Source organism: Panthera leo, chromosome E1 (assembly GCF_018350215.1).
Source record: "Panthera leo isolate Ple1 chromosome E1, P.leo_Ple1_pat1.1, whole genome shotgun sequence".
In the NCBI taxonomy this organism is placed as follows: Eukaryota; Metazoa; Chordata; class Mammalia; order Carnivora; family Felidae; genus Panthera; species Panthera leo.
This window is the reverse complement of record NC_056692.1, coordinates 54,314,604-54,382,706: the sequence shown is the minus strand read 5'-3', so window position 1 is coordinate 54,382,706 and position 68,103 is coordinate 54,314,604. Positions and strand designations below refer to the sequence as shown.

The window sequence follows — 68,103 nt, the reverse complement described above, 5'->3', positions numbered from 1 at the left end:
GCGCCTCGGAAGTCATGCGCCCTGGTTGGTGATGCCGGGCTCTGCTGCTTATTTCCCTGTCGCCCGGCAGGTTGTCTTCCTGTCCCTTCCGTCGGGTCCCTCAACCACTCACTGGGAATTAAAACCCCCCAGTCGCCCCTGTGCTACCCTATCCCGGGCACCTCGTGCAATAACCAAGCCCCGGAAAGTGGGGCGGGGTGTTTCCACAGCTTAGCTGCTGGTTGTAAACAGGCAGTAAATGTTCACGGAATGCATGAATGAATACAATGAAGTTTCTCCTGGGGTTAAGGCAATGAAGCAAGATAATGTAAACGGGGAGCGGGGTATGGATGGGGGGGGGGGGCTAGCTCACGTGGGTTTGAATCCCAGCTGGGCCATTTACCGATCTATGACCTTGGGAGATTTACTTTCTAAGACTCAACCTTCTTTAAAAAATTTTTTTTTAATGTTTGTTTATTTTTGAAAGAGAGAGAGGGTGTACGAGCGGGGGAGGGGCGGGGGGGGGGACAGGGGAGATAACAGCAGACAGCCCGTGTGGGGGTCAAACTCAAGAACTGTGAGATTGTGACCTGAGCTGAAGTTGGACGCTCAACCAACTGAGCCACCCAGGCGCCCCGAGACTCCTGGGGCAGACAGTGACAGAACTGGGAGACACAACTGAGACAACACAGCAGGGTGCCCATGGCTGTCAGCTCTGGACTTCCCATCTCGGGGAATCAGGCTAACCAAGTTTAGGGATGGGTGCTGGAGATCTGGACGGGGGTAGACAGGGGATGTGTCAGCCCCCAAAGTGGGATTTGGGGTTGGAACTGGTCTTGACAAATGGTGATAAGTCGCAGGGGAAGGTGTGGGCAGAGCATTCCAGATTGGGGGGAGGGCATGGTGTATGCAAGGGAGGGGCATTTGTGATGGAAGAAAGACACTTGGGGGAGGTTGCCGCATCATTGTGGCAGGAGTTGACAGTCCCTGTAGGGGAGAAAATCAGAGAGGAATTTGCAAGGGCCAGCTGGGGCCAGTTTGTGGGGTGTCCTGAGAGGAAGGCTGAGGCATCTGGACAGCTCCCCGTGGGTTTTTGGAGCTGTCAGACTACAGGAAGAAAGCAAATGTCCCCGACTCTGGCTCCCCAACTTCTCCATAGTGTGTCTTCGCCACTAGTCACCTGCCTTTAACTGGGCAGGTGCAACAGAATTCCCAGCACGATGGCACTTTGCCCAAACATACTAACAAGCCCCACAGTGACGGCTGCCACCAACACCCCCTCCCCTCCCCCCGGCCCTTGCTCCCACCAGCGTCTCTAAGCAAAGGGTTTCCTCGGGGTGGGCGCTCTGAGGGTGTTGTTGGCGGCTGGGTGCAGGAGCGTCTGAAAGCCCCACCGAACTGGCTTTGTGTGCTCGGAGGCAAATGAGACCCAGACAAAACGTCCAGAAGAAACAGATCGGCTCCACAATGGAACACTGGCTGGTTGGGGCTGGAAACATAGGCATCCTCCTCCCCCTCCCCCCCCACCCCCAGCCCTGGAAAGGGGAGACCCTCTGTGCGCACATTATTCCCTGGGTGGGGAAGTGGGAGCAGCGTGCCTGCAGCCACCTTTCTCTTGGGATCGCAGTGATTTATTACAGGTTCCCTCCCCCCATCCTTCCCTGCACCCAGAAGGCCTCCAGTGCTTCCAACAGCCTTGGGCACCTCTGTTCTCTGGCAGAACAGCCGTCACCCCTTGGCAGGTCTGTCTCAGCCGCGCCGGCCGGGAAAGCCAGCATGAGGTCGTATCATTAGTTTGCACAGGGATCCCGTTAAAAACAATTTTCAATTCTCTCTGATCTCTGCCCAATCACAGGGCAAGGGACTACTGGAATCCTTGGCTGAAGGCACCCCCCCTCCTGTGTCCCCCCCCCCTCCAGGCCAGTCCACGATCCATTGCACTGCCGTCTACCCCCACCTGTTCTTTTTCCGATTTTTTTCTATCAAGGTAAAATACGCAGAACACAAAATGTATCACCTTAACCATATTTAAGAGTTCAGTTCAGCAGCATTAAGTGCACTTACAACGCTGGGCCACCGACCATCTCCAGAACTTTTTCATCTTGTATAACTGAAACTCTGTAGCCATGAAACCCTAACTCCCCATTTCCCCCTCCCCCACCTCCTGCCACCCAACAGTCCTACCTTCCGTCCCTATGATTGTGACTACTCTCAGCACCTCAGAAGTGGAATCACACGTTGTCTTTTTGTGATTGGCTTATTTCATTCAGCATAATGTCTTCAAGGTTCAGCCAGGTTGTAGCCGGTGTCAGAATTCTCTTCCTTTTGGGGTGCCTGGGTGGCTCAGTCAGTTAGGCATCTGACTTTGGCTCAGGTCATGATCTTGGTTTGAGATCGAACCCCGCATCGGGCTGACAGTGCAGAGCCTGCTTGGAATTCTCTCTTTCTCTCTCTCTGCCTCTCCCTCACTCGTGCTCTCTCTCAAAATAAATACATAAACTTAAAAAAAAAAAAAGAATTTTCGGGGTGCCTGGGCGGCTCAGTCGGTAAGCATCCGACTTCAACTCAGGTCATGATCTCAGGTTCGGGAGTTCGAGCCCCGCGTCGGGCTCTGTGCTGACAGCTCAGAGCCTGGAGCCTGCTTCGGATTCTATGTCTCCCTCTCTCTCTCTCTGCTCCTCCCTCGCTCACACTCTGTCTCTCTCTCAAAAATAAATAAACATTAAAAAAAATTTTTTTAGGGGCACCTGGGTGGCTCAGTCAGTTAAGCGGCCGACTTCGGCTCAGGTCATGATCTCACGGTCCGTGAGTTCGAGCCCCGCGTCGGGCTCTGTGCTGACAGCTCAGAGCCTGGAGCCTGTTTCAGATTCTGTGTCTCCCTCTCTCTGCCCCTCCCCCGTTCATGCTCTGTCTCTCTCTGTCTCAAAAATAAACATTAAAAAAAATTTTTTTTAAGAATTTTCTTCCTTTTTTTTTTTTTTTTTTTTTTTTTTTCAACATTTTTTTATTTTTATTTTTGGGACAGAGAGAGACAGAGCATGAACGGGGGAGGGGCAGAGGGAGAGGGAGACACAGAATCGGAAACAGGCTCCAGGCTCCGAGCCATCAGCCCAGAGCCTGACGCGGGGCTCGAACTCACGGACCGCGAGATCGTGACCTGGCTGAAGTCGGACGCTTAACCGACTGCGCCACCCAGGCGCCCCAAATTTTCTTCCTTTTTAAAGACTGAATAATATTCCATTGCATGTATACATTGCATTTTGTTTATATCCACAGATGGACACTAGGATTGGTTCCGTTTTTTACTACTCTGAATAATGGTGTTGTGAACGTGGATACACAAAAGTGTGCTTTGGGGTGCCTGACTGGCTCAGTCGGTGGAGCTTGTGACGCTTGGTCTCGGGGTTGTGAGTTTGAGCCCCACGTGAGGTGTAGAGATTACTTAAAAATAAAATCTTAATGCCCCTCTCCTGCTCGTGCTCTGTCTCTCAAAGATAAATAAATATTAAAAAATAAAATAAAATCTTAAAAAGAAACGGTGCTTTCAAATCTTTGGGAAGGAGAATTGCTGGATTCTATGGCAATTTTATCTGCTTGATAGAATTTATTAATTTTTTCAAGAGCCACCATACTGCTTTCTACAACAGCTGTGCCATTTTGCATTCCCATTGATAGAGCACAAGGGTTCCGGTTTCGCCACGTCCTTTCCAACAGTTGTTCTTTCCTGTCTCTTGATAGTCGCCATCCTAATGGATGGGAGGCAGGACTTTACCATAGCTTTGCTTTGCATTTCCCCAGCGATTAGTGATGGGGAACATGTTTTCATGTGCTTCTTGGCTGTTTGTGTGTCTTCTTTGGAGAAATGTCTACACAAGTCCTTTGTCCAGTTTTGAATCAGGTTTTATTTTGTTATTGTAGGAGCTCTTTATATAATTCTGGATATTAATCCCTTATCAGGTACACGATTTGCAAATATTTTCCCCATTTTATGGGTTGTCTTTTTGCTCTGTTGATAGTGTCTTCTGATGCCTCCAATTAAAACTTTTTCATGAATTAGGGGCACCTGGGTGGCTCAGTCGGTTAAATGTCTGACTTCAGCTCAGGTCATGATGTTATGGTTTGTGACTTCAACCCCTCATCCAGGTCTGTGCTGACAGCTCAGAGCCTGGAGTCTGCTTCAGGTTCTGTGTCTCCCTCTTCTCTCTGCCCCTCCCCTGCTTGCACTCTCTCTCTCAAAAATAAATGAACATTACAAAAAAAATTAAAATTTTTTTTTCATGAATCCAACTTGTCTATTTTTTCTTTCATTGTCCGTGCCTTTAGGGTCATGCTCCAGAAATCACTGCCAAATCTGACGTTGTGAAGTTTTTACCTTATGCTTTCTTCTAAGAGTTTTATAGCTTTAGGTCTTATTTTGAAGTCTTTGATCCATTTTTAGCTAATTTTTGCTGTATTTGCTTTTTGGTTAAGAGACCAACCTAATTCTTTTCCACGTAGATATCCAGTTTTTTCTTTTCAAGTTTATTTATTTATTTTGAAAGAGAGAGAGAGGACAGGGGAAGGGACAGAGAGAGAAAGAGAGAGAATCCCAAATAGGCTGTGTGCCCTCAGTGCACAGAGCCCAATGTGGGGCTTGATCTCGTAAACTGTGAGATCATGACCTGAGCCGAAATCAAGAGTCGGTTGCTCAACCAACTGAACGACCCAGGTGACCTGGATATCCAGTTTTTCCAGCACCTTTTGTTGAAAAGATTGTCCTTTCCACCAATGAATTACCTTGACCTTGACCTTATTGAAAATCATTTGACCACACATGTGAGAGTTAATTTCTGGACTCTGTTTTACTCTGTTGGTCTCTATGTCTGACATCATGCTAGCATTACTCTCTTTTTTTTTTTTTAATTTTTTTTAACGTTTTTATTTATTTTTGAGACAGAGAGAGACAGAGCATGAACAGGGGAGGGGCAGAGAGAGAGGGAGACACAGAATCGGAAGCAGGTTCCAGGCTCTGAGCCATCAGCCCAGAGCCCGACTCGGGGCTGGAACTCACGGACCGCGAGATTGTGACCTGAGTTGAAGTCGGACGCCTAACCGACTGAGCCACCCAGGCGCCCCTACTCTCTCTTTTAATTATTGTGGTTTTGCAGTAAGTTTTGAAATCAGAAGTGTGAGTCCTTCAGCTGTGTTCTTCTTTTTCAAGATCTTTTGCCTATTTGGGGCTTGAGGAGATTCCATATGGATTTTTAGGATGGGTTTTTCTATTTCTGCAAAAAAAAAAAAATGTCATTTTTCAATAGGAGTTTTGTTGAGTCTGTAGATCACTTTGGGTAGGATTGACGTCTCAACAATATTAAGTTTTCCAATCTGTGAACATGGCATGTCTTTCCATTTATTTATTTCTTTAATTTTTTTCAGCAATGTTTATTATAGATTTCATTATACAAGACTTTCATTTCTTTGGCTAATTAAGGGCTTTGGGGGGGGATACTATTGTAAACATAATTATTTTTTAAATTTCCTTTTCAGATTGTCCACTGTCAGTTTTGATTTACAGAAAAGTTGTAAAGACGGTACAAAGAGTTCCCATACACCCCTGCTATGGTTGGAATGGTTATGTCCTCCCTGAATCTATATGTTGACGTCCTAATGCTCAGTGTGATGGTATTCAGAGGTGAGGCCTCTGGGAAGTGATTAGTCATGAGGAAGGTGGAACTGTTGTAAATGGGATTCCTGCCCTTATAAAAGAGACCCCACGGAACTCCCTAGCCCTTTCTACATGTGAGAACAGAGAAGAGGCACCACCTATGAGTCAGGAAGCCTTGTCTATTTGTAAACTCTATGAAGTCAAGGCCACAATTGCCTTAGAGACTTCTGTAGTCCCAGGATTTAGAGAAGGTGATGTGCTTAGGCCAGGGGCGAGCAACCTGCAAACTACTTTAAGAGAGAGTAAATATTTTAGGCTGCAGGTTAAGGAGAAAAATCAAAGACATTTCGTAGATACTTATACGACAAGAGAAAAACATCCCCATTGTTGGTTAGCGAAATTCAAAATATTATGCTGAGTATACTTTTTTTGGTAGGACAGGACTGTTGATGAGAACGAAATTCTCTGGAGGGGGGAACAACACCTTGCTTCACTGAGACTCAGGATTAGTATTCTCTACTGTCAAAATCAGTTCCAAGTATTTGATTAAAAAAAAAACCATTAAAAAATACAAAAACTGCGCTCACAGGCCATACATGGCAACAGGTCAGACTAAGCTCACGGGAGGTAGTTTGCTGGCTCCTGTGATAAGCAATCCAATGCATTTTTGAAGGAGGGAAATTGAAATTTGAAAGGGAGAAGAAAGGAAAGTAAATTCTCCTGACCTGGGTACATCTGTGAGGGGGCACACGAGGCCTCTTGAATGCTGACGGCTCCACCAACACTGTAGAGCCCAGAGGCAGTGATATTGCCCCCAGTTCTTTGAAACACGAGACCCCGAAACGTTAGAGGGGGTGAAAGCACGGCACAGCACAGTTCAGGGCTCCTGGAGAGGAGTCAGCTTTGGAGAAAGGACCACCCGGTCGCCGCTCCACACGGGGGAGTTGGCCCTGAACGACAGACTCAAACGCACACCTGTTCCCGGCAGAGGCTCCCCTTACAGAGGGCCGGATGTTCATTACTTCCTGTCGGGGAGCAGGTTCCTGGGTCTGGGGTCAGTGCTGTTCAGAGGTGTTTAGAAACGCCAAAGGCTGCGCTGGTGGGCCAGGCAGGCAGAACACGGGCGTGCTGGGCACCGAGGCCCTCTCACCCCACCCCTTTCCCTTGGTGAGAGATTGGTGCAGGCCAAGGCAGGAATGCGGGGGTGAGCGGGTGACACACGTGGGGACCCAAACCACCCTCAGCTGTGCATCCCCACGTGACCTCCTTCCCACTTCACGCAGGGCCTGCCTGCAGCGTGGGTCTCTCTGCAGCTCCCAGAGACGACGAAAGCCCCCAAAGTGAATCTCATCTGAGCATTGAACTGCAGTTACCTTTAAAGAAAAAATCAGATGGGGGGCGGGGGCGCCTGGGTGGCTCAGTCGGTTGAGCGTCGGACTCTTGATTTCAGCTCAGGTCAGGATCTCAAGGTCTGTGGGATCGAGCCCTGCATTGGGCTCTGCGCGGGCAGCACAGAGGCTACTTGGGATCCTCTGTCTCCCCCTTTCTCTGCCCCTCCCGAGCTCGCTCTTGTGTGCTTCTCTCTCTCTCAAAACTAAAGAAACATTTAAAAGAAATCAGATTGGTTTCTCTACTGCTTCAAGCCTTTTCCCCGGTGCTCTTGGTTTCCTGAGACGAGGGAGAAAGGTGACTCTACACGGGGTGGGGGAAACATTCCTATTTGAGAAACGCCCTAGTCCTGATGCTCAGTTTTGAGGGACGCAGAGTTCTGAGTCTGGCATGTTCTGTGGTACACAGCCCTCTGTATCACACCTCAAGTGCTCCCAAAGGATGCATAATCTACTCCCTTCAGGAAGTTCCTTGCAAGGCAGTCACTTCTGGGAGCCTAGCTGCTGAACACAAGAGTCAACAGCGGCACAGGGCCACGGGCAGAGAGCTGGAGCCTGCCCTATGAAGGGTACAGAGCATCTCGGTGCCCCAGCCCAGAGGGATCGTGAAGTTTAACTAACAATTCACATAACTATCTGGGACAGTCCTCAGTACACTGCAGGTGCTCAATAAATGCCACTACTTATTACTAGCAACATTAAGAGCACTGACCTTCAGGGGGAACTTGGGAGAAAGACTGGGGCGGGGGAAACAAGGCCTGTCCTTGGTCCTGAAGAGTAGCCGGAGGCCACATGAGAGGTCCTGTGACATCCCTTCAATAGTCCTGTCTTGGGGCACCTGGGTGGCTCAGTCAGTTGAGTGTCCGACCTCGGCTCAGGTCATGATCTCACGGTTCGTGAGTTCGAGCCCCGCGTCGGGCCCTGTGCTGACAGCTCAGAGCCTGGAGCCTGCTTCGCATTCTGCGTCTCCCTCTCTCTCTGCCCCTCCCCCACTCATGCTCTGTCTCTCAAAAATAAACATTAAAAACAAGTTAAAAAATAACGTTCAAGAAAAAAATCATCCCGCCTTTCAATCCTTGCACCGAAGTCACTGAAATCTGCCGAGAAGCCCTCCCCACCAAAACCCAGCTGGAAGGGAGCGCTCGGTGCCCCTGTCACTCCCGCAGCGGAGGCAGTTAGACGGAGTGCACGCTTTAGTACAAGTGGTTTATTTCTCCCCAGGTGAGGGCGCACATGTACCAAGCAGAAGTGTGCCCACCTGGCTCCTTCGGGAACCACCCGAAGGATTCTAGTTTAGTTTACATGCATTAAAAACAACTCTACAGTTGCCAACCACAAAATGTTAAGAAGCAACATCCTGACACCGCGGAGTTCCTATCTGCGTGCGACGTGGCCCCACACAGATAGATTTACGGTACACGGGATGTCGAGGTTAACGCAGGTAAGACAGGAGTCCTGGATGCCCCGTGGCTCTGTTCTGTCCTGGGGCCGGGGCTGGGCGTGGACAGCCACGGTGCTGTGAGTGTTTTGATGGCAAAGTGGCTCTCCCCAAACGGAAATGGAGCCCTGGTTCCAAGCCACGCCTCCCCACGCCCCTGGCTTCGGGTGGGCGAGGCTGTGGGGGTTCCATGTCTCGCACTCTGAGTTGACAGGAGATTAGAAGCACCAGAGACCCTAACCCTGGATCCTCAGCAGGCAGGACGGTGGGTCATTATTTCCTCCTGGCCAACGAGCTCCTTCTCAGCGAGCAGGTACATCCCAGGACAACGGGATGGGTCCGGGGTTGGGGGGATTAAAGAGGCCTGTCTCAGGTCAAGACACAGTCGTCTCGTTTTGCTAAAACCTTTTACCGCAAACTTGCTCAAAGACAAAAGGGAGGGGCAAATTCACATGGGCATTCCCCGGAACAGGGGACTCTGGTCAGCTGTCCCTCTTTGCTTCCTTCCTGTTTTAAAGGGCCTCCTCTCCGACTGGGATGAACCCACATTCCCATCGAGCAGCAGCTTGGGACAGCGTGTCTCACTGATCTTGTACTTTGTTTCAAAACCCTCCCTCCCTGCAGATGCTTAAAGACCTGGCCGATGCCAGACAAATCTGCAGCCGGGGGTAAGGAGTGAGCCCCAAGTCTACTGTAAAAACTGGATGTGCTGTGAGTTTCAATTCTTTGGATAATCAAAGTATTCAAAACACTGGGAGGAAAAAAAAGTTAAAGTCGCTTTCAAAGTGTCTATTAATACCTGAGACTGTCCCTACCTGCGGCGAACGAACTCACAGCATCGATTCTGGAATGGAAGACAGGCGGGGAAGGGCGCAAAGGATGAGCAGAGAGTGGCTGCTGTTACCCACACTGCCCCCCGGCTCTCACCTACGAGGAGCCTACGAGGGACGAAGCTGTGGTCCCCCAGCCCTGGGACCACCCACCACACAGCCTCTCCAACACCTTCCCTCTGTGGTCCAGGGAGAGTCCGTCTGGTGGCTCCGGGGCACTGATTTGGACAGTGTCTCGTCTCATCAGGGACATCACCTCCCTTAAAGGCATCTCCTGATCAGCTCTTCCGCTTTTATCCCCGGGAAAATGCCGCCCATCAGTGGGCAGCCGAGAGGAGAGAGGGACTCAGGGAGGGTGGTCACCCGGACTTCCGGCCATGTCAGCAAGAGGCACGGTCCTGGCAATGAGAACCATACAGCTCTCAGGTGGTGACGCCCGACCCTCCTTACTGCCGCTCCCCAACTGGCGAGGGTAGGATGTGGGGGTGAGCAGAACGAGGCTCCCCGCTTCGGTGTGGCTAAGCACCTGTGGGCGTTTCCGGTGTGGACAGGAGGGCAGAGGGGGGAGAGGCTGGCCCGAGTCACGGGTCTTCTGTCCGCCTGGGCCTTTGGTCAGGAATCTCAGCCAAGCCCAGGCTGACTCTCCCTGCTTCTCTGCAGCCCCAGGAGCCTGCCAATCCCGTGGTCCTGCGTCCAGTCTCCAGACGCCTTTGGTTTCTATTGAAGAAATGCGTGCGTTGGCATTAATTAAAAACCAAATCAGATCAAGGAGGCAGGAACCTCTGCGGAACGCGTGTTAGGCTGGAAACTCATTCCCGTAGTGCCTCAGGTGCTCATCCGCCACGGACAGGTAGGTGGCCCTCATGCTGGGAGAATACTGTGGGAGAGAGGGGGAGGGGACGAGTCAGAACAGGGTCACCTGTTACAGTGAAATCAGACCGTACTAGCAAAGGGGCCGGGGCTTCTCAGGGAGCGGGGGCCGGGCCAGTCTTTATCACAGGCATCGTGGGGACTGGACCAGAGTGGCTTGGGCAGGCTTCACTGCTAGCCATGCTTCCGGTCCCGGGGCCATCAGGACGTCTGGCTTCCAGCATCAGATGTGAGATGTACACACAGACCAGCCACCCTCCCTCTGCTATGGCTGCCACGTCCACTCCAGGCCACACCACCGCCACTGGGGACAGCGTCGGGGTGCACCAAGGCACTGGGGAACCTGCCTCCTGAGTAGCTGAGGGCACAGGCCCAGAGATTCAGAGACCCAGGTTCAAATCCCAGTTATGCATTTTACTCATCCCGTGACCTTGGCTGAGGCTTTCCAACCTCTGCGAGCCTCAGTTTCCACATCTGCAATCAGGGATCTAGGAGCACCAGGCGGTAACCGTGCAAGAACGAGATGCTACGAAACAGGCAAGACACCTCACACAGCGCATCTCACACACTTGGCCCAACGTTACAAACACCTGGGAGCCTGACAGTTCCTGATGCTCGGGCCACGCCCACCAGTTTTGTTTTGTTTTGTTTTTGAGGTAAAACCCACATAACAAAATTAACGACCTTCAAGTGCCACCAGCACTTTTTTTAAAGTTTATTTAGTGTTGAGAGAGAGAGAGAGAGAGAGAGAGAGAGAGAGAAAGAGTGAGAGAGACCACAAGTGGGGGAGGAGCAGAGAGAGAGAGGGAGACACAGAATCGGAGGCAGACTCCAGGCTCTGAGCTGTCAGCACGGAGCCCGACGCGGGGCTCAAACCTACAAACTGTGAGATCACGACCTGAGCCGAAGTCGGACGCTTAACCCGCTGAGTCACCCAGGGGCCCTGCCATCAGCATGTTTCAAAAAGCTCTTCCAAAGGCAGCCAAGTCGGAGAAGCACTGACCTAACCCTAACACAAAGTGTGCTCAACGGACGTTAGTTAGCGACTGCTCAGGGAGCACAGGCCTCCAGCTGGCGGGGGCGGCGGGGATGGGTGCTGGGGCTCTTTAACCCAGCGGTTCTTAACCATTTCGCAACGTCTAAGACATTTCTGGTCATCACACCTGGGGGGTAGGGAGAGTGGGCAGAGGCCAGGGATGCAGGTAAACATCCTACAGCACCCAGGACAGCCGCCCCCAACAGAAGGACCCAGCCCATCAGTAGAGTGGGGGAGGAAGCCTGCTTCAGACTGTGGGGGCTTCTCCAACCTGCAGCCCCAGCTTTCCCCGTGAACCCATTAGAAACGCAGATTTCCCGAATCAGAAACGGGCTGGGCCCAGGATCAGGGCGCCTGGGTGGCTCAGGAGGTTAGGTGTCTGACTTTAGCTTGGGTCATGATCTCACGGTTCCTGAGTTCGAACCCTGTGTCGGGTTCTCTGCTGTCGGCGCAGAGCCTGCTTTGGATCCTCTGTCCCCCTCTCTCTTCCCCGCTCCCCTGCTCTCTCTCTCTCAAAAATAAACATTAAAAACAAAAACAAAACAAAAAACAGGCTGGGCCCAGGACCCTGTGTTGCAACATGTCCCCCGGGAGATTCTGATGCACACTCGAGTCTGAGCATCTCCCCCTCGAAGCACTGTTTCCCGAACTTCCTTGATGATAAGGATCACCTGGCTGCTCGATGCACTTAGAACTTCCCAGGTGCCTTCCCTGGACAGTCTGCGTCAGTGAGTCTGGACTGAAGTCCTGGGATCGGTATTTGTCACAATTGGCCTGGATCATTTGTGTCCGTCAAATCTAGGACATGGTGCCTGAGAGGGAAGCAGGGATTCCCGGAAGGTGGAGCCTGGGGAAAGGCACATTTCCAGCCAACGGAACAGGCTGTACCTTCGGCCTGTCTTGCTTGCTATCACCCCGGGCAGTGAAATCCCCATCTGTCCCAGAGCTGGAGCTGGCAGAGGGAGGGGTGCATCTATACGTCAAACTCGCCATTAGCCGAGTGCTGATGAATATTTAGAGCAGGCACAGGGGGAGGGCAGGGAGTGGCAGGTGCGAGGTCTATGGGGGTGCATGTCCACACACGCTGGGGGTTCCTAGGTCGGCAGCATCTGTAGATGCCTCCTCGTGCCTCTTGCCACTTGCACGGCAGGAGGTGGGGGTCGAGCTGGGTGGGCTGGGTAGCCAACTCGGCCAAAGCTCTAAGAGGCCCTAAGTGGTCTTAATTCTAGGGAGGAAGGTGAATTCTGTCCTTGAGCCTTGCAAATAAAGTCAGCCCTTGATTATCTCTGCTAATGGCAGGGAGAGTGGCCCGGATCTTTCAAAACAGAAGGTAATCCCCAAATCATTTTTATTTGGCATCACAGCGCACGGACTAATTCCTCATTCCCAGCAGCAGATCGCCCCTAATTATGTTTCGCTGAGATTACAATTAAGATCAATCTGCATTCCTGGGTCTACAGCAGCTGGTAGGAGGAAAAGGAACCCAGGAGGCTTCTGGGTAGAGAAAGCCAGGTTGAGATTTAAATGGTGCCTACTCTGAATGCTGGCTTCCACTAGCCCGCGGTCCCTCCCTGAGGACCCCAGCGAGAGCTAGGCCTGCGTCTAGGGCTGTGCGTAAAAGGACGGCAGGTGAGGTGCTCTGGGCAAAAATAGCAAGGTGGGGCCGTGGGCGGGGCGGGGTTTGTCAATGTCCCAAAAGTGGACATTTGGGGCCGGATCATTCTCTGTTGGGTTGAGCAGCATCCCTGGCCTTTGCCCACTAGGTGGCGGTAGCACCTGCTCCCCTCCCCCACCACCCCCAAGTTGTGACAACCCCAAATGCCTCCTGACAGGCCAGATGTCCCCTGGGGGCAGAACTGCCCCAGGGTGAGCCGCTCAAAGCTATGGTTCAAGTGCCACCTGCTGCGCAGGACTCCCTCGGATGCCACACAGCAGCAGGGACAGGTCCCACCTCCAGGTCCCAAAGCACTGATTACAAGAGCCGCGTTTTTGAGCCCTTCCCGCTGCAGGTTATGCACTTCCTGAAGACCCGGCTGGGTCCCCACCTCTCCCCCGCTGCCCCCCCCCCCCCGAACAGCACTGTGGTTTCCCCCGCAAGCACCACCTGTGTTTGGGGCTGACGTGCTGGATATGCGTGTGTGTGAGCACCAGGGCCCGGGCGTGTGTCATTGGCCCCGTGTCCTTGGGTCCCCAGCAGCAGCCGCTCTAGTTTACCGGCTGGATGGCCCCTTCCAAACCCCCTGAATTAAAATGCCTTGTCCAGGGGCGCCTGGGTGGCTCCGTCAGTTGAGCATCCGACCTCGGCTCGGGTCATGATCTCACGGTTTGTGAGTTCGAGCCCCGGGTCGGGCTCTCTGCTGTCAGCGCGGAGCCTGCTTGGGGGATCGTCTGTCCCCCACTCTGTCTGCCCCTCCTCCGCCTTGCACACGCTTTCTCTCTCTCTCTCTCTCCAAAATTAAACATTAAAACAATCAGTAAATGCCCTCTCCAGCCAAGTGGAGGCAAGGGGCACTTTAACGGACACCGGGCTCAAGAACTGTGCTGCAACCCCACCCATCACAGACTTCCGGCCTTGCTTTCCACTCGCCACCCCGGCCCCCCCATCTCTTACAGATGCCGCAGCTTGTGGAGAAGGTGGCGGCGGGAGGGAGCGGGCGGGACGGTGGAGAGTAGGGGTGGAGTGAGCGGTGCCCTCTTAGAGCATCTACGCACCACACAGACACGCGTTTACAGTGACTGAGTCCTCCAAAGCCCGCCACCACCGTGGGGTGTGTGCTATTATGCCCATTCTACGGGTGGGGAAACTGAGGCACATAGAGGCGAAGTGCCTGTCTAAGGTCACAGAGGTCAGAAGCAGTGAGCTGGTGTGAACCCGGGCATCTGGCACAGGAGTCTGTGTCCTTGGATTCCACGGTCTACTGGCTCTACTCGAAGCGATCTATCTGTCTCAGCCAGGATTCCTGCGGCCCCCACACTTCTCTGGGAGAGGACAGAGCCTTTTCTTTCCAATATGCACCCCCTCGCGCCACAGGCTCCTTTCCCGATGCTGAGTCTCGGTCCCCTGGCTGGAAGCGGGCGTGGGCCAGAGGCACAGGCCCCACTCAGGTACCAGCTGAGCAGGGTTAAGGAAGGCTGGTGTCCTAGACATGGCACCGCGGGGCTCCACCCCGCAGCCCACGGTGAAAGGCTAAACACCATCGGAGAGCAAAACAATTTCCTTGGAGCAGAAAGGGACGCTCTCTCTTACTTACATTATTTCGTTCAGCAAACTTATCACTGCAAATTATTTCTCTGTCCCTTTGAGATGCATATAAACCTTTTTAAGGGCTAAACCAGGCTCTTGCCAGCTTTGCAATCCAGGAATGTTTTCTTAAGAGCCCGACGCGGGGCTCGAACTCACAAAAACCAGGCTCTTGCCAGCTTTGCAATCCAGGAATGTTTTCTTAAGGGCCTGGGAGCCACCTCTTTGGAAGGTAACCATCAAGGACTGCCCCCATCTCCGTGGCAATGAGCGACGCTGAGGGCCACCCTAACTGGCATCCATTCGGGATGGACTAGTGTGACAGAGGCGCTGTGCGGTCCTCTTGCCTGGGGACAAGCGTGCATGGGGGTGAGGCTGTCTGGCTACATGGGGGTGAGCTTTCCGTCTTTGCAATGTCTTTAGCAGATTGCCAGCGATGTGCTTGGCAGTCCGGGTTTAATGCTTACTTAGTAACAAAACTGTTTCACTTTTTCTACCTTCGGGGAGGGGATTCACCAGGTTGAGGGGAGGTCTTATCTGTCATCACTTCCCCAACAAGGGCCTAGCTCTGACTTTGCCCGGGAGCCCAGGTTACCGTGGGAGGAGGGGAGCCTCTTCCGATGAGCGGAACGTTCTCGTAGCGTGGGTTACCGCCGAAGAGCATGGCCTGGTTCCTGCGGGCAGAGAGGACAGCTCAGGACGGGGAGGTGTGGGGGTGGGGGTGGGGGCGCTCGGATTTCTCCATGAGGGGCCCACGGGTGCGCATGTGCAAGCACGGGGTGGAAATGGACCTGGGGGAACTGTGGGCAGGAATATAAGGGAAAGAGCCCTCAGAGAGGCCCAGGGGAGAAGCCGCGGGTGGGGCACCAAGGGCCAGGAGCAGCGTGGCCCAGAGAAAGGCAGCTTCTGGGCCCTGCGATCTGCCCTGAGGGCAAGGCTTGGCATCTACAGGGATGCACATGTACTGGGGTGGCAAGATGGCCCCTGGGGGCCTTCCCACCAGGCACCCTCTGGCTGCAGCCGGGAGACCACGGCTGGCCTTGGATGCCTTCCTCCCAACCCGGTTCTCTGGTACCCAAATGTGCTCCAGATCTAGCTCCCCTAGGGCTGGGGCGGGGGGAGGGGTGGCGGTGCTGCCCCAGCCGCAATGTGTCGAGACATGTACAGGGGGAGGCCCGGGGAGCCCTGCCGTACATGTATTCCGAGACTGGGGCGTTGGAGATGGTCTGTGCTGGGGGCTGCAGGCTGGTCTGGCTGCCCAGGCCGCTGCTGTAGCTGCAGAAGCTTCGAAGCTGCCCCCGAGGGGGGTTGTGAGCGGCGATGCGTCGGGCCTGGGGGTTGAAAGGGTCGTCACCGTCGATGTCATCATAGTCTCTGTCCCTAGAACGACATACAGGACACGGCCGGCCGTGAGGGCCTGGACTCGGAGGCAGCGGTGTCCCGGCCGGCTTCCCAGGCTTTGCTCCCAGGACCCTCTCTCGCCACACGTGTGTGTCTCCCTCAGGTTCCTGAAACACATGGTCTTCAGGCCTGCCTCACATAGATCACTCCACCTGTTCCCAGCTTCACATCCACCTCCTCCAGGCAGCCCGCCATGCTGACCCCGTCACACTGACCCTCCCTGCCCTGCTTCCTTTTGTCCGATCTGCCCACAGGCACTGAAACACCTCATCTCTATCTGCTTCGTGAAAATGTAGGTGCCCCACTACCGGGGCTATAATCTACCCTTCTGGGTATTTTGGAAGCGCCCCTCCAGCATCCAGAGCCCTCATGATCTCGCGTCACAAAGCCCTTCAGAGGAAGAGAGGACGAGGAAGGGGCGCCAGGTGGGGGTATGACACTGTCACCATGCTCTCGGCTCCGCTCCTGCCCCGGGCCCTTGGAACCTCCTTTTGGGGGTCTGTCTGGACTCTCAGGGAAGCTTCTGCGGAAATCCAGCCAGCCTGTTGGGGCTGAATGCCTGGAGCCCCTGCGGCCATCGTTCGGCCCAGGTTATCGGCTCTGGGCGCAGTCACAGAGCAGAGCCTCCTGTGTGCTCCCCCAGGAAGCACCCTGGCAGCCCACCTGGTGGTAAAGTGCTTCCAGGCCCGCGGCCCCGCGCAGATCATGGTGGAAAAGGCCAGGGCGGCCAGGAGGGAGAAGAGGCCGAGGTACAGCAAGCCCTCGATGCCGTCGTAGCAGATGCCAGCAAGGGCGTCCAGGTAGTCCTGGAGGAGGAGGAGGGACACGTTGCTGGAAGGCGGGTGAGGGCACGCCTGGGGTCTGAGCTCACTTCTGGTGGCCCCTCTCCCCAAGCCTCGGCCGGGGATCGTCTCTATCCCGAGCGCTTTTTGTACAGCCATTAAGGGTCCACACTCTGGAGCCCGACAGAAGGGCTTTTGGGGTTCACTCCATAAGCGTCTGCTGACCGCCTACTGTGTGCTAGGCACGCGAGGGTCGGGGTCGGCTCCGAGCAAGACAGACACGGCTGCAGGGCGGGAGAGCCAGAAGACAGGAGACATTTACGCTAAGACCAGCATGGCCAGAAGGAGTGGATTGTGCCTTGAGCAGATGGGGGAAGGGGGCACGGGTGACATGTTCGGGAAACAGGAAAAAGGGCCAGAAGGAGACGGGATGGGGGGGGGGGGGGCACGCCAGTTCCCGCTAGGCCTTGCAGGCAAGTGAGGAGTTTGCTTTTTATCAGTAGGTGACGAGATGCAAGAGAAGGGATGCGACCCAACTGGCTTTTACAAAGACCACTGTGGTTGCTGTGTGTGAAAGGTCACGGAAGGTCAGGGGGCGAGAAAAGGCTGGAGACCAGTTAGGAGGCCACGGCCGTCACCCAGGGGAGCAGGGCGGTGCTTGGGTCGTGGCAGAAGTGGGGAGGGAGAGAGAAGTGGACGGGTGCAAACGCATACTTGAGAGTCTAGATGCCAGGATTTGCTGAGGGATTGGATGTGGGTGGTGCAGAGGGAGAGAGGGTACGTGCCAACGTCCAAACCCAAGCCCTTGACCTAACAGCCTGGAACCTTCAGTGAGCCACTTTACAAATACGCATATGGGGCGCCTGGGGGGCTCAGTCGGTTAAGCGTCCGACTTCGGCTCAGGTCATGATCTCACAGTTCGTGGGTTCCGGTCCCATGTCGCGCTCTGTGCTGTCGGCTTGGAGCCTGGAGCCCGCTTCGGATTCTGTGTCTCCCTCTCTCTCTGCCCCTCCCTGCTCGCACTCTGTCCCTCTGGCTCTCTCAAAAGTACATAAACATTTTTTAAAAAGATATCCATATATAAATATCTATCTGTCCGCACATGCACAGTTTCCTTTTCTATAAAACTGCCCACGACATAACACGTATTTGACAATTTTTTTTTTTTTTTTTGAGACAGAGAGAGACAGAGCATGAACGGGGGAGGGTCAGAGAGAGGGAGACACAGAATCCGAAACAGGCTCCAGGCTGTGAGCTGTCAGCACAGAGCCCGACGCGGGGCTCGAACTCACGGACCGCGAGATCATGACCTGAGCCGAAGTCGGCCGCTTAACCGACTGAGCCACCCAGGCGCCCCCGTATTTGACAATATTAACCGTGACAACTGAATGGCTTATGGGTACAGACTGTACGGAACAAGGGTGCGCAGAATCAATGGCTCACTACATGGAGCTGTGATCGTTATAGGACTCTCCGTGCTAAATCCATATGGAATGTGAGAAGTGTCCACACACCCTGGCTTAGTGCTTGGGGGGAGGGGAGCTCACCCCCCCCCCCCCCCGCCCCAGAGTGTTCCCTGCATTCGGGGCTGTGTGATATGCCAAGTTCTTGGAGAGGCAACCCTGGAAATGAGCAAGGAATGTTCACTTGCAGCCGGGGAGATGGACGGTTGACCAGATGGCCGGGGAGTCTGGCTGATGGAGAGAGGCTGCTCCCTGGGAGAACATGGCTGGCGGGGGTGCCCCCGTCCTGCTTGCCACCCAGGGCACCCCCCCCCCCCCTCCCGGCACCTTGTGCAGCCCTCGGCAATCCAGCATGGCTGTCAGCTGGTGAAGGCCGGACTCCGACGAGTTCAACAGGAGCTGGATTCCGAGCAGGTCTTTCTGAAGCAGGAAGAGGCAAACACACGGACAGGCAGAGACACAGAGAATGAGCGGTGGGGGAGGGCTTGTGGATAAAACCTCAGAGAGCAGCGTGTGCAAAGAGGCCTTTAAAGCCAGAGGGAGGAGGGGGACTAGACCCCTGGGGAAGGGAGCGCTCTTCACAGCCTGGCTCTGCAAAGCCATGGGGTCCAGGAGGGGTGAGGTAGAGCGGGGAGGAGGGGAGAAGGGTTGTTGGGGTCCAGCTGGGGCTCCCCCTGTTCCGGCACGGGTCCCGGGGGAGGCAGCCGCCTTACCTCTGCCGTGGGGAAGAGGGGCACGGCAAACTGTAGCAGACCGGCCACCTGGATCTGCATGGTGGTGAGCGAGCGCTGGAAGATGGTCAGTGCCTGGCCAGGAGAGACCGCAGCCCTGCCGTGAGACTCCCCTTCCCAGGCGCTGTTCCCTGGCAGTCCTGCCCCCTGGCGTCCCTGATTCCGGCCCTTCCCCTCATCCCTCAGGTTTCGCGGGAGCAGCACGGTCCCCTGGCTTCCTGCTACTCAACGTGTGGTCCTCGGATAAGCGGCATCGGCCTCGCAATGAAGCCAAAAGCACACAGCCACCTACACCTTCCTGGTGGTGTTGGGGCTTGGGGTCAAGGGGGGGCGGTAGGCAGGGCGAGGACGGGGCTGGGTGGGCATACCTGCTGGAAGGGGCTGCTTACGCTCTGACTGCAATATAGGTAGTAACGGGTCACCTCTGCAAGGCAAAGGCGTCGGCATCAGGCAGGAGCTCACAGGTGACCGGACCGTCATCCATCCTCAGTGGCCAAGCCAACCCCCAAACTCCCAAAGGAGGGCGCTTCTATGAAATGGCCCAGAGGTCCAGCTGGACCTGAGGTTGGGGGGTGGGGAAGGGTAGGGGACTACAGGGCCGAAAGGTACGGTTCGCCGTAGGCCTGGTCTGAGTATTTAGAGCCTCTCTTGACAACACAGGGCCCGAGGGGGGGGTTACCTGTGCGGATGTGGTCCTCTGTGATGTTCAGGATGAAGGTGTCGGGAGCTGAGCAGAAGTCACTGGTGCCCTGAGCCAGAGAGAGACGGGAGGGTGGAGGAAGGTCACGACACCGGGGTCCCGGCTGGAGTCAGGCACCCTCGGCCCCAGCCGCTCGGACCCCTCTGCTCAGTCCCGGGTGGAAAGCAACAGGCAGGAGCCAACTTCCCTGGGCCTGAATCCTGGCTCTGCCCCTTCCTAGCCCGGTAAGTCTGGACAAGGGACTTACTCTTTCTGTGTCTCAGCTGCCTCGTCAATAACACGGAGAGAAAAGCGCTATCCACCTTAAGAATTAATCTATGTAAAACACCCCGGGTGTTTAATGACCCTGGCTTGGTCATTAAGCATCTGACTTTGGCCCGGGTCACGACGTCCCAGTTCGTGAGTTCGAGCCCCGCTTCGGGTAAGCCCCACTTCTCTCTCCCTCCCTCTTGCTCTCTCTGCCCCTCATCCACTTGCACCCTCTCTCTCAAAAAATTAAAATCGATCGGGGCGCCTGGGTGGCTCAGTCGGTTGAGCGTCCGACTTCAGCTCAGGTCACGATCTCACGGTCCGTGAGTTCGAGCCCCGCGTCGGGCTCTGGGCTGATGGCCCAGAGCCTGGAGCCTGCTTCCGATTCTGTGTCTCCCTCTCTCTCTGCTCCTCCCCCGTTCATGCTCTGTCTCTTTCTGTCTCAAAAATAAATAAACGTTAAAAAAAAAATTTTTAATAAAAAAAAAAAAAAAATTAAAATCGATCAATCAATCCAACACCCAGAAAAGTGACTGGCGGACAGCCAGCACTTGGCATTGTTACTGCTCTTTATTTCTCAGTGCCTGGGATGGACCCGAGGGGTCCGTGAACCTGCAAGACGTGTGATGGGGAGTTCCTGCACCACGGCCATTGCTGACCTCTGTTGTAGTTTTGTCTTGCTGTTACTAAGCCCCACATGCTTTTGGGGTGTCAATCTATGAAGCGTCCCCCGCACTCTCTTCCTAAAGGATTCTGTTGGCATCGGATCCATCTCTGAGCCTTTGGGTGCGGGTTCTGCTCAGGATAAGATGTGAAGGGGGGGGACGGAGAGTTAGACTACGGGGCTCCAGGCTCTGCCACTGACGAACCCGATGGCCTGGGCCCCCCAGCATGGCCCGGAGAGGTGACCGCTAAGGGCCCACGGACTGTATGGGGCAGGCCGGGGGCCCTGGGAGAGGGAGCAGCCAGGATGGCATCCTCTGAGCCAGGCCTTTCCCAGGTCCAGCCTGGGGGTACGGTGGAGCATTGGGTAAAGGAGGCCTCAGAGTAAGCTCTGGTCCTCCAACCTGTTCCTAGGGGCTCCCCTGCTCCAGGGAGTGCTCCCCGAGCAGGGACCCATCCCCACAGCCCCCGCACTGCTGGTGCCCTGCCCTCCTTCAGGAGCAGCTCCAAGCTGGGGCTTCGTTCATTCATTCACAGAGTCGATAACTACTTATAAAGCACCTATCAGATGCCCTGTGCTGTTAACACTAGGCATGAGTATAGTGGCCAACTGCATCGTGGTACTTACAGGCTTTGGGTAGGGCTGGGGAATAAGATGCCCCTTTACATTTTTTTTTCTTAATGTTTATTCATTTTTGAGAGAGACAGAGCGCAAGCAGGGGAAAGAGAGAGAGACGGAGACACAGGATCGGAAGCAGGCTCCAGACTCTGAGCTGTCAGCAGAGAGCCCGACGCCGGGCTCGAACCCACGAACCGTAAGATCATGACGTGAGCCGAAGTCAGACGTTCAACTGACTAAGCCCCCCAGGCGCCCCTAAATGCCCCTTTAGATACGGAGCTTCCACAGGGACACATCTGTACATGCCCACGTGCTCATGTGCCCACACACAGCCACGTGCTCAGGACCCTGGGAGAATTACTCTATATGCAGATCACTAAAAGTATCAATCAGACTGATTTGTTACTACCCATCAGAGCCACAGCACCAGCAGGCCAGGGGGCACCCCTACCCGGTCACTGGAGTGGCAAAGAGGGAGGAGCCAGACCTGAGTGGGGGATGGGAGGCCTTGGGAAAGATAGAGTGAGGTTGCCATCTTGGCCTGGGTCACCTCTGCCCCGTGCAAAAATATGGGATCCAAAGGGGGACAGGAGGCCCCCTCCCAGCCCACTCAGGCCTGCCTGCTCTTCAGACCCGAGTGAGGATTCAACTTTCCTGTCCAAGGAGACAAAGGCCCACACGTGCATTATTCACACAGTGGGGATGGGGTGGGGGGAGGCAGGGGGCACTGGGCACGGGTGGGGACTGAGCACCGGAGAAGCCCAGTGTCCAGCCCCGTTGAGGCAGCTCTGGAGAGCACAGGTGACGGTCTGAAGGAGTCCCCCGGTGCCCCTCGCCTGATGACACAAATGCACAGCAAAGCAACGGCGGCTACTGCTTACTGAACATTTCCTGTATGCCCCCCCCCCCGCCCCGGGGGTTAACCAGCCCTTCTCCTCCTCTGGAGCAAGTGCTATCCCTTCTCCCCATTCCACACTCGAGGAAGCTGAGGTCTGGGGAGCTTCAGTAACTTTCCCAGGGGTCCTGTTGGGAAGGGGTGAGGGGGGGCCGGCCTCCCCCGGGGTGGCGGGATTTGCAGGGAGTGTTCTGCTCAGCTGCCCGCTGGCGTCACCCAAAGCCCAGAGCTCAGTTCCCCCAAATTCTACTCTGAGCAGGTTCTCGGGGGGTGGGGGTGGGGGTGGGCAGAGCTCCTTCCTGAGGGAGGTCCTCTCTCGGGGACAGGGAAGGGACGGGGAGGGAGGAGCTCGGCGGGGTCTGTCCTCGGCCCCACTGGCTCAGAGAAAGGCGGCCTCCCGGGGCAGGGCAGCGGGACCACACAAAGGCTCCCACAACAGCCTGCCTCCCGCGCATCACCCTGCTTCCCATTACCATGCAGCAGGGCCCACAGCCCGCTCAAAGGCGCATTCAGCTCCCTCACAGCACTCCCTCACACAGGCCTGACTCAACAATTGGGGAAATGGCCTTTCTCGCCAGAACTGGCAGCCCAGGGCGCCCAGCTGGGGGATTAAACCGCCTCTGGTCTCCCCGAACACTGAAGCCCAGTGCCAGGGAGAAGCCCCCGCTGGGAGGGAGCTGTCCCCCAAAGGGCAGCTCATGGCGGCAAGATGGAAGCTTCCGCTGCTTCCAGAAGGCAGAGGCTGCCCAAGGGGCAGGATGGGCCCCCGGAAAGCCTGCCTTCTGCAGTCTCCCTGTGCTTACAGTTGTCCCTGGAGGAGAGGCTGTCGGCCAGGCAGCTGTGCATGTGGCTCGGGCCAACAGCCACTCCCCTGGACTATGTACCCGCTCAGCTCCTGAGGACATCAGAATGCTCTGGAGCAGGACCTGGGCCCTCCTATCCTGCCCTTGCCTGCATCTGGAGGGGACCCGGCCCTCGGGACATAGGCTCCCATCTGCTTTTTCTCTCTCATGCCCAAAGTGGACACTGCATGGTGGGGGCAGGGAACAAAACAGGAGACACGCACCTCCTCTCCCTTCCGGACAAGCTCTGCCAGAAGTTGCTATGAGCTAAGCAGCACCAGGGGCCATTCATACTGTGGGCATCACGGCGGCGAAATGCCCAAAGCCAGAACGACTAGCCGGCCCCCAAGTCCCTGGGCAAGGCGTGAGTTTGGGGAGAGGGCTTCCAGAAGGTGCCCTTGACCATTCTTTTATCCCCAGGTAGCTAGGGCAGTACAGACGCACGTCAGGGTCTTAGTTTGTGGCCCCTGAATCAGGCAGGGATTCCCTGAAATCCCCCCGTCAATCCTGCCTGCCCCCCCCAACTCTCACGCTTACACACACACACACACACACACACACACACACACACACACAGCAATGCACCTCCATGGCATCCGTTCACACGAGGTCACAGTGATCTGCCTACAAGTCTTTCTTCTGCAGGCTGAGACCATGTCAAGAGCAAACATCATGTCCTCCTGGTCTCTGCATCCCTGGGCACCTGGCACGAGATGCCACAGAGCCAGAGGTCGGTGAATGAATGATTCATGCGCACAGCTTAAATTGAGCGTTAGGTGTTTAAAGACCAAACATACCTACATAGGAAGCTTCCCCTACCTTGTGTGTTTCTTTTTAGACATTTTCAGGCACCACATCCAGAAACATACACCATTGTGTTTTAGGCTGTGTGTGCGAGTTCAAGGCAATGGGCCGGAAGGCAAGCTAAATGCCACATTCCACATTCCCGATGCCCAGGGAAGCTGGCCAAGCAGTGTGCTTCTGAGGCCGGAGGCTTCTCCAGCCTGAGGTTGAGATCCCGCCCATCCCCACCAGACCCGGTTAGTTCTTCACACCCAGAGAGGTCGCCTGGCCATCCCAGCTTGGCCTTACTAGCAGTGGCTGGGATGCTGGAGTGGGCCAGTGGGGCGGGAAAGGGATCAGGCATCTTATCTTGGTTCTGCCCCCAAATACCTCATGACCTTGCGTGAGCCTCTTCCTTTCTCTGGGCCTCCGTCCCCCCGGGAAGGGCAAAGGGGCCGGTGAGGACGATCCAAGCTCACTCAGTTCAGGGATTCTAGGTCAGGGACAGAGACCAGAAGCTGGCCCTGCCCTGGGGGCTCTGGGCACGACACATCGACATGCCACCAGACAGACAGTCCTGGTCGGACCACCCACCTCCCCCCAACCCCGAACTCACCACTGCTGCAGCTGTGTCGGCTGCCAAGGACGTCCAGCTGAGGAGCAGAGCCAGCACCCCACAGCACAGCATCCTGGGAGAGGCACAGGCACAGGCTGGCAGGCGGGAACACTGAGGGCTGTCACCCCACCAACCTCCAGTGCCCTTCCTCCTCACCACCATCCTGTCGGCCCTGAAACTCTTGCAGTGGCCTCTAATACCAGCCTGCTGACTGCTGGGAGAGAGGCATGGAGGCCGGAGCCCTGGGCCGAACAGGGGACCCCTAAGCCCCCCCCCCGCTCCCCGACAAATTGTCCCTGGCCAGCAGCAGAGTACGAGCCATGAGGACACAAGCTACGAGGAGGTGTTGGTTAGAGACGGCAGAGGCTCTAAGGCTTGGGCCACATTCCTTCAGCTGTTCAGCAGACAGACCCAGGGATGGAGGGGGCCCAGGGAGGAAAGCCCAGTCCTCACTCCGTGTCCAGATGGTAAGTCAGTGGCTGCTGTCTCCCTCGACTGGGGGCTGAGGAGGGGTCGGAAGGTGGCTTCAGGTTCTTGCCCCCCACCACACCCTCCGAGGCCGGCCAGGCCCCCATCTCTCTCAGACGGTGGCACGTCACCCCCGATGCTTGCCCGGCTCTCTGGCCCACAGACGGGGATACTCACGAGGCCAAGAGACCCCTGGAGCGCCTGGCCAGTCCCAGGCAGGCGACGAGGCAGATGAGCAGGTCCAGGATGAAGAGGAGGAGGTAGGAAAGCCATCTGGGTGGACAGGTTGGGACGGTCAGGGGGAGGTACTACCCCACCAGGGTCACCCCACCTGGTGCCTAATGGAGAAGCCTGCACGGCAACCCCGAGGCCCCCCTTGACAAATTGCCTCAGGCCAGCAGCAGAGCACGAGGCTGTGCCCCCTACCCTGGATAGGAAGCACCAGTGTGTGCAGCAGATGGGCTCTTCAGGGGCTCCCGGGGCTGCACCCCACAATTCTCCCTGGACAAAGGGGCCACCCTCCCCCGCCCAGGCCGAGGGTCTAAACCAGCACTGACCGCTAGAACTTTCTGCAGTGATGGACACGTTCAATCTCTGCACTGCCCACTGTATCTGCCCCTGCCCACGCGTGCCTCCGGGGAACTCGAGATATGGTTTGGGCAGCGGAGGAGACTCATTTCTAACCTTAGCTGCTTTTGATTAAATTATATCCCAGCGAGAGGCCCCTCGCTGGACAAGGCAGGTCGCCATGGTCTCCCTGCAGCCCCCCAGCAGGCACATCTTTGGACCCCGGTTCCTGCTGCTTCGAGAACTCTCACCAGTGTCAGATCACAGCTAACATTTATGTCCACAGATCTAAGAAAGCCGCTAAGATGCCGCTTCTGTGATGAGGGCTCAGCCTGGCTTCCCATCGTCCCGGCGGCCTGGGATGCACCACTTAGCACAGTTAGGTTCATGTAAGCAATATTTGTGCCATACCCTGGGTTTAGTGCCAGGGGTGCCTGAGGCAGGGGGCTCGTTTCTAGACCACCAGGGAGCTTAGCAGGGGGCAAGGGAGCCCCAGGCTGGGTCATCTCAGGGCACCCCTCACTCCTCAGGCCTTTTGCTCCCACCCAGGGCTGCACTGATGGGGACAGGCAGTCACACACTATTTGGGAGACCCTGACAAGCTGCCTCCCTCCTTTAAGACTCAGTTTCCAAACCTTTACTGCTGGAACCTTCGTCTCTCAGGGCTGGATGAAAAATTAAATGCTCACTAGGGGCACCTGTGGGGCTCAGTCGGTTGAGCGTCCAACTTTGGCTCAGGTCATGATCTCACGGTTCGTGGGTTCAAGCCCCGCCTCGGGCTCTGTGCTGATGGCTCAGAGCCTGGAGCCTGTTTCAGATTCTGTGTCTCCCTCTCTCTCTGCCCCTCCCCTGCTCACACTGTCTCTCTCTCTCTCTCAAAAATAAATAAAACATTAAAAAAAATTTAAATGCTCACTAAATGCAAAGGTTAATAAGGCATGTCATCGAGGGATTTCAAAGTCCCCGCTTTCCTGCTTCTCCAAAGCATGGGCTGAGGAATCCAGAGCGTCCAAAGTCCAAAGGCACTGATCCAATCCTAAGCAGAGCCCCCTAGTTCCTTTCGCTTCCAAACAGGATCCCAAGGGGGTCCTTACAACCGAGCGCCAGCCTCACCTAGCAGCTGAGGGACAGACAGAAGGGGCTTCTCCAAGCCCCCGCAGCGGGAACGCTTTTGATCATGATTATTTCTCTTGATGCAACAGGCAGATAAACTCATGGACCCCCTCCTCTCCAGCAATGATTTGCTGCTTCACCAGCACCGTCAGGAGGCTGAGAACCCGTGTGAAGCATAGGTGGGAAGTGGCTTCCAGAGGGAGGAGAGAGCATGTTGAGGCCACCAGGCAGCCAAGGGCGCTTCTTCCCGCCTCTGGGAGTGGAGGCTGAGTGCCGAGAAAGGGGGCTAAGCAAGACCCCTGACTCTCTGCACAGAGACGTACAGCAGCCTCGGGTCTCCCAGGACTGGAGCTGGGGTTTTGGAGCAAGTGCAGGGCCCTCCCTCCACCGATGAGCCAGTTTCCTGAGAGTCAGGACAGGAAGGAATCTCAGGAACGTCACATGTGAGGACCCCATTCTGCAGATTGGAAAGCAGACAGAGGCCCGCGGGAGGAGAGCCTGGCCCAGGAATTCTGGACTCTCCACATCTGTGAGTCTCCCCGCAAGAGACATGGCCAGGCACCTCTCAACATCCTGGTTTCATGTTTCAGTCCTAAAGGTTTCTTATTACCTCTCTCCCTGCTCTGCACATCAGCGGAAATCAGGTTAGGATTGCTTCTGTCACCCTCCATGATCGTGTTTCAATGTGTTTTCTCTGTATCCGCACCTCGTGTTGTAAGGAATTCCTGGAAATAGCTCTGTGGGGCGGATGTGTTTTCCCAGAGGGGCCCAGCGGTGATCCGGGATGTGTTTCTAACCAAGAACTTGGCTCTGGAAGGAGCTACCCAGGCCTTTACTCCCAGAGCTCTCCCGGACCCGGCCTCCGCCGATGCCTTGGTCACACCCCTTATAAGCCTCTCGAAGAGGCTTGGCTTTTTATGGTCTCCAATACTTGGCCAGGCCGTGGCTACAAGTGCTAAAAAATATTTGCTTAGCTGGATGGCTGTGCTTTAGAACCATCTGGAAAGAGAAGATGGGGAGTCTGTTCAGAGGAGAAAGCTGGTTAGGTCGAGGAATACGTCCTCTGTTCCAGGGAAGTTGAGGCAAGGGAAGAAATGGGCAAAGAGCAGGTGAAGGAAGGGACAGAACACGATGGTTTCCAGGGGCCATGCATGGGTGCTAACCTTGGACTAGGCCGTTTCCACCTCAGCCTGAGCAAGGGGGCTGGGGATCGGGGGTCAGAGGGGACCCTTCGGTCACCCACACTGAAACAGGTGATAAGCTTCATCATGATCTTTCCTCCCTTTTTAATGAAATCGTCTTAAAAAGAAGCCCCTTTCGATACGTAAACTCTGACTTATTTCATCTTTGTCGTTACCGAATGCCCACACAAGGCCCTTGGGTGTACAAGGTCCTGTTCCATATCCGCTCACAGAGAATGGCAGGGTCAAAGTGGACACCGGCTTTCCACCTGCCCCCGAGCCCCCTGACCAAGGTTCCAAACGTTCGGACAATGAATGGCCCTCAGGTCACGGGACTAATCGGATGCCACTGTTTTAGGTCACAGGTCACAGCCAAGTCCTTAAGAGTCGGGAAGTTTCTGTGGCTTGGGAGAATGGCAGTTTGGGATGTGAGGAAAAAAAAAATTGGTGGGAAGCTGGATCCGTGATATCCTGGGGATGCAGGGGCTGGATGGGCTGCAGGGATGAGTGGGGAGCGCCAGTGGGGGCTGGGGACTTCATGCGTTTCTGTTGACAAGGTCTGGCTTTATCCTACCCCAGGGGAAGGGAGAGCCCTGGACTGGAGGTCCCGCCAGAAGCATATCCTCTGTGTTCTTGTTAGTCAGTCCGGGTTGGGACTTTCTCATAAAGGAGAAATGAATCCAGAAAACCAGTGTAAATTGTGCAATGGGGCGGCGGTAAAGGCTCTGACCTAATGCCTTGAGGGGGAACCAACACATTTGGGGGCGGGGGTGGATCCCAAGAGCTGCTGTTTGCTCTTCAGGACTCATTTATTCATTTCGACCCAGGGGCTCCCTCCGTGCAAGGTGCTGGGCCCTGGCGGCACGGCGAGGCGCACTTTGTGAGTGGAAGACTCAGGCGGGGAGCTACCCAACGCCAAGACTGCCGCCTCCTTACTTGGCTCTCCCCAGAGTGACCTTCACTAGATGCTGCACGTAGAGGGAGGCAGCCGGTCCCTGGTCAGCTGGCCTGTGTCCAGTGCCTTAACTCAGGATGGGGTCTGGGAGGCAGGGGAGACACAGACGGACGCCCCAAGGTTAGATGATGTAGGTATGAGTTTGTACAGCTGGGTGTGGCCAAGGTGGGGTGCTGCCCCTCAGCCCCCCATCCCTCGGGCTCTGCATTAGTGAAGCTAGGGCATCTCTGCCTTTGCTAAGAAGTTGCCATGAGGGGGGGCGCCTGGGTGGCTCAGTCGCTTAGGCAGCCGACTTCGGCTCAAGTCAATGATCTCACAGTTCGTGAGTTCGAGCCCTGCGTCAGGCTCTGTGCTCTGACAGCTCAGAGCCCGGAGCCTGCTTCGGATTCTGTGTCTCCCCCTCTCTCTACCCCTCCCCTGCTCATGCTCTGTATCTCTCTGTCTCTCAATAATAAATGAACGTTAAAAAAGTTTTTTTTTAAAAAAGAGAAGTTGCCATGAGAGGAAGCTCTATGCAGGCGGATAGGCCACCGTCTCCCTGACCCCCTGCACCCCTGTGGCTGAGTCTGCAGGTGTAGGGAAGCCTGCTCCGGAAACCCTGGCCGGCGAGGAACCTATAAAGCCCTTACGTCTTACCCAGCACCAGCCAGGGAGAATGCTGGTCCCGGAGGAGTCCCTGGAGGCCAGGCCCAGCCTCCAGCGCTGGATCCTGGCACTTCACGGCCCCTTTGCCCCTTTCTGGGCCTCTGGGCCTGCCCACATAAGGAGGCTGCTTTACATGACCACCACTCAGCACCAACACCCCTCCGATTTCAGGCATGGCTTCTTGAGGCCTTTGGGTGGGGAGTCCCTGCCTGGCCCCCAAATGCAGGCTGGGCTGAAGGAAGACGCACGGCCCCCGCTGCCCCCCGCTCTCGCCCCTCACCTGTAGTACTCCACGTAGCCGGTCTCGTCGGCCAGCTCGGTCAGCTCTGCGGTGACCTCCCTCCACGCCGGCAGCCCCGACAGCTGGACAATGATGTTGCCCGCCATCTGCTGCATGAACTTCAGCGTCTGGATATAATCACCCCGGGCAGCCAAGATCTCACTGAGCCGAGCTAGGTGCTGCTCTAGGTCTGCCTCCATCTTCTGGGTGGTTCCGGATACCTGGGGAGGGGCCGGGGTTGTTAAGTCTGGCCTCCTCGGGTGGGAGGAAGCTGGAGAGGTAACAACTATCCTGACACGAGCAGGAGGGCAGAGGCCCCGATCCCCCCCCACCCCCCCAGCCAGCCCTCACGTCCCTCCATCTGCCGGGGGAGGGGAGGCCCAACCTGGCCTTAACCAGGCCCCGGGCTCCCAGATGGGGAAACAAACAGGAGAACCTGTTTTGCTTCCTTGCAGATTCTCTTAAATCTTTGAACATCTTGGAGGATCAATTCTTCTTTTTTTAGACTGAGGAATAGAATATCTCACTGAAAAATTCCTCTGTTGCTACCTGACTTCTTGTTCCTACAGTCGGATCTCTGAACGCCTCACAAGAGGAAGGCTTTGTCGTGGGACCCAGCAACAGCTCCCCGGGTGTCCCGGGCCCGCATGAAGGCAGAACAATAGCACTTTGAAATGACACAGACGGACCGATCCTGCCTCCCGATCCTGCCTCCGAAGAGCCTGGCCAAGTGACAGGGGGAAATCGGGGCCCGCTCTGAGGGCTCGCACACCCGCCCCTGCTGCGGCTGTCCAGCCAGGTGGACGGACAGGTTCCCTCTCTCAGCTGGGCCTCGAGGGCCCGGAGCTGGGTGGACCCTGCAGGAACAGCTTTCTTTCCAAAGGCACAGAGGGAAAGGCGATGGCACTGACTGTCCTTGGCTTTCAAACAAGAAGCACAAATAGGGTCTGGCTCAAACAGCCCGGACTCAGGGTTCCCGCTGGACCCAGGGACGCAGCCTGGGGACCCCGAGCTCGCCCCCGCAAGCCTGCTCTGAGCCCGCGTGCCAGTGTCAGGGGGAAAACTCTCTTGTGGAAACTGGTTGGCCAAACCAACAAGCAGAACCGGCTGGAGGGCAGAGTGTGTGCTAATCCTCCTGGGGCCGCCTCAGCTCCCCCAGGTCTGGAAGGAAGATAAAATGCCAGCAGAGGGGGCAGAAGCTTCCCAGAGGACAGGCCCATTAGGTAACACTCCTGGCCACCAGCGGTGGGGCAACTTTGTGGCTTTTCGCATCTGCGCTGCTCCATGAGCTTCGGGTTCCAGAAAAGAGAATGGCCCTCTTTGTTCCCCTTTGTTTTGTTTTTCAACATCAGTGGCTTGTTCCATTTTCCGGCTTGCTCTCCGTTCTTACAAGTTGGGTAAGGACTAAGAGGTACCAGACGGCAGAGGTAGTCTAAATTGGGCAGTTTATAGCTTCACACGGAAGAAAAAAAAAGACATACAAGCAGATTCTCTAACTATCACCCTAATAAACTCTCTGTTTCAATTCAGTAAGATCCGCGTGTAAGTGTTTTGTCCAAAAGGCACTATTACTAAGAGCCAAGATTAGGATGTGTTTTATATTCCTACATGATAGAAAACCGGCTTTAGAGCAAAGGGCTGCTAAAAATGATCTGTAAACTTTTTCTGTAAGATGATTTTTTTTCTCCTTCCATAGCTCCGTAGCTTTAACTTCTTGATTTCTTAAATCTCTTCTTGGCAAAAGACAAAAGCCGGGAAAACATCTGCCAGGCCCCTCGCTTCCCTCCTGATGTCCTCCCGAAGATAACAACAATAAAAAAATTAAAACCACAACGTTGATCTGCTTACAGCCCTGCCCCCTCCCCATTCCCCACTCCATTCCATTCCTCCTCCATCCCCCGGCCTCAGAGGGTGACACGAGAGCTCCCAAGGAATAGGGACCAGGGACGTCTCAGAGTTGGGACAGAGTTCTCCCCCACCTCGGTGACGAGCTCTGTGAACAACAGGGGACAGATGGCTCAGCTCCCTGGGCTGGGCTGGGGTTGGGGCAAGCAAGCAGGTATACCCCCAGATGACAGAACAGTCGTCCCTGGCCCAAGCACCGGCTGGGTGATCAGATGCAAATTCTCAGCCTTGTGCCAGGCCCGCAAAATCAGAAACTCTGGGGAAGGGCCCAGCACTCTGTGTTTATCAGGCACTCAAGTTTGAAAACCTCCAGAGGGGAGGAAGCTTCTCTGCTTAATGAGGTTTTCTAGAAGGGCAGCCGCATCAGCGGGCAGAGGGGTACAGCCTCTGCAGGTGGCCACGAGCCCCCCCCCCCCCCCCCCCCCCGCCGTCTCAGATCCTGAAGGGAGGGGCTAAGACCAGAACACCTGGGTGCAGGTTCTGGTTCCAAACACACTAGCTTCAAACCCTGTGCCCCGGATTCCTCACCCAGCGGCTGCCATGGGCTTGCTGGGGCTCTAAGGAGACAGCCCAGAGCGGCCACACTGGCCACTGGAACGGGTGGCTTAAGTCTGAATCGGCCAGGCTCATGGGGCCCTTATTTTAAGCTGAGACTCTGAGGGGTCAGAGGTGTGCCTGGTCCCCTGGGTGAGTCGCTGTAGCTCAGGCTCCCTTCACTGGAGGAGAGAAGGTAGATGAGGGGCACTGGACGAGAGAGAGGAAACCCCTGACCGGCACTCCCAAATGACCCTTTCTGACCACCCCCCAAATCAAAATGTGCGGCTGACCCAGAACCCTGCCAGGCCTGCCTGAGCCTTGAGCTGCGGCCCCCACCCACTGGGGTCCTCAGAGTGGAAGGGTGCAGGGGTGGGACTTCCGATCCAGGAAAGCCCTGAAGGGTTCATCTTGCTCTGGCCCAGTTCTGGCTGCCTGACCTGTCCTTGGAGTCCTGCCCTCCCTACTCCCACTCACCAAAGCCTCCTCTTTCCTTCACAGTGATTACAGGAACATATATAATTACAGTAATTATAATAATGGCACTCATTATCATAGTCACCCCATCTGGGGGGACTTTGTAGATTACCGGGCACTTTTCATCAACATTATCTTATTGAACACCATTTCCCTGATGTAGGCCTTCACCCCTTGGATCTGGGGAGCCCTCCAAAAGCTGCTGCTTCCCTTGCAACCCTTGGGACCCAGTATGTGGGGTGCCTACCTTGAGGCCCAAACCAGCCTCACAGGCCCTGGCAAGGGCCCAGAGCCCTGCCTTTCCACAGGGCCCCCCGTGGGCTCACCCAGAGGAGGCAGGCGGTGGTCCTGCACAGGAAAGAGACAGCTCCCAGCTGGCTGGACCATCACAAAACCCTGGGGCTCCTGACCTCAACTTTTAGACATGGTGCATAGAAGAGGGGCTGACGTCCAGAGACACACAGAACCCTTCCCTTTGGGAACATGGGGGAGTTTGGAGACGTGGGGCTCGCTGTGGAATGTCCAAATCTGGCCTGGAGACTCAGCCCTCGGGGCAGATGGGCCAGTCTAGGGGCTTGTTCCCAGTTCCTTTCGTGTGTATATTCTCACCTTACAGGACAGGAAGAACTGAACCTTTCCCATCAGGATGGCCCTGGGATTCTCGATCTCAGTCCCCGGCGGGGGGAGACAGGGGCCATTCCTTATGGTGGGCACTGGTCAACTAGTGCAGGTCATTTCTCTGGGGCTTCCCCGGGCAAGGGACTCTCCTTTTGGGGCTGGGTTCCTCCTCTAGGGGGAACTGGTGCTGTGGGTGGAGACAGAGGGGGAGGCAGAGCCTAGAGGCAGTAACCACGGAAGCCCTTTCCCGCTAGGGTAGAGGTGGGGTGGGGGGCCCAGAAAGTGAGGACCCCTCCCATGCCTCTGGGCTGGCCAAGCTGTGTGCGGCCTCAAGGCTGCCCTCAGCCCCACATCCCAGCTGCCCACCCTCGCCCCACAGAGCTGCCTCTGCCCCATGTCTGGACGACTCAGTCTTCCAGGGATGGGTTCTGGTGGATGCAAGGGGTAGATGGACAGGCGCTGCAGGACAGGTGGGTCCTGGTCTGGCGTGTGACCCTCAGCTCCCCAGAAGGGCTCTCTCTGAGGCCAGAGCCACGCCAGCAGCCTTCCTGGGTGCTGTCTCTTTAAGGGGCACCACCCACCCCCTGCCAAGGGCTGCTGAGGGATTAAGGTCTTAGAGGAGCTTAGGGAGAAGGAGCGGGCAATGAGGTCGAACCCTCTTCCAGAATTGGGTCCCAGGGCAATGTCCAAATGCTCTGGCTGGGGCTGGACTTTGTGGCTGTGGCTGCCCAAAGACACGACCTGGCTGTTGGCTGAGGTCACCCCTCTGCAGGGGACATGGTCCAGAGGGGACTGGGAGCAGTGGGGATGTCCAGGGACTGGCTTCCCTGAAAACTGTCCTTTAGTTTTCTACCAGAGCCTGGCTCCTAGGGGCACGGGGGCTCCCTGGAAACCGGCCCAAACACCTACCTGCTGCTTACAGCAGAGGTGACAAGCACTTGGAGGCCAGGGGGCCAAGGCCAGTGTTTGAGAAAACCCTGATCCCGTGGCTCGGCCTCTCACTCAGGCCAGGGGCCCAGCAGAATGGCTGTGGCCCTAAAATTCCAACCCCTTCTCTGGCAGCCCACCCCATCCTCCACCCTGAGCCCCAGCTGGACGCCAGAGCCCAGAGGACACCTCGTCTTCCCACCCCTCGGGGTGCTTCACTTGGTTTTGAAGCGTTTCACACCTTGACATCTTCTGGACCTCACGGTGCCCTGTACGGAGCATTTGAACTGAACATCAAACACCATGGGGCTGATTGTCCACGTTCAGGCTCCCCTTGGACAAACGGGGAAGTGGTCAGCCCTCCGGAAGTGAAGAGGATTGGAGTCCACGGCCATCTCCGTGTCCTCCCAGGACCCGGTCAGCCTTTCTCCTTTTGTCCTCACCACCCTTCCCTGCCCGAAGAGCAGAAGTTGCCTGTTTACTCCCAGCAGAACCAAATGCAGCCCCAAGGGGTGTCCGCTCCACCCCCCCACCCCCAACCCCCGAGCCAAGCTGGCCGGGCCGTGACTGGGGCCCTTGTTCTGAGCACGCTGACCTCACGGGCTGCGCCCGGCCTGGCCAGTGCTGCCCGTGAGCCTTACCAGTGCATCTATCCCCGAGAAGGTGTGGTTCGCGTTGTCCAGGGAGTAGATCAGCTGGTACACCCCGTCATTGGTCTCGCTGTTTCCATAGAAACCAACGCCCACCGCGGCACTAGAGGCGAGACCCCAAGCAGAGTCAGAGGTGACACCCAGAAGAGAAAGTTTTTTGTTTTGTTTTTTCAAGCACAGTATTTTTAAGAGCGGTTTTTGAGTCACAGCAAAGTCGAGCAGAGGTACAGAGATTTCCCACATCCCCCGTGCCATCGAGAACACCTGCACGGACACGTCATTATCACCCAGCGTCCACGGCTTACCCTAGGGACCACTCTGGGTCTGGAACGTTCTGTGGGTTTGGACAAACGTATGACACGTATCCACCGTGACGGTATCCTACGGACCGGTTTCGCTGCCCTAAAAATCTGTGCTCCACCTATCCCGCCCTCCCTCCCCGGCCACCCTGATCTTTTCGCTGTCTCCACAGCTTTGCCTTTCCCGGAATGTCATATGGTTGGAATCAAACAGGCTGCATCCGCTTCAGACTGGCTCCTTTCACGCAGTGCTATGCTTTTAAGGTTTCTCCACGTCTTTTCATGGCTTGATAGCTCATTTCTTTTTAGTGCTGACTGACAGTCCAGTGTCTGGGTTTACCCATTCACCTACGCAAGGGTACCTTGGCTGCATCCAAGTTTTGGCGATTACGAACACAGCTGCTGTGAACAGCCGCTCCTTTTTGAGTAAGGAGCTCTTTCCTCCCCAGGGAGGGAGGGGAGGGAGTTCCGGCAGGTGAGGGAGGTGGGGGTGAAGGTTCACGGCCACCTTGCCCCTGGCCTGGCTGACCAGCTCTACAGTACATTTCCTTTAGGCAGAGAATACTACTGCTGTCTTCAATCTGGCAGCTCCAAAGCGGGGAAGGTCGCTGGCCTGGCCCTAGGGATTCTGCTGCTCCCCAGGTGACTGTCATAGGGAGGCTCGGGGGACCCCTGAGGTCTCTCCTGAAACCTCCAGGAGCTGGGCCTCCCTCCCACCATCCTCTACCCTTTTCCCCTGCTTCCCCACAGCACCCATGGGGCCGCCTGCCATACTGAAACCTTCCAGCTGGTAGAAAGTTCCTTCTGACATGGAGCGGCGGCCCACATCCTCACGACGTGCACCCGCTGGTTCTCGACCGTCCTGGGGGGCGGCCCGGAAAAAGCCTCCAATCCTGCAAGACGCCCCTCGGGCATCAGAATGTGGCTCCGTGTCGTGTCACCTCTTCCCTCCTGCTCTCCAGGTCAGACACGTGCCCTCCAGACCCCGGCCCACATCATCACTGTCCACCAGGTTCAACCCCTCCAACCGGTCACCGGCGCTCCTAACCACGGCCTGTGGGTGAGGCACCCACGGCCAGGTGTCCGCTCGGTTCCGAGCACCTGGGGGGCTAAGCCCCGGCAGCCCCCCTCTCCCCACCGCCGACCCCGCGGCCTACGGCCCCCCCCACCGGATCAAGCCTGCTCTCCCCTCCTGCCTGTAGTGCCGCTCTGATTTTCGTTTTGTTTTAAGCAAAAGCAGAACTTTCAATCTGTCCTTGTGAAACCGCATCTAGTTGGTTTTGATCCAACATTCCAGCCGGGACACATCATCTCACATCTCGCCTACATCATGTGCCGGACTTCGTCCGACCTGAGCCACTGGGGGTTCACTGTGCAGCCTCCGAGATCTCACCCAGAACAAACACTACCTCTGGGGGGGCGGGAGATGAATGCACATGGGCATGCACTTACGTGTTTTGTTTTCTCCTTAAAGAGGAAGGATCTAGGGAGACTTCACAGAAACCTCCTCCCAGGGCGGGCTCAGCCACGAGCTCGGTATTTCTCGGAAAGTGGCTCGTGGACCACGGGACAGAATCACCTGGAGCGCCTGTTAGAAGTGCAGGTAAGGGGCACCCACCCTGCGCCCACCGTGTCAGTGTGCTCTGAGCACGTGCATTTATTTGACAGCGAAGTCCCTACCGCTTCCTCTGAGTCACACACAAACACACACACACACACACACACACGCTGGCCACGGTTTGCTGTCCCGCTGTGTGTTCTGTTCATTCAACCGCATGTTCAACCAGCTTTCATTCCAGTTCACTGCACTTAGGGGCGCCTGGGGGGCTCAGTCGGTTCAGCGTCCGACTTCGGCTCAGGTCACGATCTTACGGTTCGTAAGTTCAAGCCCCTGCATCGGGCTCTGTGCTGATGGCTCAGAGCCTGGAGCCTGCTTCCGATTCTGTGTCTCCCTCTCTCTGCCCCTCCCCTTGGGCTCTGTCTGTATCTCTCAAAAAATAAATAAACATTAAAAAAAATTTTTTTTTTTTTAATTTTTATTATGCTCGGAAAAAACACCTTTTGTTTGCCCCTTGCGTTTCTAACTTTCTCCTTTAGTCACCTGCGTCATGATCTAGTGTTTTCTGGGGATTTGGCCTGAAGCCAACACCTTTCCATCTCTTGCTGTTTTGGGGATTGGAAGTATTCTACTTCTCTGCCTTCTCCTAGTCCGGATTTATCGGAGCTGGCCCAGGAGGGCACCTGGTCTTCAAGACCAGAAATGGCCCTGGCTGTTCAACGAGGGCCTCCCAGCTCCCGCTGGGTGTCATGGGTCCTGCCTGGGCCACGTGGACCATTCTGCTCGAGGAAAGAGACAGAATAAATGCAGTGATGGCCCTGCCTATCTTTCCCAGCTATAAAATTACTGTCTCCCAAACAGAAAAACACAAGGAGCTCTCCTCATACCCCTCTTGATGTTTTGGGAACCTGCTGCTGGTACTTTCTTCTATGGATTGAATCTCCTCTCTTCTCCAGGATCCTTACTGTCAGAGCTCAACACAACATCTCCCCCCAATCCCCCCAACCTCACCTTGTACCCCGCTACTCCCGCTTTTTCTACTCCCCACCCCCCCTGACTCTACCCCTCCGTTCCTTCCAATCTGAGCACAACCCCAGTGAAGGTGACTGTCAGCCACTCTACTTACCGCTGTTCCCCAAGATCCCCGTAGCACCCCCACCCCAGCCCCGTCATCTGCTCTCTCTGCTCTAGCCTCACTGGCTTCTTCCAGTTCCTTAAATGTCCTGTGCTCCCTCCTGCCACAGGGCCTTTGCATGCACTCCTCTTCCTTCTGGCTGGAAGTACCTCCTCCTACCTTGCCCCCCACTTTTGCCTGGTCACCCTATGGATCTTGGCGTCCATCACCCAGCAATGCCCGACTCGAGTCGGCCATCCAACTTGACGCTTGTTCCTTTCCTCCGAACTTACTTCTCAGTTTGTAATTTAGTTTGTAATTGTAAACAAGTGTGTAATTCTCTGTCTCTCCCAGTGGACCAGGAGCCACAGAAGGCAGAATTAGAGCCTGTGCTCACCGCCGGCTCGCTCTTGCCTGGTGCAAATAGCATGTAGAATTTTGAAGGATGAGTCACGTCACATTTCTGTTCTGAGTTTTCCTTAAACAGCTGGTAATTATTGCTTATTGGGATTGACCCTCGTAAAGTCATTCTCACTGTTCCAAAGTATTCTTCTGTCATTTGTAGAGGTTTTTTTGTTTTTTTTTTACTCTGAGTTCCCAGAGAGGGCTCGCTGTGTGGTAAGCACTACAGTTTCCTTCACTGTCTCCTGCCCCCTGCCCCCCTCCAGCAGGCGGCCTTTATTCTGGTTACTTTGTGGGAGCTCCTCTCTGCTGGGCGTCAGACTCGTCTTTGAACTCCTGACTCAGGCAGTTTATGATTTAGGACCCGGCTGCACGTTCCCTGCTCTCCCCCCCACCCCCCCACCAGCCCTAGTGCTCAGAATGTTGGGATCATTGCTACCCTGCTTCCAGTTCCTTCCTTCCTTGGCTTGGAGGACCCTTACGCTGCAGGCGGGACGGGACGTGACCATGTTCTAATGGAGAAGAGACCACAGTAGAGAAGTGAGGCTAACGGCCCAGGATCACTGCGTCCCGCCCGCCTCTCATCCTGCCGCTGAGGCAGACAGCTAAGTCCCACTGTGGTTTTTGGATACAACGGACACTTGGCAATGAGGGTCTCTACGCCTTGAGGGTGACCACCCCCAGGAGCATCTCAGGGTGGATCCGAGGCTTTTGGAAAAACCTCTGTAGATACGAAAACAAGAAACATACAAGCAACTCCCGAAAACAGACCCAGCGTGTGTGTGGACACTGCCCGGGGGGTGCGGGCTCTGGCACGGAGTTGGAAACCCTCATGCGCCGTCTGAAGGCACTAAGAGCTATTGATCTCTTGAGAAGATGGAATTGATGGAGACTGCAGCCAAATTTTCTCTGAGCTCGCAGACCAGCCGGGAGGGTACTGCAATGCAAACAGCAGACACCCCCTCCGTCCGGGAATGCCGTCTGGCAAACTGCTCCAGGAGCTGCCGATGGCGGCAGGCACGTGCCCGGCCAGGCCGCACAGGACTGCACCAGGACAGAGGCGCACTAGGGAGACCCCCATCACCACCCCATGAATCCAATTCCCTCTGCTTCGCAAGAAACGCCTTCACCCTGTGAAGGGCTCTGCCATCAAGGTACCCGGAACTCGGTCGGGAGGATGTGGCCAGACAGCGGACGAACCCCTTGGGGTTTGGTGAGGGGCTGGTGGTGGAGGGAGAGGGTACATGGTCTGCAAGGCGGCACCCAGTGCACACAGGGACACTCACCAGCAGACGAGGCCGGCCACCACCGCCGTCCAGGTGACACAGCAGGAGTTGCGCCGCTTGGTCTGTATGGCCTCGTCCCGCCTGCAGCAGCATGCACAGACCACGTACGTCGCGAGGAAGATGAGGTTCAGGCCCAGGCAGACGGCGGCCACCAGCCCCAGGAACATCAGTGACTATAGGGGAGATGCCTGGGGTCAGCACTTGGTCCCAGGGCAGGTCCGGAAGGCGCCCTGCCCCGGGGCCCTGAGCTCCCACTCGGGCTGTGAGTGTAGGAGCCGTGACTGCACGTGGTCGGTCACCCATCCTCTCCTCTGCCCTTCCTCCCTCCTCCCACAGTTGAGGGTCTCGCCCTGTCCACACGGGGCCTGGCACCGGGGTTGGGCGGGGGGGTGCGGGGGCGGATGTGAGGGAGAAGGAGCTGGGCTGAGGTTGGTGGCTTATGCACCTGCATGGAGATAGGGACCAAGCCCTGCCTGATGAGCAGCCCTGAGATGTCCAAGAGACAAGGCAGGAACCGCCAGCTGGCAGTGGGGGCTGCGGGTGCTGAGCTGCGTGGCTGGGGGACAGACAAGGAGGGGGACATCCCCGGGGGTCCGAGGGCCGTGGTCTCCTGGAGGACACAGGGCTTGGGCAGGATGTCTCAGAAGCCAAGCGGAACCTGGGCCAGGGCCAGGAAGGGACGTCTGGTATATCTGCTTCCTCTGAGCCTTGTTCTAGATGCTGGGGTCCCTCCAGAGAAACCAGAAGCCAGGGCTGTGCTGGAGGGGGAGGAGAGAGGTCAGAACATGCACCCAGGGGGTCCCTTTCACTAAATCCGTAAAGGGATAGATGTCCGCCAGGTGCCAAGGGCAGCAGGAAAGCCCAAGATTCTGAAGCCCGTCTCAGGCCAGCCGAGCTCCTCGGGGTCCTGCAAAGAGAGCTGCCGTCTGTCAGGCGGCCCGGAGGCACTCCCCTCCTTGCCCTCCAGTCTCTTGCTTCAGCCAGATGGACACCAGATGGCCCCAGGATTGGTGGCCGCCAGCCAGGGCCAGACCTGGCTGTAAGTCAGGCTCCTGAGCTGACAGCCTCACCCTGCTCCCCACGTGCCCCCGGGGCGGGGGGGGGGGGGGTGGTGGTTCCTGGTCTGGAGTCCCCTGCCCTCTAGTCCGGGCTGGGACTGTTGGGCTGGGAGCCCAGGACCTCCTGGTCTAAGGTGGGAGACCAGACTTGAGCAGGGCCATGTACCCATAGGAGACAACCCTGAAACACAGAGGCTGGGCTCTGCTGTCCTCAGGCTGGGGGCCATTTTCGGCGGGGCGAGGGGGGAGGGGAGCGGGGGCTCAGAGAAGTGAGGCACCTGCTGGGTCCGCCCTGTCTTTCTCTGCTTGGCTGCTTGGCCCTGCGAGGTCTTGGGGACCCTGATTCCACCTGCTCAGCCCGTCGCCTGCACCTGCAGGCTTCTGAGCCTAGGGACAAACGGCCAGCGTGGTGGGGACAGTCCAGAAGCGGGCAGGGGCAATGTCTCATTTGGGAATGGGGACGGTGGAGGGCGTAGTGTGGTTTCACCTCCACCTGGGAAAAACACATCACTGCTGTTGCAGGAACTCGCCTCTAGGCTCGCCTCCCTCCCTCAGCAGCGTGGACGGTAAGCCCACCTGCAGGCAGCTGGGAAGGCCCAGTGGGTCTGAACACATCACCCCTGCAGAAGGGTCCCTGCAGTCCTCAAGGTGTGGCCGGGCACTGCCTGTCCTGTGACTGATCCGGGAGGCCCCCACCCAGGTGAGACAGTAGAAAGGAGCGGCCCCCTTCCTGCCCCCAGCCCATTTGTCCTCACTAGAGGGTCCTGCAGCCCCGGGCCAAGGTGAAGGGGGCCAAGGAAGACTGGATGTTAGGGGCTCACTACTCAAAGTGAAGTTCACTGACCCGCTCAACATGGGCCTCTCTTAGAATGCAGAATCTTGTTAGAAATGCAGGGTCTCAAGCCTCGTTCTGCACCCTAGTGAGTCAGAACGGCATCTAGGGATGGTCCCAGGAGATCTGTATCCCGCTCAAGTCTGGCAGCACTGATGAGCGCCGACAGACTTTTCTCAAACCTCTTCCAGCAGCTTAACGTTTGCTTCAAACATGCTTGCTTAGCGGAGCCCCGCTATTCAGGGCCTCTTCTCACTGAGGAGTGGACCGAAAAGCCACGCTTTGTCCTGGCCACCCTCTCGCAGGCCCCCGAGGCCCCTCTGCTAAAACCCAGGGATCCCCTGACCAATCTGCAAACCGCTGCACAACGAGCATATGCCCACAACCCAGCAATTCCGCTCCAGGATATTTGCTTTACAGAAAGGAGGGCCTGTGTCCCCACAGGATACGGACATGAACGTTCACCGCAGTGGTAACAGCCCAAGGGCGGAAACAATGCAAACGTCCACCAACAAGAAAACAGATACATGTGCGACGTGCTATAGTCATACACTGGAATACTACGTGGCCATGGGAAGAAAGCTGCAGCTACACACACGGCCGAACGGTGATCTCACGGGCACAGCGGTGGGGGAGACAGGCCAGGCAAAACGGCAGACATAAAGTTCAACGTCAAAGAAACCCACCTATACTTTTATTATTATTATTTTTTTTTTAGAGAGAGAAAAAGGGCATGTGCCTGTGTGTGAGCAAGCAGGGAAATGGCAGAGGGAGAGAGAGGGAAGGGCGGGGGCTGGGAGAAGGAGAGGGAGAATCTCAAGCAGGCTCCACACTCAGCCCGGGGCTCGATCCCGCGACCCTGGGGTCATGACCTGAGCCAGAATCAAGAGTCAGATGCTCAACCAACTGAGCCACCCAGGCGCCCTAGAGAAGCGTACCTATCTGTAGTGACAGGTGGGAACAGTAATTCCCTTTGGGAGGGTATGGACTGGGAAGGAGTGTGAGGGAGCCCTGGGGAGGTGGGAATATTCTCTCAGGATGGTATCACACACACGTATTGAGGTGCACACTTAAGAGTGTGCACTTTCCTTTCAGTTGTTCCTAACGGAAAAAAAAAAAAAAAAGCAACCTGAACCCCGACAGACCTTTTGTATACCTCAGAGAGCGGTTCACATCCAGACCTCCTCCCAGCTACCCTTGACTTCTAGCTGGCCTCCTGGCCGGCCCCCTTCCCAACCTCTCCCTACACAGGCAAAGCCACCACTCTGCCATGCGTCCCCACCCAGCAAGGGAGGACCTCTAAGCGGTAGTCTAGACATGGGCTGGTGCCATTTCAGTCTCTGCAAACCATAGCCAGCTGCTGCCCTTAGTCTGTGTGCTGGCTCCCCTAGGTCATGCTCTCAGAGCCCCCTGCCCCCTGTGAGCCCAGTTCCGGGGGCAGGGCCTCCCAAGCTGGGCAGCTGCCTCAAGTGGGTTCCCGGTGATGCAGCCCAGCCTGGGGAGAGGCCAGGCCTGGGAAACCCAAATGCAGGGGGGCCCTTTGGTTAGCAGTTCACCTCCAGACGTCTCTCTGGGTGCTGGGGGGATAGGGTGCGACGGCGGGGAGGGCAGGGAAGGAAAGGAGGAAGTTGGGGAAGGGGGAAGAGGAGGAAGGAGGAGCTGGAGGAAGGAGCGGAGGCCTAACCAGCAGAACCCCACAGCCGTCTGGGTGTCACCTGCCACCCTGGGAGAGACAATTATGTTCCTGCCCCTAATTAACACTGCAAGTCCCTATGTGCGGTGGCAGTGGGGGTGGGGGAGAGCAAACCTCCCTTCCAAAGGGACCTGGGAGCTCTGCTCACAAGTCCCCTGCTCTCACAGAGCCTGGAAAGTAGTTTCCCACATCAGTCCCACCTGCACAGTGCCCGGCAGCTCCCACCTCCCCACTCTGCCCAACACCAGCCCACAGCAGCTCCACATCAGGGCTCGGGGCTCCCGCCTCTCCCCCCATCAAAGTGACTTCAATTAGTTCTGGTTTGTCACTCTGTGATGAGAAACCCAGAGCACGAACCCAGGACCCAAGGTGGGGCGGCACTGACTGATCTGTACTCTGGGAACGCGGGCCACGAGGGGCTTCTGCACGAGGCAGGGGAAGGGGCGACAGCCTGGGTCCCCCTCACCCCAAGAGGTCAGGAGACAGCTAGAAAGTGAGCGAGCCCCGGGGGCGGAGGGTGAGGCCAGAGGGAGGGGAGCTGCAGCACTGGAGGGAAGGGTTAAGCCCCCCCACCACCAGCAGGGGAGGGGGGCGCAGCGTGATCGTCCCATGACCATGACTCAGTGTTCAGACTGAATGAATGGGGCTTCCTCATTCCAACTTTGGCTCCCCGGCTCCCAGCCGGGCCTTTCCTCCTGAGAGCTGCCCCCAAGGAAGGGGGTGGGAGGAGCCCTGTAGTTCTGGGTCCGGCCCCCACGCTGTCCCCACCCCTGGCCTGAGGTCACACACTTGGGACTCTCTGGGGAGCCTAGGAACTGAAGCACCATCCAAAATTAACACGTGGAAATCCACGTCTAAATGCAAAACGTTGCAAACCTCTCCGTCTAAATGCAAAAAGTTGAAAACCTCTCCTCCACCTCACCATGCACATCTGGAAAGGACACCCGGTCTACAGAAGCAGGGAAAGGAAAGGTGGAACAGGAAGCACACGTGTGGCTCTTGCACGTTGACCGTGGCCACCGCGAACATTTGCACGGCATCTGGAACTTTACTAAGACAATTCATCTGGTCTCCCTGCACTGGGGGGGTGGGGGTGGGGTGGTGAAGGCACAGCTGAAGGAAGGAACCCAAGTTTCTTGTTCTGGAAAAGAGACACAGCCGGATGCAGTGCTCTGTCGCCCAAGAGAAGTATTGCCCTTGGACACGTTACTGAGCCCCCAGCCCATCTAATGATTTGTATCACTGGGTCCCACTACGTCCCTCTATGTACTAAGTGTGTCTCATGCAACGTCTCATTCGGTACTTGCAGATGAGGGAAGGGAGGCTCAGAGACGGACAGACACCTGCTATGACACACGGTAAGTGATAAAACTGGGATTCCAACCCAGACAGCTGGATGGCAGAGCCCCAGCCCCACCTACTCAGCTGCGGTAGCCTGACACCCAGAAGCCCTGGCCCAGAAGCCCTGGCGGCCTTGGCAATCACATGACCCCAAGCCCAGCACAGCCCTGGCCCCAATCTAGTTTGTGGAGCACTCCGATGACTGACAGCAGAAGGTGCCCGATCCGTGGTGTTAACTGACCTGGCACTTGGGAGGAAAGGGACTTCCAGGAGAGACCCATGGTCAGACAACTGAGGAACTCAGCCAAGTATGAGCCACCTAAAATAACACCCCAAGCCACACTTCCCATCCTGGCCCCTCACACCCACATCGCACTCCGTGCCCTCAGGAGAAGGGCCAGGAGGGCCGCTCATCACTGGGAGTCACTTGATGCCCAGTTCGGTGTGCCAGGGTCTAAACCCTGGGACAAGAGGGGCAGGGGGCTGTGAGTGGGTCCCGCTGGCTCAGCGGCCACCTGCCCATGGGACTCGGTGGGGTCGGGGAGGTTCAGGCCCTGCCAGCCACAGATGCTGGCTGGACAGGCGCTGTCTATGGGGTCGTAGTGGGGGAGGGGGAGGGAGAGTACCCTACCCCTGCCCCCAGGGCTTCTTGTCCCAGCCAGTTTAGATTTCTTCCCGTGGAGAGAATAAAATTATGGTTGGAGACCCTGGGTGCAGGATCTGGGCGCAGGATTTGGGACACAGCAACGAACACACACACACACACACACACACACACACACACACCCAACAACACAGCTGTCTCAGAAATCATATCCGCCTCTTTTCATGCATTCATTGGGAGCGGAAGATTCCCTGGAGCTATCCCCAGGCGGCCACATTCTCAGGGAAGGCTGACTTCCACAGGCTGGGCTCCCGGAGAGGGAGGGGCAAACACATATTAGGAGGGAGCCTGGCTAACCCGCCCAACTGTCTTAGCAGGAAGGGGTCCTGATAGCCTCCTCTTTCTGGAAGGGCAGGCCTCAGGTGCCCGGGGCCTGAGGGCGACAGGGACACTAGGGGTTATTATTAGACTCCCGTCACCACCGGGGCACTGCACACCCTGCCAGATCAGGATCCCCGGGGCCCCTCCAGGAGAAAGGCCTGGTGGGGGAACAGGAGAACAGCTGACTCCAGGCTCAGCCTCCCGCTCAGCCTCTCTAGACCCAGCAGAGGCCCCGCTATGCCCCGACCTGCCCCACACTGGCAGATCACGCCTGAGAACCTGACACTCTGCAGGCAAAGGCCACCAGGGGTCAAAGTCCCAAGACGGGTCCCGTCCTGGGCTTTTCAGCCGGAATCTTTGACCCAACAGTGAATTGACTCAGCTGGGCCACGGGAGGCCGGGGCGGCCTCGGCCAGACCCAGAAGGCTGGGAGAAATGTGCAGCTCCGCCAGGGCCTGGAGGTCTGGGGAGCCCCTCCCCCTAGGGCAGTACAGAAACGGCAGAGGGGAGGGCCGGCCGAGCGGAGAAAGGGCAGAATGAGAGGATGAGGGGAGTGGCCGGCCACGAAGCCAAGACCCCAGAAATCCAGGGCCTTGGGGGTAAATCACCCCCAGCTGCCCACTCAGCCGCCTCCCCCAGCCCTGCAGACGTCCAAGAGGGGCCCAAGCAGAGGTGTCGGCAGCGACTCCCGCCCCGCAGGCAGGGCTGGGGAGGGAGGGGCGCTGCGGAGCTGAGCTCGGGGAGACCAGTTTCTGCCCAAACTTCTCCCAGGCCACACACACCCGGAAAGAGAGCGCCCGTCTTGGAACCGCAGACGGAAGAAAAGCCCGAGGCGCCTCTGGCATCCCCGGAGCTCGCTCAGGAGCTGCCGGGGTACCGCCACAAATACCCGCTCCCCCGCGCTCGGCCCCTTCCCCCGCGCGCAGCCGCCGCGCCCTTCCTCCCCGTATCCCATCCCGGGCATAACTCCCATCTTTCCAGTTTCCCCGGCCCACGAGGTTCCCAGACGGGAAGGCCGTGGCCAAGCGTCCCGGGGGAGAAAGGGAGAGGGGTGACGAGGCTGCGGGGGGAGAGTGGGGGCGGGTCGGAGAGGCGTATGGAGCGCGGCGGGCCGGGAGGGGGAAGGGGTGCCGCGGGGGCTTGGGGCGCCGGCCGTGACCCGGGTCCCGGCGGCGCGAACTCACCTCCCGGTAACTCTCATCGCGGGGGTTGAATGTGCTGTCCACCGGCTGCAGGCGCAGGCCCAGGTGCGGGACGCTGTGCAGCCACGCCACCCACCAGGGCGCGACGTACTCCACGCGCGCGGCCAGCATGGCTCGACCCGAGTGCGCCCGCCTGCTGCGGCCGCCGCTACCCCGCCCGGGACGCCCCGCCCCGGCCCCGCCCCAGTGCAGGCCCCGCCCCGCCTAGCTCCTCCCGGGCTCGACCCTCGCCCTGGGCGCGCCCTCGGGCTGCAGGGGGTCGGCCCTGCAGTCAGCAGCCTTTTCCTTCTGTGGATTCTGTCCTGGCCCTGAGCGCCAAAGAGGTGGAAGGAGAAGTGAAAACATCACCCAAGCACTCCTGTTGTTTTTTTAAATTTATTTATTTGGAGGGGGGCGGGGGGAGACAGAGAGGGGGAGAGAGAGAATCCCAAGCAGGCTCCAAGCTGCTAGCACACACTCTACAATCATGACCTGAATTGAAATCAAGAGTCCCACGCTCAACCGACAGAGCCACCCGGGCGCCCCGCTCCTGTTTCTTTTTATTTATTTATTTAAAAAAAAAATTTTTTTTTTTTAACATTTATTTATTTTTGAGACAGAGAGAGACAGCATGAACGGGGGAGGGTCAGAGAGAGGGAGACACAGAATCGGAAACAGGCTCCAGGCTCCGAGCTGTCAGCACAGAGCCCGACGCGGGGCTGGAACTCAGGGACCGCAGATCATGACCTGAGCCGAAGTCGGCCGCTTAACCGACTGAGCCACCCAGGCGCCCCACCGCTCCTGTTTCTTAACAGCAGTCTCCAGGTCCCTGGGTTCTCATCACTTATTATCAAACCAGGATGTGGAGCGTCAGGGAGTACTGCGAGCAGTGCGTCCCGGCCCGAGAGTCGAGACAGCCATTCCTAGGGCTTCCAGAGGAGAGTTAAGTAAGCTGACAGACTGGGGCCTCGGGGAACAACAGTCTGCCCCTGGGTCACTAGTTCTAAATTCACTCCCCATCATTTATGGAGCATCGGTTTCGTAAACCACGCGGACTGAGATGTGGCTCTGTCCTGGGAGCCCCCAGCCATCTGCCCAAACAACTGACTTGATGCGGCTTTGGAAACACTGGGGCCTGGGAAGAGCAGCTTGATTCTTTGGGGCAGGCGGAAGGAGGTCCTGGAGGAACGGATCCTCGAGCTGACCAGGAGGGAGGGAAGGGCTGGACATCTGGGGGGGGAGAGGGGGCGGGAGGACACAAGACCGTCAACAGCATGTATTTACTGAGCACCTACTATGTGCCATGCACCACAGGCACTGAACAGGGCCGATGGAAACCCTTGGCCGAGGGCACTGCGCTCCAGGGTGTGGCTGCTAATGGCGCACACAGAAATCTGCAGACCGCCGTCTTAGAGGGGGCTGCGGGGGAAAGCAAAGGGGAGCAGAGTCAGCAGACACAGACGGGGTTGGTGGTAGTCGGAGATCCGGTGAAGCCTCTCGTGGTCGCCTGGCCCTGAGAATGCTGAGCACTCACAGAGGGCCAGGTGTGAGAAGGTCGGTTCTGGAACTGCAAACAGTGTGGTGTGACCGCAGGACGCCAGGGGCGGGGGAGGAGAGGTGAGGCTTGAGGCGAGGATGAGGTCAGGGTGGAGGGCCGCCGGGGTTTCAGTGGGAGTGGAGGAGTTACGGACAGGTCGGGCTGGGAAACGGTCTTGTGGGTGGTCATAAGGGGGCCAGAGACAGGGGTGAAGAAGGGGACTCGAGAGACTCCTGAGTTTCTGGCTGGGGAGCTGGGTGCCCTGAAAGCATGGCTGCTAGAGGTTGGTGGACCACCGATGTCCCTACCATGACCCCTATCAAAGGGCCAGGGGCCAGAGAGGGCTTGCGGATCTGTAGTCAGGGGATGGTCCCCGGAGCCTGGCTGTGGCCATCTCATCTACGCATGCCCAAAGAGGACGCGCCCAGGGGGCCACAGGAGGCCGTGGACCACGCCTTTCTCATAGGGGTTTTCGTAGGGGTTTTCATGAATTTAACAAACTTTGAGCCCCTTCTCTGTTCTAGCGGATACGGTGATGGATGAAACACCCGTGTTCCTCTCTGCATGGGGTCTCAAGTTTACTAGGGGAGGAGAGGTGGCCTTCACCCCACTCAGTGATCAATGCTCTCAAGAGTCTGGTGTTGGGAAGGGGGGACTTGTTAACTTGGGGTGTTCTGGGGGAGGGTTCTGAGCCAATATCCGGTGTAAGGGTGTGGAAGGGGACAATCCCAGAGTCCTCTGAGGGGGGTGGGTGGCAAGGAGAGACTGGGGAACTGCAGGGACAGAGAACAGATCAGGGCTGATTGCCCCACCAGGGCGGGAGAGTGGGTAAGAGGGAACGTTTCTAGGTGATGGAAATGTGGATTGCAGTGATGGTTATGCCACTATAAACGTTTGTCAAAATTCATAGACTTGCACACTAAAAAAGTGAATTTCACTGTAAATTACACCTCAATAAGCTTTACTTTAAAATAAATACCTTTAGGGGCACCTGGGTGGCTCAGTCGGTTGAGCATCCGACTTCAGCTCAGGTCATGATCTCACAGTCCATGAGCTCGAGCCCCGCGTCGGGCTCTGTGCTGGCAGCTCAGAGCCTGGAGCCTGCTTCAGATTCTGTTTCTCTGTTTCTCCCTCTCTCTGCCCCTCCCCCGTTCATGCTCTGTCTCTGTCTCAAAAATAAACATTAAAAAAAATAATAAATACCTTTATTTAAAAAAAAAAAAAGATGGGGAGAGATACGCAAGGGCCATTTCACACATGGATTCTGGTCTCTGACGTGGCCACAGCTGCTTGCAGAGGAAAATGTACTTGGAGCGATTTCCCAGGGCCCAGGGCAGGTGCAGACAAGAGGATGTGGCCTTGGAACTCACTCCGCCCGGTGCCACATGCATGGTTGCCCTCCCATTCCTCTCGGCCAATAGCACAGAAGGCTCTAGCTGCTGACCCTGCCTCCGGAACACCTTGGAGGCTTGAGGATTTGGCATTTCTCCAGAAGATTAGATCACAGCAGCGAACTCTTAGTGCTTTAGGGGAGAAGCCAGAGACCTCAAGTGGGAGGGGTCTGCCTTCTGGGAGGTGGCCCCTCCTACTTTGGGGGAATTGACCTTGAACCCGGTACAGGACCGTCGTGCCAGAGCGGAGGCTTGGGCCCCAGAGAGGGAGGGGGCGGGGCAAGGGGTGGGCCTGCACACACCTGACAAACCACAAAAGCTCGCTCTCAGGGCCATCCCTGCAGCCACTTGGGTGCAGCGTGGAACACCCAAACCTGCTGGGCCAGTCTGCACCCAGCTAGACAGTGATCAACTGCCATCGTTCTAGCTGCTTCTCCAGGGGCCTGCTGACCTAGGCAGGCCAGCCTGTGAAGCAAAACAGCAGAAGAGGAACAGGAACTCTTCATGGAGTTGACGTGAGAACAGCCCCCGCGCCCATTCCAAACCGGCAGCCGTGGCCCGCACCTGGCCGTTCACCTGCTGTGCAACACGAATGGGCTCACCCGAGCCTACAAGCTGACCTCAGCGACGCAGCGGGTGACCCTGGCCACCCGAGGGCTTGGAACACACCTAGGCCTCAAACCAGCCGAATAATCATCTCTGCAGTTGGCCTTGGCCATCATGGCGAGTTTAGAAAAAGTGCCCCAAATGGCTGAGGCAAAAGCCAGCGCAGAGATCCACGGCAGGAAAGGGTGCCTCCTCTAGACTCCGAGGCCAGACAAATGCCCACGGGGCTTGTCTCCTAGGAGCTGGGGCTGGTCTCTGGACAATGTGCTGGGACAAAAGGAGCCCAAGTGGCAAGCCCGCCCTCTTCCTGGGAATCTCGAACCCCCGAAGAATGGAGAAGACTGGAAGCCATGGAAGGTGCTCCATTCTGGGTTGGTCAATGATCACCGAGCGCCTGTGGACCCCTCCTGGAAGAAACCTGTGCCGCTCATGACTAGACTCAATAACTCCCTTATGGCTTTAGAATTTCTATAGGGAAAAGGAAAAAAAAATCAACTAATGAATTCAGGCACTTAGCTGCTTGGGAATGGATTTGATCTTGTCAACCAGCTCGAGACACTAGGCACTGGAGACCGCTCATTTGCTGTAGCGTGTCGCCACCTTGTGGCCTATCCTGATATGGCCCTCATTCATCTCAAAATGGCCAGGTGCCAGATAGGGTTCCAAAACCTTTTACTATTCGCTTTCCCCTTACAATAAACCACGGAAGGGTCAATAGTTATTTGCCTTAACGATATGGAAACTCAGGCAACGCTGGGAAAGGCGGTCTAGCAAACCCCACCCAGCCCTGCATGGGCCTTGCACACGGGAGCCCACACAACTTGTACCAGGGACCTCGTGTGGAGGCACTTTGCTGGTCGGCCTCAATGTTTTTTCTGCTTGAAATATGTGCATCCTACAGCACCTGCCCAACCCCACTGTCCTGAGAGGGGAGGGGATCCTCGGAGGCTCACTGCCCTGCAGCGGCACAGGGAGACACCTGCTGACCACGGGACACCGCCACCGCCTGTCAAAGCCATCTTCCGGTCTCTTCTCTGAAAGCACGGTCCTATCCCTGCTGGACTTGTCCACGGTGACTGTGAGATCAAGGTGCAGTGAGCAGACAGGTTTGCAGTTCCCTGGGACTGGTTACCAGCACACGGTGCTCAGTGAGGTGATTTCTCAAGATCACGCTAATTGGCAAGTGGTAGAACTTGGGATTTAATCCCCAAGGAGCCTAGGCTGGCTGGGGCCTGCACTGCTCACGCTGGGAATACCCTTACGGGCCTGTCTGAGCAGTGGGCCCCATTCACACCCCCCCACCCCTGTGAACTCGACGTGCACCCCACTGCCGTAAGGCCCAGGGTCAGATCTCTGCGGCAGGAACCCCGGCTCCTCCCCCCTAACCATCAACTGGGTTTATCAGACTGTCTTTCAGTCCCAGGATCTTGTTTCCTGTTCCCTCTTCCCTGGAAAGCTTGGCCCATTTCGTAGACTAACACTCCTCTGTTCGCGGCAACGATCTCATTACACCCCGCAACGTTCTTCCCTTCCGCTCCACTTTACCCTGAGCGGGAGCACTTAGGAAACAAGTGTTTCAGTCTGATGAAAAGCCTCATGCCTACCCTGCGTCAAGGGAGACCTTCCACAGCACGCAGTGGATCTGAACGCAGCCCTGCTGGGAAGATGGGCGGGCTCCGCACTTCTAAGACGGCCAATCAACTCCACCTTGTAACTACCATTTTCGTTATCAGGAAGCTCACTTTACCTAAATGACTTCTAAATCCCACGAGGGCACACTGGCTTGCTTCCACAAATACCTGGCTCTTCCGTCTATTTCCATCTATTTATTTTCAAACTTAGGCTAAAAAGAGGATGGTTCTATTCATCCACTGGGATCACGGCCAAAGATGAGGGACACCAAGTAGGTAGCAACCGGGACCCCCCCGCCTGTTCCCACCAAGCCGTGACCAAGTAACATTTCCCTTCCTGCCCTCAAAGACAAAGGACGTTTTAGGAATTTTTAAAACTTTAATACAGTTCCAATCAGTGTGCCGGGTTCATTTCAGCTCCTTTACTGCCAAACCTAGGAGAAAAGAGATACAGAAGTGAGCCACCCAAAACATACATTGTATTTTGAGTTACTCTTGCTTGTCTGGATTTTGTACTTAAAACTAAAGAGGGTTAACAAAACTCAGAAATTAAGCATACTGAGGTGGTTTTGCTTAAAATAATAGTGTTTGACGACGATGGTAATAATAATAATAATAATAATAATAATAATAATAATAATAAAAAAACACACTCCTCTTCTCACAGCCTCCATGAACAAGTCTCAAGAGGTGCTTACAAAGGGAGGCCCTATCGGTTAACTTCTCACGGTCAAGAGGCAGACTCTGGGAGCACTGTGCTCCGGGCCGTGTCCCCCATGGCCCTCGGTCCTCCCACCAGCAGGAAGGGCCCTGTCCAACCTATGCTCACAGCCTATAGCATTTAGTTTCCCGACCTGCACCGCTGGTACAGTAAAGTAGCCACCTTGCAGGGCTGTGGGGAGAACGGACGAGTGCCCCACACTGCATTAGCAAAGCACGAACGGGAACGAAACAAACTGCCCTCTGGCCAAGGAAACGATTCCTGGTATGGGATGGACGCTGGGGACCACGACTATTCACTCCTTGCACGACCAACAGCAAAAGCAGATACTTAGGACAAGCCACACGTGCACCTTCCTAAATCTGGGGACAACTCAAGGAACAAGATGGACACACGTGCACCTTCCACATTTCTGGTCTTACCCCCCCCCCGCCCCGATTCCAAACTCACTCACCTGGGGGCAGGGACTGCTTCAGTTTCTCTGCCTTCTCTTTGTCTGTGATGACCAAAGTGTAAAGGTACCTGCTGCATCGGACTTTAAACTTCACATTATCCTTATTTTTCTTGATCTTGACGGCTACCAAACAGACCAGAATGAGCAATTAAAAACTGTGTCACAGAAAAGAGATGTCAGGCAGCGCACGTGCTTTGTATTTATGCAGAAAGGGGCACTCTGGACTGCAACCACGGACAGGGCTGTGCTCTCCTCCCTGTACCGTGCCTCTGCTGAAAGAGAAAACAAGAGGTCCTCTAAGACTTCAGTATTTAAAAAGTTGTCAGAAACCTGTATTTCCCGGGCGCCTGGGTAGCTCAGCCGGTTAAGCGTCCCAGCTCTTGACTCTGGCTCTCATGATCTCAGGTTCATGAGATTGAACCCTGTGGGCTCTGCACTAAGTGGGGAGGCTGCTTGGGATTCTGTCCCTCCCTCTTGTACCCAGGAGCGCTCTCTCTCTCTCTCTCAAAACAAAAACCACTACATTTCCCTTCAGTTCCCTTCCAGAGAGGACATCCCCTGGGCCAATGGGAACGGCTTGCTTCAGGATCCCATCACCTACACAGTGAGTTATATGCTAAAGCTTTTCTTAAATTCACGAAACTCCTTTTCCGGCCTCTTTCCTACTGCCAAATTCTCTCCCAGGACCACAGCACAGACAACAAAGAGTCCCAGGTGTAACTCAAACTCAGCGCTGCAAGGTCAAAGTTTTGTGGTCTGTGGATGGCGTGGTCTGCTCTGGAGGCCACTCGCTTCCCCGTATGTTACGGCCATTTCACGTGCCCATCAAAACTCCCCACCGTAACTTTAGAAACAGCCCAGACTCTCCCCAGAATTCGTTATTATCGTATCAGCGGATTATCAGTATCAATCAAGAATCCGCTGGCTGGGGAATGCACAGGGCTCTGGTGTCTCAGCCCCGTACTTGACCCGACACAAGCGCTCAGCCCCCGCAGAAGCAGCGCAAGATTAACTCGGACTCACAACCCACAACTCCGTCTCTGCCAGTAACTGCCGGAGAAGACAGACATGGCATAGGAAGAAGCCCTTCAGCCCGCCCAAGGCAGGGGCCGCCTCAGCTTATGTTTTAGTAAATCCAGAAAACTGGGTATTCATTCAAACCAACCTATTTTGCTACCTTAACGTTCCCGTTAAAGCGAAGGCACCGCACTGCCCCTAGCAGCTGCTGTTATGTCTACACATCAGGCTCAACGTTTGCGGGGAAGACCCGGGGATCTCTTAAAGAAGAGACATTTACTCATCATCAGAGCGTGCGGTAGTTCCGTTCTGGGCACGGTCCTGCACCCCGAAGGACCCAGAGCAGAAACAGGAGACTTTATGCCAGTGTCCAAGGCAACAGCATTCAAAACAACCAGAGGAGACACCGAATGCCCACTGACGGACGAAGAAACCAAACGGGGCACGTCCGTACAACGAGTATTCAGCCTTAAAAAGACAATTCTGACAAACGCGACGACGTGGATGAGCCACGAAGACCCTACGCTACACGAAGCAAGCCAGTCACAAGAGGACAAGCACCGCTGATTTCACCTACAGGAAGGATCTAGAACAGTCCACAAAGCAGGCAGAATGGTGGCTGCTGGCGACTGGAGGGAGAGGACGGGGAGTTAACTGTTTCAGGAGCGTAGTTTCAGTCTTACAAGATCAAGAGTTCTGAAGATGCAGCGAGCACGTTCTCTGGGCCAGCGAACTGCACACTTAAAAGCAGGTTTTATGGGAGCGCCTGGCTGGCTCGTTCGGTTGAGTGTCTGACTCTTGATTTGGGCTCAGGCCATGATCTCACGGTTCTTGACATCAAGCCCTGCATCAGGCTCTGCACAGACAGCTCAGAGCCTGCTTGGGATCGTCTCTCTCTGCCCCGCCCCCACTCGTGCGTAAGCTTGCTCTCCAAGTAACTAAATAACCTTTAAAAAGTAAAAATAAGCTTTATATTACACATATTTGTAAATTCAGTTTTTAAAAAATTTACTGAACCGACACTGAACACCCTATTATGTCTGCAGGGGTGCAACCCCGACCTCACAGGCCACAGGAAAACCACGCTCCCAAATTAAAACGCAAACCAATCTGACGGATTTGGGGCCGTTTCTTCAACATACTGAGGTCTCTAAAGGACCCTCTGATGTGATCCTTGCACCAATCCGTGGGACAGATGCTATTGTCCCATCTTCAACTGAAGGAAAGGGGGGTGCTGTGTCTACTCTGCTGAGGACGGCCACTTACCGACAGAGCTGGGATGTGACTCAGGCAGGCAGTGTGACCACCCCTGGTCCGAACGAAACTGTCAAGACAACCTCTCTAAGCACGACAGTACACGACACACACGCGGTCACCTGCGGTCCCCAGAACCACCGGACAGACATCCCTACCAGATGCTACTTGTTCCCACAGACGGCCACCATCTCAAGAAGTACCAGAGGTGCAAAGGCAACAAGGACACAGATAGGACCCCCCTCCCCCAACCCTGTGAGCCCACGTGCACTTTCATCCCTCCAAGGACAGAGCACCAGACAGGACAACCAGGTCCTGAACCACGTCAATAGGTCAGGACGCCAGGCCATGTTCAGGGCATCTCATGTTCTCTTAATGACACGTCTGAGTGGAAAAGGAAACTTTAAGGAGTATTTGATGTAGCAGGAAGAGGACGACTCTGGGCTAAAAAACAAACAAACCCCCCCAAAAATAAAAAAACCCAAAGGGGCTCCTGAGCGGCCACCAAAGGCTCAAGTCATGATCCCAGGGTCATGAGATTGAGCCCCGAGTTGGGCTCTGTGCTCAGCGTGGAGCCTGCTTAAGATTCTCTCTCTCCTTCGCTCGCTCTAAATATAAAGCACCCTCCCTCCAAGGTACGAACTCAACATCTACCCCGCGTTAAGCACAAGCCCCCAAACCTCCCGCGCCACAACAAAGCGAGAACGGAACTTCCCCCCCCACGCGTGGTGTGAACGCGGAGAACTGGGCACCCGGGCCGCGACCTCACCAATCCGAAGCTTGCTGTTGTAGCTTTCGGACGCACCGCTTCCTTTCCCTGATTTACACGCCGGGAAACCAAGTCCGCCGACTTCGTGCGGTTCCCTGGGCGCGGCGCCAGGACCCTGACCGCCGCGGGTCCCCAGCCCAAAGTGCCGCGCTGGAGTCAGGGTCCGGAGACCCTCCTTTCCCGACCTCCACCCAGCAAGGCTTCTGCTCGGAACGCACACCTTGTTCTGAACTAAGCACAGCTCTGAAAGCGCTCACCATCAGGCAGAGCAGGGAACGCGCTGCCCAACGAGGTCTTCCTTCCGGGAAGCACGCCAGAACCGCCGCTCCCCGGCGGCCGGGCACTCGCGGGAACAGCCTCCCCGGGGACACGCCGGGGGACGGCGCTCGGGGTAAGGGCCGCCCCGCGCGCCCGCCCGCCCGCCACCGCTCGCTCCTCGCGCCCGGTCAGGGAGACCACTTACACTTGGCATCCTTTCGCCTGGCCGTGAGCAGAAAGTCCTTGATTTCTTCAATCTTGCGAGGCTGCAACACAAACGGGCAATGAGCTGCACAGACACGCTTTTTCTGGCTGTGACTTAACCATCGCCACCAGTCCCTGGCGGGGATCGGAGACCCCTGCTCAGGCGCCCCCGCCCGCCCTCCCGCCCCGGGGGCCCCGCCGCCTCCCGGGGAAGGTCCCGGCAGGGGCCGTACTCACCATGGTTACGAGGGGCGCAGGCGAGCGCGCGGCAGGCAGCTGCGGAGAAGACAAGCGTTAGCGTCAACGGGGCGCGGGGAGGCGCGACGACCCCCCGCTCCTCTCCCCCACCCCCACCCCGAAATGCCGACCCCGTCGCACTCCATCCTCCTCCCCCGCACCCTCGATCCACACCCGGGTTCCTCAGCTCTCCCCCGGTCGTGGATTACCCCGGATTACCCGCCAGAGCCCCACTTACCGCCCAAGAGACACTCGCGGCGAGCGGCAAGAAGGGAGGACGGAAAAGAGCGAGACTTCCGTTTCCTGGCAGTTAAACCCTCCCCCGAAGGAAACTGGGTACGGTGTCTGCAAAGGGTCAAGAATTACATAGGCGTTTGTCCTTCCCGTTGCAGCATCTCTGCCCCCTTCTGGCCCATATTAATAGTGCAGATCGAGGAATAAAGTGGGCCGCCTCCCTCCTCCCTTCACTCTCTTTACCTTCCCCATCCCCAGTCCCCCCCCCAGGCTTTGTTAGGCTTTCTTTCAGATCCGGTTGAAAGACCGAACACTTATTATCTACTACTTTCATTCGATCTGTGCGTTGGGCATCTACTCAGAGATTTTCCTGTTTAAATAAAGGGATCCTCTTAATGTGCATTTTAGAACTTTCTAGGGGTTTCTCACATTTCTGTCTGATCGCCTTGTCTGTGGACGTCTAATCCGTCATGCTGCTTCCAATTCCTTTAAGAACTGGTGTGCAATGAGGGTAAATTAATACTTCCAGTAGCTGACATTGATGGAGCATAACATGGGGCATCCCCTGTGCTAAGCCTCTGATCCCCAGGCGCACCTGTGACAGGTGGCTCTCGTCGTTACCCCAGTTTTTCCCACGGGGCGAATGAAGGTTTGTCCTTTTGGAGAGAGGTGAAGCCAGGACTCGAACCCACGGTGGTCAGATCCCAAGCCCAGACTCCTGGCCGCTGCTTTCGGAGGCGGTGCCCCTGAAACGGGCGGGCAGCTCTGGGCAGGCAGCGTTTCCTTTGCCCCTTTGGTTCCTCCCAGCCTCCAGCCCATGCCTGACCTCGTTTTCTCCGCAGGCCTTTACCCTCAGCTCTCACACAACGTCTTTTCAGGCAGGCTATGGGAAGCCTGAGGGTATCGATTTTATTTTTATCCTCCACTTGTCGTCTATTTTCAACCTCTCTACAAATGTCTACATTTGATTATATTTTGTTTCCCCCCAATTTAACAACCGCACGACAGGATGTGATTGCAGCGTGCTCGTTATTATAGAGCAACCCACCTGAAGCGAAGGAGTACTTGGCCATGAACTTTACTTTGAACTTACTCTCCTCCATCCGTCCGACCATCCCTCCCTCCCTGCCTTCTGTTAGACAAGCCCAGCTTGAGCATCTTCCCAGGGAACACAGGGAAGGATAAACCGACAGTCCTTGCCCCAGGGAAATCACAAAGGGCTCCAACTGTGCTAGGGAGCATTTCAAAAGAAGCCAAACTATGTGTATACAGAGGCATCTGGGTATTAATAGGAGGACACCTTAATTGGCAGGAGCCTCATTTTAGATGGTCTGAAGGTTGGGGTCCAGCCTGGGAATCATGGGAGCCTCAGCTCTGACCTGAGAAAAACACCCCCGAATGCCTCAGCCTGACTTTGCCAGCCCTCCTCCATCCCAGGCTGGTGACTTTCTGGTCTTTTGTCCCCCAGCGATCAGCCACAAGCAACCGGTTTTTCAGCCCAACCAACTGCCCGGCAGGACTCTTCACCTCTGACCCCTGTCACTTGTCACTGGCACAGCAGACACACTCCTGATAGACTGTGTGACAGCGTTAACCTTTCGAGACACTTGCGCCGTCTTTTCTTTGAAGACCAGAGTGGGGCTTGGCGTCATTTGATAAGTCTCAAGATTCAGTATATACGTGCACGGTGGGTGGCCCCTGCTCACCTCACAGGGGTCTCCGGCTGTGAGCGTCACCTCCCGCGGGGTCCGCCCTGGGCCCCTTGTGGAGTTTCCCATGTTGTGTGGGTGTCGGCACCACCAAGGAGGATTCTGTCACCCGAGACCACTCACTAAATGGAGTGCGAATGAAGGAAGGGAGGGAGGGAGGAATTAATTAGGACAAAGCAGCGCTCGGCGCATAGTAGGTCCACAAGATATTTCTTGCGTGAATGCCTGGTGTTTCTCTCCACTACAGGACCTACGGGACAGGGGCAGGGGACAGGGGACAGGGGAGGGGCTGCACCTCCCTTTGGGTGGAGATCCCAGAGAGACAGGTGCTCGCCCTCGTGAACCGTATAATAAGAGAACATAGAGGTGTAGTTACAAAGCACGAAGGCAGATTGGCTCAAGTACCCAAAGTTCCCTCCAGCTCCCCAAGGGGCACAACTAGGAAAATAAACAGCAGCTTCTGGAAGGTGAGGCCAGGAGCCTAGAGGCACGTTCGTCATGCTTCACGGGCAGATGACCCCAGATGGTCGTGGGACAGCAAAGTCTGCATCTCTGAGTGGGGGGCCGGTGCCGCACTTGACAGAATCCTCCCTGGTGGTGCTGAGACCCACACAGCACAGGCCCTGCAGGAGATAAAGACCCCCAGACGTGAGAGCTAGGCTTCCATGGTCCGGCGTAGCTTGGTTTCTGGAAATAGTTCAGTGTGGCAGGTACCGTCTGGAGGTGGGGGTGGGGAGAAGAGGTTGGAGGGGGTGCTGGGGGGAGGCAAGCCCTCCGGTGGTCTCATTTCAGTCTCCCCTGCACCCTTGGGGAGCCAGACAGCCTTCCGTCCTCTCCCTCTGGAAAGCCACACCTCGGGCTCCAGATCCTTTCAGACCTGCAGGGAATGGGTGATCTGGACCCACTGGGAGGGGCAGGAAGTCAGTGTGTCAGCAGGGGAAGGCTGGTGGGGTTCACGTCCAGAGAACCAAGGGTGATGCCAAGTGGTGAGATGGCCAACCAGGCTTCCACTTGGGCCTTTGCGGGGCCCCCTCCAGTGGGGGAGCTCATGGTCTACATGAGGGGGGCAGGGGTAGAGGAGTGGCACCCCAAGCTGCTCTGTGGGTCTGCCTGGCACCCTGGGGTTGCCCACCGTAGGCATCAGGGCACAATGGCCTGTGGCCAGTTCCAGACTTGCCTCCTTCACTTACTTGCTTCAAATGCGATGTGTGGGGGGTCACCTACCTCTCTCTTTCCTCATGGGGCTGCTGCGAAGCTTCCTGGGAAAACTGAAATGACAGCTGAATTCCTGTTATCCCCACTCGCTCCAGGAGGTCTGGAAGCCACCCCCTGCCCGTGGGTGTAGTGTCACAACCGCCAGTGGGCGTGCCAAGGCCATGACTGGAAATGGAACATGAGGGAACAGCCCCTTGCCGCCTTCTGAAATCCGGGCTCCGAGGACGGGTATGAAGGGACAAGTGTGGTATTTGTCCCTGAAGGCACAGGTGCTTTCGGATGTGCTATCTCATTTAAGTCTCTGAGAGGCTTGTGCGCGTGGCCTGCACCTTTGGCCTTCAAGCCACCTCGGAAGGAAGTTGTTTATTAAACGCTGCAGGGGGCGCCCAGGGGTGCAGTCGGTTAAGCATCCGACTCTTGGTTTTCAGCTCAGGTCATGATCTCAGGGTTCGTGGGTTCGAGTCCTGCATCAGGCTCTGCCCTGACAGTGCGGATTCCCTCTCTCTCTCTCTCTCTCTCTCTCTCTCTCTCTCTCTCCCCGCCTCTCCTTCTCCCTCTCCCTGCTCCTTCCTCGCTCATGCTGTCTCTGTCTCTCTCAAAAGAAAAATAAATAAATTTTAAAAATTAAAAATAAGATAAACCCTGCGTGTTTTCAGGAGGGGAGAGTCTGCCGTGTTTCTGGCTGAACGGGGTTCCCTGGGAAAAGGATGGGAGGGAGGGAAAGAGTCCAGGGCCAGTGTTGGGGCCGGTGCTTTTTGGGGGGACCCAGGATGGTGAGACTAAAGGAATATGGGTGACTCCCCTCCTCCAGTCTGCCCTCCCCAGCTGGAGAGAACCTCAGGGCCCCTGAGTTAGAAGCCACAAAGCATGACTGGTCAGGCTGGAATGGGGTTTCTCCAACTGGGCACTACCGACCTCCGACCTTTGGGACTGGGGCAGGAGCTTCCAGGGCAGGAGTCGCTCTGAACGTTGTAGGATGATTAGCAGCCCCCCGCCCCTTACCCACCGGATGCCAGACCCTCAGCAGCCCTGGTGTGGGGGAGGGTGGGGTGGGAGAAAAGCCCCCGTCCCCCAACTGCACCTGCAAGGGCCTGTAAGAGGGCGAACAACCACCTGCCCAGAGAGCTCGTTGATGGAGTAAATGGACTCCAGCCGTTTTTAGAGAGGCCGCCGTTAACCAGGCACCGCGTTGGGTGCTTTCTCTGTCCCAGCAACACCTTTCAGGACAAGTCTGTGCCGCTCGAGTTTTGTGCCAGCGCCCCCACCCCGCACAGCTGTGACAACACAGACACCAGATCCTTTCAATCTCTGTCCCCATCTCAAGGAACTCCCAGACTAGCAGGGGAGTCAGTGACGCATCAGGGCTGTGTGTACAGTAAGTAGTGTCTCTCACTGTGGGACCAGATGGGGACCGCAGGGGACTAGTCCAGGCTGGGGAGGCCGGGTGGGCCCAAGGAAAATCCTCCAGGAGGAAGTAACCATGATGCCCGATTCACAAGGGAGAAAACCCACCCAGCACCCTGGGAGCAGCCTGCCAGAATGTGCAAACCCTCAAGGCAAATGTGTTCCAGGGGGGCTGGAAGGAAAAAGCAGTCAGACTGGGTGGCAGCAATCTGAGAGGTCTTCCTGGAGGAGACACTGTGACATAGGATGGGAAGAAAACTGTTTCTGGAGAATGACAATCTCAGGGCAGATCCCGTGTCTGGCTGGGAGACGTTGAGCCTCAGTGGCATCTCTGAGCCTGTCTCTATCAAACAGGGATATTATTTGCTCCTTCCAAGGCTTCTGGGCCACTGTGCCAATTGTGCGTAGGCTGTGCAACCGTCTTGCGGTTGCCCTGCTTATGAGAAACCAGAAGATACGACGAACGAGGAGCAGAAAACGCTTAGCCCAGCAGCTGGCCCTGTAACTGTTAATTGAATGCGAGTCCAGGGCGGGAATTGTGGGTGGATATGCACAGCCACAACCTGGAGAAGAGCTGGTCAGCCCGAGTGGCGGGGTCCTCCCTCCCCAGCGCTGGGGGGCGGGGGGGGGGTGGTGGGGCAGGCAGAGGGCACCTGCCTGGGCTTCTCCGGTGGGAGCACCAGCCGCTGACACCTCCTCACCGCCCCTGCCTCCCTCCACCGGCCCCTCTCAGTCCGTGAACTGCTTCCACGGTGTCCAATCTGCTACCGTAAAAAGGATGGATTGGACGTCGTCCACCAGTGAGGAAAATAATATCGGGCGGAGGGGAATCCATCTAGAGTGTAAAAGACAAGCACCGCTCCTATATATCAACGTGTGCAGGGGTGAGGGGACGTTGGAGTGAGAAAGAGAAAGGGCTCAGTCCCTTCAAAGTAAGGGACAGGGGCCAGCCTATCAGCTTGTCTATATCTTGCATTATGCAGCGGGAGAGAGAAAATCGATAGAGCTGTCAGCAGTTCAGCGTGCTCACGCTGCAGACGTCCCCATCTCAGAATGCTCCAGACGGATGCTCCAAATTAAAAACCAGGGGAGGGGGAGAGGGGGCTGAAGGGGTGGGAGATAAACACCCCGGCAGACCAGAGGGAAGGAAGGGATGCGACTGAGAATCTGGGAAAATGAAAGTCCATAAATCCTGAGGCCCAGGGAGCATCCTGGGTGAGAGTGACAGCAGACCCTTCCCTCGGCAGTGGGGTCCTGGGTCTGGGGTCCCCTCTGCCAGGTGGGAGTCCCCGGGGAGGGATCGCGGGCAGGCCTCTTGGATTAGAGGTGTTAATGAGACAGGGATGGGGGGAGGGGGGTGGGGGAGGCAGAATGACCCCGATGATACCCTCGTAACCTGGGGTGTGTGCGCGTGGGGGTCCTGTGCGTTGGGGGTGGCATTGCAGGAGCTGCAGGGGCAGGGGCAGGGGGCAGCTCTTTGCTCCTTAACTGCTCCCTCCCAAGAAGCTCTGGCTTCCTCTTAGCACCCCCCGCCTGTGTCCACCTCCCTTCTCTGTCCCTGCTTCAGCCCATCCTTCTAGCCCCTGGATGGCAAGCCTGTGGGGGAGCCGGAGGATGTCCCCACGTCCTTCCCGGAGCTGGCCAGCTGCCGTGGAGGCTCCTGGAAGGACATGAGCTAGTGGGCCAAGCACCCACCGCCTTTGCCTGTCCCCGGCCACCCACCGCATGTCCTCCCCACCCACCCCCTCCCAGGACCCACCTTTCCAGGGAGGGCTGACAGAAAAGAAAGCCAGAGCCAGCCCCCAGTGGGGGGAGGGTGCTGGCTCTGGGAAAGAACCACTCGCTTCCCACCACTGCTGTCCCCCCCACCCCCAACCTCGGCCTCACCCTCCAATCCTTCCATCTTGCATCCTTCTAGGTCCTGACAGGGAACAGGCACAGCAAGAATGGGTGATTGGAGGATGATTTTAGTAAAAGAACGGGTTTCGAAGGTGTGGGCAGGTGCAGAGAACCGGGAGGGAGCCAGGAGGGAGGGGGCTGTGCGGAGGGAGGGGCTGCATGACTGACAGGCTCAGCCCTCCAGCTGAAGCTTCAGCCACAGCAACCTCTCAGGGAGAGCTGGAGACAGTCTCTTGAGCTCAGCGTCTGTCCTCCCCCTGGCCCTCCTTGCCTCCCTGTCTCCAGTCTCCCAACCGGGCACCCCAACAGGTCCATGGCAGTCTCCCTTGGGGCACGGAGCAGGGTGGAGGTGTGGACTCAGAGACAGTGGAAGATACTCCCCCCGCTACTCCTTCCCACAGAGGACCCCGCTCCACCCTGGGGTGGCCTTATGACCTCATGTGGCCTTGTCACTGTCTGTCTCTTTTGTGGTCGCAAGGCAGAGGTCCCCCAGGGCTCAGATGGCTCTCTTCTATCCTGTTCACCATCCAAACAGCCCCTACATTCCCTGACCCCCCAAAGCCAGGCCAGGTCTCCAGGATAATGTGCCTGTCGACCAGCGCAGACAGGCTCCGGCTGGCGATCATCCTGTGCATGTGAGCCCGCCCGCCCGCATCTTGCACGCGCGTGCACCAGCACGCACACACAGCCACGCAAGTCGCCTGCGCTTCCAGAGAGACAGGCCCGAAGCTTCATGGTGTTACATCACCCAGGACAAGTACTACCAATTAAACTGGTGACCGCGTTTCCAAAAGCAATTACGGGAGCTGCAATGCCTCCCAAGATTACAGAGAACGCTCAAGGCTGCAGCGCGGCTGGAAGCAGGGGCTCCAGGGGCCTGCGGGCAGCTCGTGTCTGAGCACCAGCTGCATGTGTGCAGGTGCCTGCCTTTGAGCACGTGAGAGTCCCCCAGAGGGAGCTAGAGTTGGGGGAAGGGGACGCGAGGACTGCTGCAGGCCAGCAGCCCCACAGTTGGGGTGGGAACTGGATCACTATTCCCGTCTCCTTCCTGGATCCTTCTCTGCCGTGTGTGAGCTGGGAAAACCAATCTGTACAAACCTATACTCGATCCCAAGGTCCCAAGGGCTTGGGGAATTGGCATGCCTGAGGACTGGCAGGGGTCCCTGCGGTGAGAGACCTTTGCCACGGTCATCTCCCCAGAGGCTCCCTGCAGCCACACCACTTCCTGTGGCCTGAATTACAGCATTTTTAGAGGAGGAAGGATAGAGGCAGAAGGGGCCCCGACTAACCTCCTGCCTGGCTGAGACTCCAGGAAGGGGGCTTCCCACAGGGGGCGTGGCTGCTGTTCACAGTCTATACCTTCTGTGATGACTGCTTCCTCTCTTCTCCCCCCACCTCACCTGGTGCTTACCCGCGGAGGGGACATGGCTGTTCCTTCCTTCTGTCACTACTCCCCTTAGATGTAGCCTGTGGCCTCTGGAAAGAGGCAGCCTCAGGGGCTGAGAGACGGGAGGCAACAGAAGGTGGGGTGGAGGTGGAGGGCAGGCTGGATGCTGGCTGGTCATGCCCCGGCCCCTGGACACTTCTTTCCTACCTTCCTGTTTAGAATTTCTCGGCCCCTGCCCAATAGGCTGATCTATTAATGGAGCAAGACAGGTGCAGTTGGTTTGTTCATCACAGCGGTTGAAGTCTTCAGCCCAGACCTCCAAGGAAAGGGTTGGAATGGCCACAGTCTGTGGTCGATGTGGTCCAACCCTTGGATTTAGTCTCCTAAGAGCAGAGGCCTGGGTAGGATTGGAAGAGCCTCAGCGTGTGTGTGGTTGACTAGAGTCACATCAGACCTGGAGAAGAAGCCTGGTGGGAGAGCTGTGAGGAACCCTCACCGTGGCTTCAGTAGACCAGGTGACAAATGTTACCTCTGTGTTGACTGCCCACTGTGTGTCAGGTGCCATCCCAGCTGGTCCATGAAGATCATCTCCTGGAATCCTTACAACAGTGCTCAGTGAGGCAGGATTCCAACCTCCCTTTTACTGATGAAGCACAGAGAGGTTAGGCTACTTGCCCAAGGTCACATAGTTGGTAATTAGAGAGCCAGAGGTTGCCTCATTTCTTAGGCATGGAATGTTCTCTCGTTGAAAGCCTTTTGCCTCCCTGTCCAGGGACCACCTGGGCCACAGGTGGCTGAAGACAGGCCAAAACTGTGAGACAATTCATTTAACCTGCAAATATTTACCGAGCACCTCGTCTGCACTGGGACTGGGGGTCTAGAGAGGCACAGACGTGTTTTTTGTCCTCACGGTCCTAGCCCCCCAGCCTGGGAGATGGCCTCTTTGCCCTTTGCCCTTCTCAGAGCAAGCCCTGCAGCTCCTGCTGAGGAGGTGAGGGTGGCTGTGCCCTGCTCCCCATGACCGCATGACTGTGCCCATGGCTTCAGATGATTGGACTAAACTGGGACACTTCTGGCTTTGGGACCGGAACCTAGAGGCTCTAGTTGGTGATGGATTGATCTGGGATTTCATGCAAATGAGTCTGCAAAGGGCACTTCTTTGGGGGGAAGCCGTGCATATGTGTGTGAGCAGAAGTCAGAGGCGGGGTGGCCCCAGGAGGAAGAGCGGCTGTTGGGTGTTAGTGCCCATAAGAGCAGCAGAACTTTCTTCCCCGGGGTACTGTGAGGTCCCCTCCCCACGTTTCCATTTTTGGCAACTGAATGATCCTTAAAAAAATTTCTTTTAAATGTTTATTTTTGAGAAAGCGAGAGAGACAGAGTGTGAGTGGGGGAGGGGCAGAGAGCGAGGGAGACACAGAATCCGAAGCAGGCGCCAGGCTCCGAGCTGTCAGCACAGAGCCCCATGCGGGGCTCGAACTCACGAACCTCAAGATCGTGACCTGAACTGAAGTCGACCGCTTACCTGACTGAGCCACTCCAGAGCCCCGGAAACTGAATGATCTTTAAGGTAGAGGTCCTGGTGGGGACATGTGATGCCTTTACTGCAGGAACAGAGAAGAGAGGACTGACCGCCTTCCTGGGGGCCTCAGCAAGTGCCTGGGATCTCAGCAGACAAAGAAGAGAGTCAGGAAGCTTCCTGGGGAGAGGAGGAGACCCCAGCAGAGGGGACAGGGCATGCAAAGATGGGGAGGGACTCAAGACAAGCCCAGCGACTTTCTGACAGGGGTATGCTGGCAAATGTTTAAAACCTGGCTTTCTAACGATGACAACAGAACTCTTAATTTGTAGCATTTGCCGATTCCTGTGGTGTAAATACTCCCGCCATGGCCAGTTTTGAGCTGTCTGTGTGATGTCGATGTCTCAATATACAGCAAGCTGCTTTCACAAGCTGGTTCCAGCAGGGGCCATGTCAGGTCCTGTGCCATTGCCTAAATGCAGGGGACATGTGGGAGGACAGGAGAGGTGGATGGATACACAGTCAGGAAGGGTTCTGAATGCCACATTCGGGAGTCCGAACTTCCGGATGAAGTGGCAGAAGCCCAGGCCCTGATTGGGTGACCGTGCGTGTGTGTGAATCAGCAGCTATATGGGGTGCCTCTCTTTAAACTGGTCCCCCAAATAACCCCAGGGAGTCTGAGCCCGGTATGAGGCCTGGGAAGGGGTGCACAGAATGTGAGGTGCATTATTTTCTAATAAAGAGGAGCTCTAAGTCACCCCCAGCCGGCCGCACCTTGGGGTCATCCCTCATCTTAATGAGCCCATCCAAATCTCGTTTGCTAATGAGGAATTTAATGGTCACAGACTGACAGGCGAGACAGAGAGGGGAGACGGGAAGGTCATTACGAAAATGAGTGTGTAGCTAAGTGCCTCCCCACTGCCTTCCCACCTGCCCACCCGGAGTGCTGGTCCAGAGTGGGGGAGTTGTGGCTTGACCTCACCTCCAAACGGGGTTCCTGGCTGGGCCTGTGGTCAGCACCTTGGACAGGGGCCAGCTTTGCTCTATGCTACCGCCTTCTGGAACACCCTTCATGCTCCTTTGCTTCCCCTGTTTTCCTGAGACTCAGATGGGAGGTCACCTCCCCCTGGAAACCTTTCACGCAGTTCCGTGTGGGTCAGGGCCCACGGTGTCCGCATGGCAACATTTGCCCATTCTCATAGCACCTATGTCAAGATGCTAAAATGCTACATTTTCTCGGTTGCTTTCCCTGCTGGTTTGTAAGCAACCTGAATGCAAGGGTGTGCGTTATCCTCTCCATATCCTGAATATTGACCACGTGCCCGGCACCGTGCAAGCCGTGCGGAGAGAGCTTCTTGACGGATGAACGAATGGATGGAACAGTGAATACAGGAGTAGATAGAGGAGCAAGGGAAAGAATGCATGAATAATGCGTTTGATGAATTGATCAATGGATACAGAATCGTGGCCAGGCTTTTGAAAGGGTGGGGAAGGATTTGGATGCAAACGAAATACCCCATCCCTTAAGTTACATACGCAAGACAGAGACATTAGAACAGAGATTTCCAGAGATCCCCACATCCACATCCCCTTCTTCCATCATATAGGCCTATCCAGAATAAAAACAACACATTCCACCACTCTTTGTAGTTATCTGTAGCCACGTGACTACCTCGTAGCCAATGGGGTATGTGGAGAAGTGGTGTAAAGGGAGGAGCCATGCTTTTTCCCTGCCTCTCTCCTTCTGTTCCTCCTTCCTGTTGGTTGAACTATGGAGGTGATGGCTGGAGCTGGGGCAGGCTTATTAGACTCGGGAGCCAGCCAGCTTGGAGCAACATGTCAGAAGAAGGGCGAGTCTTTTGAAGACTGTGCAGAACAGAGCTTCTAGACCAGCCCTGGGCTGCTAACCTCCAGATTGCAATGGGAAAGAGAAATTAACTTCCAACCCTTTTTCCTGTTATTTTAGGTTTCAACGATCGACTGAATCTAATCCTAAGTAATATGTGCACCACTGTGAAAAAGATATTCCAACATAAAGATAAAGAGCAAACCAGCACAACACAGACCACGGAAGCTAGCACTGAGCATGAATCCAGGGTGACATCTAAGTCTAGACCTTGAAGGAGGACGGAGGCATGTGAGGAATAGTATGGCATAGTAATTGTTAGAATGGTGACTGGGCTCCTGAATCCTGGGCTCCTCCCCTCCTCCAGCCTGGAGGACCTGCTTGCGTCACGACCCTGTGCTCAGCATCCTGGGAAGAAGGAAAGTAGCTGGCCAAGGCCAGCTGGGTCAAGGCAGCCAAGAATCCTTGCCAGGGCTTGGGACATGGAGAAGACCAGAGACCAGTGAGTCTAACTCTGGTCTGGAGCAAAGAGCACTGGACAGGGAGTCAGATTGTGTCAGATCGCTGGTTGTTTT

The 68,103-nt window shown here is 56.2% G+C and overlaps 2 protein-coding genes across 3 annotated transcripts; both read right to left on the bottom strand.

The window, feature by feature from the left end:
- Positions 1 to 8,202: 8,202 nt before the first annotated feature.
- Positions 8,203 to 46,371, bottom strand: TTYH2 (tweety family member 2). 2 transcript variants are annotated; one of them, XM_042916329.1, is made up of 14 exons: positions 46,243 to 46,371; positions 39,150 to 39,322; positions 34,482 to 34,593; positions 29,380 to 29,600; positions 24,816 to 24,911; positions 24,171 to 24,243; positions 19,483 to 19,552; positions 19,172 to 19,227; positions 18,786 to 18,878; positions 18,400 to 18,492; positions 16,491 to 16,633; positions 15,621 to 15,806; positions 15,022 to 15,100; positions 8,203 to 10,156 (listed from the first exon to the last, which is right to left on the bottom strand). In XM_042916329.1, exons 1-14 carry the CDS (start codon positions 46,369 to 46,371, stop codon positions 10,076 to 10,078), a joined length of 1,605 nt encoding a protein of 534 aa, XP_042772263.1. In that variant the 3' UTR covers positions 8,203 to 10,075. The 2 variants fall into 2 exon arrangements, with proteins under 2 accessions (XP_042772263.1, XP_042772264.1); XM_042916330.1 differs by lacking the exon at positions 39,150 to 39,322 and having other exon boundaries at positions 46,243 to 46,347.
- Positions 46,372 to 51,763: 5,392 nt separating this feature from the next.
- Positions 51,764 to 56,629, bottom strand: RPL38 (ribosomal protein L38). Its single transcript, XM_042916718.1, has 5 exons — positions 56,557 to 56,629; positions 56,319 to 56,357; positions 56,083 to 56,143; positions 52,580 to 52,702; positions 51,764 to 51,838 (listed from the first exon to the last, which is right to left on the bottom strand). Exons 2-5 carry the CDS (start codon positions 56,319 to 56,321, stop codon positions 51,813 to 51,815), a joined length of 213 nt encoding a protein of 70 aa, XP_042772652.1. The 5' UTR covers positions 56,322 to 56,357; positions 56,557 to 56,629; the 3' UTR covers positions 51,764 to 51,812.
- Positions 56,630 to 68,103: the final 11,474 nt, after the last annotated feature.

Coding starts and splice junctions, on each gene's coding strand:
- TTYH2 (XM_042916329.1), bottom strand. CDS start 46,371: ATGCTGGCCGCGCGCGTGGAGTACGTCGCGCCCTGGTGGGTGGCGTGG. Junction 24,244..24,815: donor TCCAGGGGTCTCTTGGCCTC/GTGAGTATCCCC, acceptor TGCCTCTCCCAG/GATGCTGTGCTGTGGGGTGC. Junction 18,879..19,171: donor TAAGCAGCCCCTTCCAGCAG/GTATGCCCACCC, acceptor TCTCCTGGCCAG/GCACTGACCATCTTCCAGCG.
- RPL38 (XM_042916718.1), bottom strand. Junction 52,703..56,082: donor CAGGCGAAAGGATGCCAAGT/GTAAGTGGTCTC, acceptor TCTGTTTGGTAG/CCGTCAAGATCAAGAAAAAT. Junction 51,839..52,579: donor GAAGCAGTCCCTGCCCCCAG/GTGAGTGAGTTT, acceptor CTTTTCTCCTAG/GTTTGGCAGTAAAGGAGCTG.